This window comes from Saccostrea cucullata, unplaced genomic scaffold (assembly GCF_032062105.1).
Source record: "Saccostrea cucullata isolate Sc308-1 unplaced genomic scaffold, CSIRO_AGI_Scuc_v1 ctg9498, whole genome shotgun sequence".
NCBI lineage: Eukaryota > Metazoa > Mollusca > Bivalvia > Ostreida > Ostreidae > Saccostrea > Saccostrea cuccullata.
The window spans coordinates 1-51,250 of record NW_026932074.1 but is presented as its reverse complement, the minus strand read 5'-3'; the positions used below and the strand labels follow the sequence as shown (position 1 = coordinate 51,250).

General features: G+C 34.0%; 2 protein-coding genes across 3 annotated transcripts; one reads left to right on the top strand and one right to left on the bottom strand.

The window, feature by feature from the left end:
* Positions 1 to 5,611: 5,611 nt before the first annotated feature.
* Positions 5,612 to 14,095, bottom strand: LOC134234424 (ubiquitin carboxyl-terminal hydrolase 36-like). 2 transcript variants are annotated; one of them, XM_062716484.1, is made up of 17 exons: positions 14,004 to 14,095; positions 13,281 to 13,530; positions 12,822 to 13,064; positions 12,469 to 12,579; positions 12,270 to 12,372; positions 12,072 to 12,139; positions 11,854 to 11,924; positions 11,666 to 11,748; positions 11,489 to 11,566; positions 9,417 to 9,510; positions 9,056 to 9,181; positions 8,769 to 8,858; positions 8,541 to 8,622; positions 7,090 to 8,424; positions 6,799 to 6,960; positions 6,433 to 6,644; positions 5,612 to 6,232 (listed from the first exon to the last, which is right to left on the bottom strand). In XM_062716484.1, exons 2-17 carry the CDS (start codon positions 13,516 to 13,518, stop codon positions 6,098 to 6,100), a joined length of 3,231 nt encoding a protein of 1,076 aa, XP_062572468.1. In that variant the 5' UTR covers positions 13,519 to 13,530; positions 14,004 to 14,095; the 3' UTR covers positions 5,612 to 6,097. The 2 variants fall into 2 exon arrangements, with proteins under 2 accessions (XP_062572468.1, XP_062572469.1); XM_062716485.1 differs by having other exon boundaries at positions 13,281 to 13,391; positions 14,004 to 14,076.
* A 4,622-nt stretch (positions 14,096 to 18,717) lies between these two features.
* LOC134234423 (uncharacterized) lies at positions 18,718 to 47,039 on the top strand. The gene is made up of 7 exons (XM_062716483.1): positions 18,718 to 18,781; positions 19,672 to 20,276; positions 20,434 to 20,501; positions 20,738 to 20,892; positions 39,183 to 39,241; positions 39,342 to 46,698; positions 46,864 to 47,039. The coding sequence occupies exons 1-7, from the start codon at positions 18,718 to 18,720 to the stop codon at positions 47,037 to 47,039; spliced, it is 8,484 nt and encodes a 2,827-aa protein (XP_062572467.1).
* Positions 47,040 to 51,250: the final 4,211 nt, after the last annotated feature.

The following is a 51,250-nucleotide window of genomic DNA, read 5'->3' as shown; positions in this document are numbered from 1 at the left end:
ACATGTGCATTACCTGTGACAAGATATTTCCGAGCATGCTATGAATTCTTACCCCTTGACCTTGACAACTGACCTTATTTTTAAAAAAAAAAATCAACTTCAGTGATAATTTCTAAATAAATGACATATGATAGGGTGTTCATATTAGACACAATGTGTCATAAAAAATGACATCTCATCCACAAAGACACTGAAAGCGGGGGACCACAATTCTTTGAATAAATTGCTTTGTTTTAATTTGATCCAATACTTCAGCATTCTAAATTTTCTGTTCCATTGTAATGGTTTTGTAATGGTTTCTGTCCTAGTTCAAAATAAACCATCATAGAGGCAGTGCCTTTTTAACACTTAGTACTTTTACAAAGATCTGAGTGGATAATTTCCAATTCTCCTGCTGGGTGAAACCCCCAAACTTCGCAACCATAATTTGTTATACTACCAATATATGCATCAACTATCAAACAATGATCATGACAGTTAAGTGCTTACATTCAAATACATGGGTTCATTTTAGTTAATAAACTACTTAAACTCTTTCTAAATTGTGCTGCTAATACACTTAATGTTTTGTTAAATTTACCCTTATAATTCAAAGTTATCCCCAAGTAATTGAAATTTTCAACAATATCAATGAATTTGTTGTCATACTACCAACCGTAATTTTTCTTCAGCCTGCCACCTTTTATAAATACAACAATTTTAGTTTTATCCACGTTAACTTTAGGTTTCAACTTTGCTGTATATTGCTCTAAACAATTAAGCATATCTTAAAATATATATCTTGATAGTTCTGAAATATAAATGCCGAAGTTTAACTGTTCAAAAATATGACCAAAGTTAAAGTTAAGTTTTGTAAAAGTGGGTCAAACTCCAAGGTCAAGTGGTCAGACTTGGTGGTACCCAAAGAAAGGTCTTGTCACAAGAAAATATACCTGTAAAATATGAAAGGTATAGTCCTGCACATTCAAAAATTATGACCAAGGTTAAAGTTTTTGCGGACAAACAGACAGCTAGATAGACAGACAGGCCAAAAAAATATATACCCCAGAATCTTCAATTACGGGGACATAATGAAAATTCACTCAAGAGATTGATATATCAGAAGGATGTTAAGAGTTCTTCATAAAAAGAATTCATCTTTGAAAACTGGGTCTTCAAAACCTGTTTTTATCTAACCTGTGCTGAAAGTTGAAGTGAAGTTTTGTGATCACCTCTTGTCCGTGCATCTGTCTGTAAACTTTTTACATTTTCAAGTTCTTCTTGGTAGTATAGATTCTAAATTGTTCAATTCATGGCCCTTGGGGTAGGACAATAGAGAATCCAAGTAAAACATTGAAATGTATGGGAAAATCTTTTAAAAATTGTCCTTTCAAAAATCATTGGGTCAGAAAGGCTGAAACTTATATGTTGAAGCATCCTGGGTTAGTGTACATTCTATATTGTCCAAATCATGACTACCGGGCATAGGATGGGGTTACAATAGTATTACAATGGGGGAATCTTGTGAATAAAAGCATGTTTAAAGTTACTTAGGTGAGTGTTGTGGCACATGAGCCTTTTGTTTTTATATTCTATGAGCAGAATTTATTTTAAAAAAAAAAGGTTACACAAGAAAATGTTGTGGCCTTCAGCTTGTTCAGAAACATGTATTGTATATTGCCAATGTTTCATTAATTTGAAAATGTTTACTTCAGTTCATTTGTTGCCTCTTCGCCTGTATAAGGTTTTGTGTCTCCCACACTCAAGAGAATGCTCTAACTTGCCTCTAAGTATGAACATTTTTATAAAGTGACTCAGACTCCTGACAATTAAGTTGATGTTACAGGGATTTTGTCAAATTCTATTCCTCATGATGCCCTCGCTGGCAAATACACACTTAATGGGTCATATAATTAATTGACGTGTTAAGTCGTTGCTCTTTTGAATACGGATTAGTCAATCTTTCTGATCAACAACATGATGAGTTTGACAGTGGACGACAGGGGTTGCTTGTTCATTCTTGGGACTTGATCCTGCCTCTGGGGTTTCCAGGGGTCTGTGTTGTCATGTCGTGTTCACAGATTTCTATTGGACCATCTTTAAAAAATTGTTTGGTTGCTCTCTTTTGATTCACTCTGAAAATGTTGGGTCAATATGTGATGAGAATTTTTTTTTCTCATATAAAATTTCAATTTTTTTTTTAAATCTATTTTCCACACTACATAAAAAATTAATTGCTTCTTGCAGGTTTAAAACGCTTTTGGGTCAAGCCATTTTAGCCATTCTGTCGAGAGAGGGTAACCAAATAATTTTTTAAAGATTTTATTTCTTTTTTTTTTGTAGATAGATCGCTGTTTGATTACTTCATCCATTTCATAATGATGTTTTCTCATTCAAACTGGGTCCCTAAAATAAGTTTGGTCTAAGCACCCATGATCACACAGAGAGAGAAACTTATTAAATGGTTCAGTTTTCAGTTTTTTAGTGGTTATACTTTGATATTCATCACCAATTTTCAAGCTTCTCAGTTACACTGAGTATAGTTAGAACTTGGGAGTAAATTCTACCTCCAAACTTCAAGATATTTGGGCATTACATACTGGACAAAGAGACTCCAATAAGCTTGAATCTTTGCTTGCCAAAATAGTCTGCATTTGGTATACTGTCATTCTATTCCATTTTAAAGTAGTTAATTCAGCTAAATTTAGTCCAATTTACACTCAGGCAATATTATAGCTTTCCAAATGACATAGAATTTATTCGTCCTAATGAATTTCCCAGACAAAATATGTGTTAAATGCACACCTCCTTTCAATAATGACTATTCTTCTCAACAACTAAGTTTCCTGGGTCATTTTTTTCAAGAAGTTCTTTATGATAAAGACAAAAGAATTTTCATGCTTTGTATTGCCCTTTCCAAAAATAAGAAAAGAAAGCATTTTGAAACAGTAAAATTGATCAAGGCCTTTTTGGATTTGCCTTTTTCCATCATAAAAGAAAATGTGTAAAATGTTTTAGGTATGTGTTATCTGACCATTTCTCATCATTCATACTTTACGGTGAGTATTGCCTACTCTCTCGGACTTATAAGGAGATGAAAGTAATATTCATAATTGTAACAATTTAATTGTATTCCATCTTGCATACAATGTATAAATAAACATGATGTCTCACAAAAACATTACAACTTAATATATATATATTTATCTTTACACCATTTTATCTGGTGCATAATCAAAATATTTACTCATTAAATGTTATCCATTTACAATTTTCACCTGATTCATCAAAATCGTATTATTTCAATCCTTTAAATACTTCATATAAAAGAAAACTCTTTTCTGTCTCTCTGTCTGTCTCTGTCTCTCTGTTTGTCCGCAAAAACAAAAACAAGCATACTGGATAAATGATTGATAACGGCAATTCATAAGTATCAATTTTAATGAATATTAAAATGCATGAAGTCTTTCATAAAAAAAAAAAAAAGCAATCGATATTTACTTTTATATCGTTTATATGTAATCCTTGAAATTCGTTCTTCCCTTTGACAAAAAAAGAAATAAATAATTCTCTATCATGCAGTGAGAACAAAATAAAAATGGCACAAATTATAGGAACAACATTTCTACCATCCAAGTCAGAAATTCTCTCCTTTCAGCATTTAGAAAAATGTATGGTAGCACCTTGCTATGGACAAAGATATTTTTTAGATCCGTAATTTTTGCCTGAGATATTGGTTTATGCAACGAGTAAAAAATGAAAAAAACTTTTTTCAAAAACAACCAATCAAAGGAGGAAAAACTATTTTACTCTGGCATTTTAGTTACTTGGAAGAAACCTGCACCAAAAACTTTACTTTTCAAAATAGAACACACTTTCACTTATCTGCGTATCTAGGTTTCAGGAGAGCAAAAACCTTACAAAATGAAAGTAACATATTCTAGACAAACAAGAGCGAGAAAAATCATTTTCCTTGTCCTAAATTGCATACAGCAGACACACTAGAAAAATGTATCTTACACAGAAGTTGAAATATTATAAAACACCAAAATTTAATAAGCTCCCCCATGGGTAAGTACCTCCATATTAGATTGGTATAAACACTGCACTATTGTTTTAAAACCTTAGTGATACAATACAAAGCAATTAAGTTCTACTCTGCTACATGCTTTCATTTTACAATTGCACATTTCCCTGAAAAATTCATGTTTGATAATTACTACACATTTAATTAATGTATAGAAAATGGGCATTTTGTCCTCCGATATGCAACAAATATTTTGTGATTTTCTTTTCACTTGATTTGAATGAATGAGTTCACAAAATGTAGGTTTGAATGTAAGTAATATTCATAATTGTAACAATAATATGTATCACATGATGTACAAAAACATTTTTATATATATTTATCTTTACACCATTTTATCTGGAACAAAATATTTACTGTTAAATTTTATCACACATTCAAACATCCAAATACTTCATATAAAAGAAAACTCTTTTCAAAAACAAGCATACTGGATAAATGATTGATAATGGCAATTCATAAGTATCAATTAAGAATATTAAAATGCACTAAGTCTTTCATAAAAAAAAAAAGCAACCGATATTTACTTTTATATCGTTCATGAAACTCTTTCTTCCTGACAAAAAAATGAAATAAATAATTCTCTATCATGCAGTGAGAACAAAATAAAAATGGCACAAATTATAGGAACATAATCATGAAATTCTCTCCTTTCAGCATTTAAAAAATGATTAGCACCTTATGGACAAAATGATCAATTTTTGCCTGATTTAAAAAAAAAAAAAAAACTTTTTTTAAAAAAAACAACCAATCACAGACAAAAATAATTTCTGTTTTAACAAAGCTTCTCCTTTTCAACACACTTTCACTTATCTGTATTTTCAGAAAAAAACCTTACAAAATGAAAGTAACATATTCTAGAACACAAAAAAATCATTTTTCTTGACAAAATACAGGAGAAAAATGTATACTTGAAACATTATAAAACTCCAAAATTTAATATGGGTAAGTACCTCCATATTAGATTGGTATAAACACTGCACTATTGTTTTAAAACCTTATGATACAATACAAAGCAATTAATATCACATGCTTTCATTTTACAATTGCACATTTCCCTGAAAAATTCATGTTTGACTACTTTAATTAATGTATAGAAAATGGGCTCATCACAAATATCTTTTCACTTGATTTGAATGAATGAGTTCACAAAATGTAGGTTTGAATGTAAGTACAAGTAAAATAATAATAATATGTATCACTGGTATTTTTGGAACCTGTCACACACTCAACTGTTTTCCCAATCAATATAAATACTTTTTTTTTTTAATCATGATGAAAAATTTTATTCCTGTTTAAAAAAAAAAAATTAAACTTAGACTTTTGCATAAGTGTATTGAAACTTGAAGAACACAAAATATGACATCAGGAGAGTTACTATTAACCTCATCAATAGCATCATTTTCATGATTACACAGCACTTAATATCAACCAACTTCTACAATACTCTTATATATGATCTCAAATATGTCTTTTTAAATCTTTAAAAAAGGATTTTTTTTTTTTTTTTTTTTTACATTTTAGTCATGTTTATCTCATTTGGAAAAATGTTCACAATTTTTCACCTTCAGCACACCTTGTGAAAATATCTTTTTAAAAAGTACTTAAAAAAAGTTCACATTATTAATTATGCACACATTTTACAAGATATTTGAACTTTCTCTGTCAATCACATTTAAAATATCATTAACATATATAATCTATCCTGCTTCTTCTCACATTAAAATCTCCACTTCAAGCTCTCACTCTTCACTTCTCTATAAAATGAAAGCCCACAAACTAAATCAAGTAAATTCTCTTTAATTAATTTAACAAATGAAATAAGTTAACCAGCTTAAAATCTTTACATTAAAAAAAAGAGAGGTAGAGAGAAAAGTTTATCGTCGTTATCCTTCAATAACGAGTCATCCGATTTCTCTCAAGGTTTGCTGCTCAGCAGCAATATAAAATGTTTCCTGGAATGAGCAAGAAAACACAGCTCTAGTGTAAAGCACAATTCTTTCCCCGGCGTCTTCTACACATCCAATGAACTCAGGCCTTGTACGCATGCTTGGAAGAATAGCTGTAGTGTTGGTGGTAGCGATGATCATCATTACGATAGCCCTGGTGATGAGTATTGCCATTGTGTCCACCGAAGGAGTGAGAGCCATTCAATCCACCCTTGAACTGAAATAATAATTCAAATTTCATAAGTTAAATTCAATCACAAAGATTTAAAAGAGTACCCCCCTTGCTAATTTAAATTTTTAAATGTCAGGGATACCTATTGTTTACATTTAAGAGAAATAAAAATATATGGGACTGATATCGTTAACAAAGCTTAATTCTGGGCCATTATCTTTGCAGTTAATATCATGATGACTTACTTTATTGCTGTCATAGTTGCGGTGGTCTTGGTATTTCTGGAAGGGATTGTATCCTGAGTGGACGTTGTAGTCAGAATGGTTTTTCTTGATTTTCTTGGTTTTGCATTGATCCAACTCTTCATCATAATCATCCGACCAGTGCCGCTTGCGATCTTTTTTCTCGCTCTCAACCTCAGCATCCAGAGTACTCTTTCCACCTTCCCATGAGTTCACTAGAAAAAATTTAAAATGTTGCTGAACATTCAGAAATTTCAGACCTACTTTTGGAAAAAGGAAAATCTGAATAGACAGTAGCTTTCACCAAAATACAAAGCAGCGTCTGTTACCTACTGCGGTATCAATATAACCACTGTTAAGTTTGTGTACCTGAGGATCCATAGCCTACAGCTGAGGACTGTCTCTCTAGTTCCTCTGCCACCTTGGATGACCGGCTACCATCCCATGTGCTGTAAGATTTGCTATCGCCAAAAGTGCTCTTGGACTTTTTGAAACCATCCTTGACATGGTGATCCCAGGACTGCACCAGAACTGTTTTAATAAAAACAACACATTATAAAATCCTAAACTCAATCCTAGTCAATAAAATGAAAGAATATATGTAAAATTTCAATAAATTTGAATTATAGATATACATATGAATAAATATATGACTCTAACCACTGCTGTCTGATTTGGTCTGCCTGATGGTATCCTTTGTTTTCTCCACCCACACATAGGAATCCTCATCCAAGCGCTTTTTCTTTTCCTTCCCAGAATCCTCATCAGCATCATCATGAGATCTCTTGTGTTTTTTGCTGCGCCTTTCCTCCTCGGAGTCGTCTGAGTGCTTGGAGTGCTTGTGCTCTTTCTTGTGCTTGTGCTTCTTTTTCTTGTGCTTTTTGCTGTGACCTTCCAGACTAGAGGTGCTCTCATTGACCAGCTGCTCATACTTGACATCCTTGTGCTCCTTTTTGTGCTTCTTATGCTTCTTGCGTTTTTTGGTGGACACTCTCTCCTCCATGTCAACGTCTGCCAACAGTGGTTGATTCTCAGACATGGCTACGCTCTTGCTTTGGAAGAAAGAATTTGAATTGTCTTTCCACTGGTTAACGACAGAGTCATGGTTGCTGTGACTGTCCTCCTTCTTTGCTGCAAAGAGTTTTTTCACTTGTGCTGACAAGGAACTATCAGAAGCCTCCTGTTTGGGTTCACTTTCCTTGGAGATCTTCCACCCTGGGTGCTGTCTGTCGGGCACCTTGTCGAAATTGGGAGCCTCGGATTTCTCTTTGATGTCCCAGCCAGATGTAGAGTTAACACTTTCCCGGCTGGAGTTTGAGACCACTGAGGGACTAGGATCACAGTCTTGGCTCAGCACATGCCAGTTGGAGGTAGCCTTCACTTTTCCTCCACTGCTGTCACTAACGCACTGAATTCCATTGTCATCACTGTAGGTCTTTGAAGCCTTGTGCTCCTTGGCCTTATTCACCATCAGATTAAGTTCATCAATCCTCCTGTTGGCAGCTTCATGGATATCCCCCTTCTGCTTCAATGTGGTTTCCAGCAGATGAGTATTTCCTGGCACTGATGTGGTGGCATTCAGTTTTTCATCGAACACTACGTGGTCTTGCACATGATTTTTTCCGTTGACACGAGGGGACTTCTTCCCTCTGTTCACTGCAGCCGAGTCGTCATCAGACTCGGAGTCATCACCATATGGCACGAGTCTTGAACTCACTTTGTCTCCATTAGCAATTTTGGATTTGCCGTTCCGAGACTCTTCCCAGGCTGACACTTGTCCATGTGTAATTTTCACAATGATTCTTTTGTCCTTAGGTTCCTCTGGATTCAGACTGGGTGTTTTGGTCAGACCAAACGCAATCTTGTCCCTTTTCTCTGGCAATAGTGAGGCTGCTGATACGTATTTAGGCTCCGTCTTGGAAGGGGTAGGTCCAGAAACAGAGGGCACGGAAGTACTTCTGGCAATGGTAACACCAGTGTCTGTGCTAGGGTACTCTACAACAAAAGAATTAAATTTTACTTCTAGTTCTTTTCAAGATCAGTTACAAATAATCTTTTCTTCTTGATATATTAATTGAAAAATTAGCATCAAATTATTTGTTATTACTTACTTGTTAATCCATTCAGAGGTTTGAACTTGTTTTTGTTGTCTACATGGTTTGCCTGGTTTGCCATTGTGATGGTGTGGGTGGGCTACAAATTAAATAATTTATTATCAGAAAAGACAAAATAACTTCATTGACATTTAAAAAATGTATGTTTAGAATGCACACATTCCACATTTGAACATCTGAGTAAAACAGATTTCCAAACTGACTTTCGACAGCTTTAAGTCTTACCTTAGATGTACTGTATTCACTACGAACTTTGGTGTAAAAGAGGACATAAGCTTCAGCACCTAAAACTCGACTAGCACTGACTTGCTGTACCTGAAAGTTAAGAAATAATTCAAATTCCTTTTTGTTCTCAAGTAAACATTTTTCTTTTGAACTTTGTACCATCCAACTTTACTTTAGCTTCTGAAAAACATCTCTTGACTTATCTATTGATTTTAACCTTCTTTTTATCTTTTTATCTTACATAAGATACATAAAGTTATAAAGTTTTATCTGTTTTCTGTACTCACATTGGCATCATTCATGCAGTACCAGACCCCATTGGAGGACTTGACGTAGCAGTAGTAATGTCCTGAGTTTGCCGTGTACCCAGAATGTACAAGGACAGCGTTCAAATTGAGCAGTATCGCATCACCCTGCAAAACAAACACAAATGTTTCTCCAGATAAGTCTAATAACACACCTACATTATTTCTATATTGTCGATTTAAGGCGAGAAAGATTCCCTGATTACTAATTAAAAATTACTAAATTAATGAGCTTTTTAAAGAATAATTCAGGGTTTGATACATACATGTACATTTCAAGAACAATTCTCTTACAAAACTTTAGTAATTAAACTGAAAATATTTTAATAACTGAATACCGTACCTGTTTTGCACTCATATAAGGCCTCAAATTCAGCTTTTCTGGAAAGTGCACATGTCTGCCAATTTTTCCCTGTACCATTTTACTGTAGTCAAATCTAAAATGACCAAAGAAACATATTCGTTAAGGTTATCCCTTTCAGCATGTTTTAGAATACTTGTGTTTTTCTATTCTAAATACAGTTATTTTAACATTTAAAACTAATATATAATTACTTAACTAACTTATAAACTAAGAAATGTTAAACTTAACTCTAAATAATACATGATGATATGAGTCTTAAGTTAGGTTATATAAAATTATATAAATAACTACCTCTAAATTACATCAGCAACTTAATTAACTTAATACAAAAATCTAAAGCATTTACAAAGAATAAGCCATTTAATATGCTCATTATACAATTACTTAACTAAACATGTATATTTATCAATAAATTTCTTTAACTATTTGATGATAGATAACTGATAGCATCTGAACAAGGTGAAGACAAACGTATACTGCTTTCCCCAGTATAAGTTCACCACTATATACGTTTATTGAATCATTTGTTTTTTCATTGTTCAAATGCACCAGTGATCTATATAAAATTACGTTGCAGTTGTACTGCGTCTTGTTTGTCGCAATCCATAGCCACAGTCGAATTCACTCATCTCTGTGTTTCTAGAGGAAAACAAAACAAGGTACATGTACATATGCTCCTCACAATCATATGCCTCACACTCACACACACATTTCTTATACAACAAGACAGAAAAATACAATGTATAAAGCTATTTTTTCAAAACAGAAATTAACACTGGGCCTCTGTTTTCAAAAAAATCTATACTTGGAAAATCACTAACATACTGGTTCTTCTCCCCATCTTCTTTTGATTATTAGAATTACCCGGTACAACAGAAAAATGTATACAATGATTACAATCACAAAATATTACTTCCTTATCTCCTCCAAGTTACATCATACAACTTAATACAATGGAGAAAAAAAAACACCTTTCCTCCCACATATTATACAGTTTTTCTACACTTATTACATTGAATATTTTACAAAAAAGCCATTTCATAAACTGCTACTTAAAGCTAAAGGACATCAAAAATACAAAAATTTCAAGTCTAACATATCTAATGATATACACGTACAATAAAAAATAAGAAATTAAAACTTGTTTGCATCTGGCTGTGCATTGTCAGTGTATTATTTTCAGTCAGTATTTCAAAATTTATAGCTCATAACTCCTTTGACTTTCCTCAAACTATACATCATTGAAATAAATGTCTAAGACAATGTTTAAAAATTAAGAAAAATCATACATGTATATAATACAAGACAAATAAATAACAGAGTTTTAAAATTTTTGCTTTGGCTTCTAATTAACTTTAAATTATTCCTAAAAAATATTAACATTCACCAATTGACTCTCATTAGGTGCACAGAGTTCTAACCAAGCAAGTTTTACTTTACAATGTGTTTCAACTATTCAGGTCTCAATTAACATTTAACTTCTCATGTTTAACTTGACAAGATTAAATCTAAGCTACTGTCAGTACAATATAAACAAAGCTACATGTACCGATATCCTTATTTTTACAATGCAAAAATCTATTCCTAAAAGTTACATTGAAACAAATGTTGTAGACACTATACAGGTCATGGAAAAAATGTCAGAGACAATGTATAAAAGTTATGAAAAACTTGAATCTACACTACCTCAGGATGATACCACATAAGTTTCATTTTTCCTGGCCCAGTGGTTCTTGAGAAGAAGATTTATAAAGATTTTTCCTATATATACAAAATGTATATAATACAAGACAAATAAATAAAAGAGTTATAAAATTTTTGCTTTGGCTTCTAATTAACTTTCATAAAATATCCTCGCAAAAAATATTTACATTCATCAATTGAAGGTACTGAACTATAGCAGATCAAGTTTACGACAACGACAACGCCGACAACGACGACGACGACGACAACGCCGACAACGACAACGACAACGGACATTATAAATCGGAAAGCAATTTTTTGGTTGTAATTTTTCCTTTCTATCTTCATACAAAAGAATGAAATCCTACCTTTTCAGAGAGATGGTTAAAACGTTTGGAGCTTTGTGAATGGAAAATCTTTTCAATGCAGGAACTTTTTGTTTACATCTGAAAACAACAGTCAAAACCATGTCAATACCAGTCCATCTTTCTCAAAGTACTTTCAAATTTACTGTCATTCTACTTTCACTTTGTAATATACTTTACCTATTGCACATGTATGCATTGTCACAATCCAGCTTTTCTGGCTGTACATACTTTTCAAATGCCTTTTCAAGACTTGGCACTGTCTGTAAATACACACAGTTATTTGTGAAAATAAATTCATTTTGGTACCTATAGACAACTGCAAAATCAGAATTACTTTGCTGGAAAAGTTATGAGAATAAAAGTACCTTTATGTCTAAACTAAGGTCCATAAATGGGTCATATGTGTTTGATTTTTCTTTGCATCGCAGACATTGAACTGAAAAGGAAGAAAAACAACAAACATGTAATTACAATTCAAACAAATCTATAAACATGTGAAACAGAGGTTTGGCAAACGACTTGTTTTGATGATTGTTTTACTTGTTGCAGAATACACTTTTTTCTTTTCAATGACATAACTCACCTTGACTTCTGAGATATCCTCCAAAGATTTGGTTAACCACTGTTGTCTCTTTGCTGAATTTGTCCAGCCTAGAAAGACAATGAATAAACCATTAACATTTACATTGTGTTGTACTGATTTCCTATCAAATGCCCTCATCATTTGTCAGATATTAGCAATTACCAAAGGCCTAACTGCTATATAAACATTCTTACTTACTTTGTGTAACCATTTAGAGTGGACCTCTGCATAGAATCTACCACATATCTCAGGAATTCATGAGCATCTTCCTGCCTACCCCAGTGCATGTGCTTTGCTATCACTGCAATTTTTATGGTCAAAATGTTAATTTTTCGATTAAGTGGAGAACCCCTACAATTGAAACTTTGCTTGCATTTTTGATGTGTAAGAAACTTACATTTCAACTTCTGTAGGATTGCCTGAGGTTTTATATTTGATCCAGAATTCTCATAGCATCTTCTAATGTGACGCTGAAGTTCACACATCATGCAAAACCCTGGCTGTTTGCCTGTTAGTAGAATGAATATATATTATTCCCTTACAAGAGGAATGCTTAATATTCTATAAATCGTTTTGTCATTTTGGGAAATTGAGATGCATCATACACCATGTTTGTATTTTGCTCTTCAATACAAAATTAGCTATCTTTCTATTAAAAAACATAATATTTCCTCTATTAAATCAAACTTTGCCATTGACCATGCTTGAATATTTCGCTTTCAGTACTTGTATAATATCAGATTCACTTACATGATTGGCTGTGCTCCCCACTCAAGCAGTAATTGACTAGAGGTGCAGTGTAAGTTAGACACTGAAGGGTGGAATTCAGAAAACAGGTATTTCCCATGTTGATCAGTCCTGAGCCGATCTTGTGCACCTTTCTCCATTGTAGTTTAATCTTATCCTCAGGATACAACACAATCTTCGGACTAGGCAAACTTTCACCACTACTACTCTCAGTTACACTATTTCCATTTGTGTTCATGTTTGCCTCTGCAGTATAGAAAAAAATCTAATCAGTATCAAGTCTCTTCACATTTTAGAGTTAGTAACAGAATTCCTTTTGAAAATGGAATATATAACAATTATGTTCAAAAACCACAAACTTGTTCAACATGTTCAATAGTTAAATAATCATGACAACAATGTCTCTAAAGCCAGCATAATATAATATCTTATATACTCTATTCACCACAGAAGACTACATACCAAAGTGAAGTTCATGATCAGATCCAACTTTTTTCAAGGAGTTCAATGGAACGTACTTCGCTCTCAAATTCTCTTGCTGTATACTGTATGGTTGTCCAGCAGGCTGGAAGCCTATATGGGACAATAAAATCTTCTTTGAGGAAGAGGCAATTTGGCTATCAATTGTTCCCTTAAAATTGAGGGAAGACTTTAAAGTCTCCTCAATATGAAAAACGTTGTCAGCTGAATTTGCAGGCATAGCATTAATTTTCTGTGGATGAAAGAGATTTAAGTTACACCGTACACTAAACCTTATCACTAAATTCTAAAAAATGAAGCTGATTTTAAGCATTTAAATCTCTGCTCTAATGTGCACTATACAAGAACAAGCTTCAGTGCATGCTACGGAAATTCTAACGGAGATGAAATGTTTACAATCTTAAAAGAGAGTATGTTTCATTAAATGTCGTTGATGTTATGGCATACTTTGGCAGAAAAAATAAAACAAAAAGCTTAAAAATTTGGGAACCACACAAACTACCCTGTTATTCTCTACAGAAGTACGTAAAATCACATGGCGATTGGGAATGCACCGGGGGTCTCTAATCACACGGGTCAAACAGCTGAGAACAGACTATGAGTGACATGTTTTGGGGTCATTTACAGAAACTACTATAAACCAAGATATTTTCAGTCAATTTACAAAGGCATAACTGTACTAAATAAGACAAAACAATACGTTACCTCTCTCAACACGATGGCCAACAACACAGCTTCGAATGCAATATCCGGGCATTTCTGATTGTTCAATCAATTGTCTTGCGCGAACTTTATTTCCGGTGCTAAGTATGGCGTGACTATTTGCCGAAAAGGCAACGGCATCGGGAATGTCTATTTTTCATAGCAACCGCATATAAATTAAATAGAAAAAAGACCCGGTTTTTTTTTATATTACTGGTCACATTGAATAAGATTAAAAGAAATGTTTGATTGTCATCAAAGGTGATATTTGTAGAAATGATATGGGAAAAAAGCATTAAACTGAATTTATAGTCGGGTATTTCATGATCATCTGATATCCACACAGAATCCTTGCAGTTAATTTTTTCAAATAAATCAAAGCAACAAAGTAGAATTGATAATTGTTACACAAGATTGAAATATCTTTAAGTTCATCATTTCTACTTTTGATTTAATTTACCCCCCCCCCCCACTTCGAAAGTTGCATAAAACCTAGAAAGACATATATTCCTGCCATCTTCTGCCGAATCGGAATGAAATCTAAAATATTTCCAAATATTTTTATGGTGAAAATTAAATGTTATTTAATTTATGATCGGATGATAAAATATTTATATATTTTTCAACTGCATAACATTTCATACGTATGCATTTTAAATTGAATTCATCAAATCTAAGCTATTAATTTCACCAAAATCTCTTGTGATGAATGAATGCTCAAGGGATGAGTTTCTGATAGCAATAATGCACGGGTGCATTCGTTATTTTTATTATATTTCTTCTCAAGCTACCCCAACCAACACTTAGGCGTAGTTTGATTTTGCTTCTTTTAATATCTTTTTGGATTCACCCCCACCCCTTTAAAAAAAAAAAAAAAAAAAAAGGATTTTGGTTCTTCAAGTTGGTCCTCTACTTGATGTTCAAAAAGGTGTATACATTTTTTTCTATGTAGCTCATGTTTTTAATTTTTATCTCAAAATAAATCATCAGGTTATTTTACTGTAGCAATATATTTTAGCCATACATATATAGCGACAAACAAAAAATAAGGGGGGGGGGGGGGGGGGGGGGGGGAAAAAAAAAGACGATTTTGGAAAATTCACACGTCCCTTTTCAAGCATCGTAAATATATTACGGTATGTGAAAAAAGGGATGTAGTTGGGTTGACCATTTGGAAATCTACGAATTATAATACAATACCAGTAGATTCTTTTCTAAGTAATATATTTTGGATTTTTCCGTTTTTTCCCTTCTCTCTCGATTTTTTGCAAAACTTTTGAAATAGCAGCAAATTGACCGAGAAGAATTTAAAAAGACGCTGTTACATGCTAATTGTGCGTGTTGAGAGGACATCTATGTGTGTCAGGTATTATAAAAATTTGTGTATGATCAATATTAGAAAAATCCCTGCAGAGAGACAGGGTTTAAATATGGAAAAATTATCCGATAGAATGGCCGCTAGGGGATGAAGATTGCATCTTTTACCCCCTCAGTGTGTATTTACAATATTTTTTTCATCTTGTACAACAAAAGAATATTTTCTGTAAAAGAACTCGAGGGTCATAAAAAAGAAAATCAAGAGAGGGGGAAAGAAAGAGAGCGACTTTGCTAATTCTCGAGAAAACTAAGCACAAGATGAATTGATAAAACAATTAATGACGCAACCTGAAATCGTTTCTAGAACTTCTGAACGACCAGTCGCGGCAGCCCATTTAAAGAAGACCAAGAACAACATAATTTATTTATAATATAAATTCTTGTTCTCGTTTTCATCGTATCTTTTCGTTATATAGCACACGATTAATTAACAATTACCAATTTCTACAGCAGCAATGAAATTAAGGTGACAAGGAGAAGAAACGTAGTATAAGTGTTGCACTGTCACGAACGGGCCAGGAAACTTCAAAGACAAATCGGAAAACGGCTCAATTACGACAATTTGAGTGATCAATGCATAATGTAAGCACATTTCCTATGTTTTGAGGTAGGGCTGTCGTGTGGGTTTCTGAGCGCCAGTACAGAAGAAAAATTTCAAGACATTATGACGACGATAAAATGATAGACTTAAGGAGCAACTCAATTATTTTCAGGATTTTTGTATTTTTCTGGTTTGGTAAGTAAAGAAAAAATTAGAAAAGAATTTATTAATTTGAAATTATAATTTTTTTTTTTTGCATTTGAATAAATAAATAAAATGAACAAAAAATAAGGTATTATTATTAACAAATACATAAATGATACGTAATTAACATGTAAAATTTTGCAATTACAAATTTACTTTCACCCAGTAAATTTGAAATTTATACCTTGACGATATTTCCGCTAAAAATGAATGTACATGGGAAGGTCTAATAATGTGATATACATATAAACATATAAAATAAAATGACATTTAATTTCAATGTTTTCAGAAATCTTTTCTAGTCTTGATTTGAAGGGAATTGTTAATAGGTAATATATATGAAAAAATTAAATTCATTTTGGGAGAAAACCTCAAGTCATATACAACAGAAAACCATTTATATTTAATATTAAATCACAAGTAACGAAAATTCCTCGATTTATTTATTTCTTTTTCTCGGTAACATTTGCAAGAGGAAATACCTCCCCCTCTCTGTATATCTGAATCCACTTTGGAAAAAAAAAATACGCGAATTATTTAACAAATTTTTAAAAAATTAAAACATTATCAGTATATTAGGAAACGATAAAATTTTTTACCCAATGCTGTTTAATGAATAATACATGTTTCAACAATTACTATAAATGTCACATGTCCCAAAGCAGAAAAAATGGAAATTATCGGATTCTGCGGCTGATTTTATTATATTTTAATAGAAGCCACTGAAACAGCCTGGATTTGTTCAAAGAAATCTAGATTTTACACCATCCGTCATTTCGTTGATAGATGCATGTAGTTTGGGAAGCAGGATAGGATTTATCGAAACCGAAACAATAAATCGTGTCTGGAAAGTTTTTGAAGCAAAAGTTATTTTTACTAGCATTCAAATATATTGTTAAAATTGTAAGTTGCTAAAAATGCCAGTAGGACATATGCATGTATATTTTATTCGCATGGAAACTATTTGTTCACGATCATATTAAAGGTATTAATCTTTTTTTTTTCATCTTTTTTCATCAAACTGCTCAGGGAATTTATAATAAACGTCATTCATTTGATATGAAATTAATTATGCTTTTACATTTGGAATATGTTTGCCGACTTAAGAAGAAAGATTGTACACATCAAATGCATGCAATCAGAATATTCACCAAAATTTACCCTGACCAAACATAACCACGATTATCTATCTTTCTGTAAAATAAGGTTAAAGGGTGACACATATAAATGGATTCTGGAAATAAAGTAATTGGATCAGTTGACTGGCAGCGAAAATTGCAAGGACTCTGGAGAAATGTCTTCTTACACTTAAAATCTAACTGAAATCCTTACCTTAGCACACAGAGAATCATATATGTAGGCCTATATGTCTAATCTACGGAAACTCACTTAGGACACCCCCCCCCCCCCCCCCAAAAAAAAAGTTTGAAAGAATTAAATCGGTCCATTTAAACGAATTCTTAAATTTGTTTCAATAAAATTGATTTCTTTTAAACAAATTCGATAATTCAGTATATTGATTTCATTCTTTCCCTATACACTTAAAATGTTTAATTTAAAATTAATTTGTTTTACTAAATTATTTAATTCGTTTAAATCATTTAATCCTTTTACAAATTTTTGAATCAAATATAACGAATATAGTAAAGCTGTATTAAGAACTTTAACAAATTTAATCTGTTATAATTCAAAATTCTGAAATAAAAATTAAATTTGTTTAAAAAAAAATTGACAATTCCTCATATCGAATTCAAAAATCCCTCCGTTATCATCATCTGAAATCTGAAATTGTTCGAATACTTATGGGTTTGGATTGATTTGGCAACCTCATGGTGAAAACGCAGTCCTAGTATATTTAAATATGTTCATAAAAATATGTTGGAAAGCGACAATTTTTTATGTAAAATTTCACATGAAATTTGTGTGAAAACTTAAAAAAAAATTGACGCGCGAACTTGTGACTAACAAAGCCGTACGCAAAATTATGCCACCATTTGTTTTATGGATATTCTAATGTGCAAATATTTCGCGTTTTGTGATTCATCAGTGCAATAAAAGTACCTCTAATAATATTTTCTAACATGTATTGATACACAAAAATATTAAACAGCGAGCAAAACGTTAATTCCCTTGATAATTGATAATTTTGACGAGTTTGCTTATAGCGATCAGGTTAAATCTATCGCTTTGATTTTGACATTTCTGCTAATTCATATTCATGCATTGGTTCAATTAATACATGTATATTCCACTGAGAATTTAAGACCATCAATCTACAAATCATTTATTAATTAATTCAATCAAGCTGACGCATCATGTCAAATTAATCTCTTACAAAGATGGGTTGGATGAAATATTCATTAGCATGTTGATTAAATTTAGACACAAAAATAAACAATCGGTAAATGTATATAATAAATTAAAATAATGTCAAAGGAATTCCAAAGACTAGCAAATTAAATTAATTAATATATCCCTGTAACAACGATTTTATTTTCGCGGCATTTCCGCTCTTCCACACTTCTTATTTGTTTGTTTAGACTATGTTATGTGTGTTACCTCCCTTTTTTGGTACATTCTTTCCGCGATTTATAAATGATCACAGTTAGAGCCTGTTGTCAAATAGATGCCAACAGTTTTTTCTCCAGAGTTCTACTAGGTAGATAATACTAACATAAAATATAAAAATTTGAATTACTTTATTTACTTTATTTAATATAAAAAATTTGAATTACTTTCGCATTTTACACTGGTCAATGATATACGTGCAAACAATTTCCATATATAATGTTTGCACGTTTCCTAACAGCGGTGAGTAAATGATTCATATATATATTTTTTGAAGAAAAAAAAATCAAAATCTGTTTTTTTTCTTTGGCAAAATTGGAATTTTTTTTTTGTGATATCACTTGATCGCCATATTTTAAAACTGTTCTTCCCACTGTTCTTTAAAACTTTTTTTTCTTCCCGAAATACATGTATCGCGCGGAAACTGTAAATGTAAATTATAGCCTCTTAACACTCGAATTATTTGTCACTGCACGAACTTTTCTCTTGGCTTTTGGGAAGTATCATTTGGGTTTTATACTAATTGATTTCCATTTACTTGTACAGTATATTTGCAAACGAATAATTATTGCAAGTCCAAATTTTTCTGAAAATAATAACAATAAAATCAGAATATATAAGCATGAAATCAGATTTAAATCAAACAAGACAAGTAAATATACATTGATAAATGGTGCAAATAGATAAAGGGAAAGTGCTTCACCTTGTAACAAGCTTCTGTGCTTGGTACACTACTAATCAAGTCTTCAGACATGAACAGAATAATTTTTATCTTGATTTGATTTCAAAAATATTATTACTATAGAATATTGATATTTTCCCTTATTTTGAGACAAAAAAGCTATATTACAATAATTTCGTCAAAACAAAGAGAAGAGGAGAGTGATGAGTGTGCCCTAAGTGCCAAGAATCCCTTGAATAAGACAGTTGCCTCATATGTTAATCTAAATATATTTAACTATGAAGAACATTTTTTGGCAGGAGTATTTGTATCCGGAGGATTTGTCTCTCGTGGGCGGAGCCAGACGCCCGCCCAAAATGGCGGGAAAGATAGGTTTGACGACGGATCGAGCTCCAGAGGACATCTAATCGACAACGCTCTCCGAGCATTATCACGTCACTGGCTGGAATGCTACTTTAACAAGACAGCAAAATACGATAGTGTCCATATACAGGCCAGGAGATTATTCAGTTTTGAAACTTATGATGTATCTGAAAATGACAATCTGTTTCTGAAAGAAGCAGACAAAGGAGCTTGGAGATTACCAATTTTGCAAAATGAGCACAAAAATAGAGAGATCGAAAGGTCATCTTTTGATCCAAGTTTTACGAATATCAAGGAGCTTAAAGTGGAAGAAGATCTAGAACCAAAGCAAAATATCCAAAGAAGTCCTGAAAAAATATCCCAAAATGAGAGCAATGAAGAAATATACAGCATTAAAAAGCGCATGCGCCGTGACGTGTTTGTACCAACCTTAGTTAGAGAGGGAATTATGAAAATTACTGATGGCATAGAATGGACGGACGATTTCCTAAATAAGTCGTCAATAGCGTACCAACAAGTGGAGGAAATGGTGCTTTCTGTGGTAATTAGTTATAAACAAATTAAACTCGAGAACTTGAGGATATTCATCATATTTTTTGTCACTGAAATTAGTTTAAAAATGCTTCCTTTAGCAACAATGCTTCTAACAGGAAATCACATAAATTTCGTTCACTTTACGTTGAATGACTTTCTTTCAGATTGACTCACTTTTTAAGAACGGACCTATTTCCAGTTACTTTCACGGTTCCTACATCAGGCAATTCAAGTAAGATATTTAATTGAAACAGATTTTAATGATTCCAAGAAAGTTTGTAGAAACTTATAAGTGTATATGCTGAACAAAAGCAGATCGTATTTCTTATGCACAGAACGGTTTATAATTTTAAATAGTATAAATTTAAGGAGATTTTTTTTGCAAGTATATATTTAACTGCACATTTGCACTAATGGCCATGTTGTATGTATCCATGGATTTAAGTATTTATCTTCTGTTTTATCCAGGAAAGGCAGCGTGATCGTGCTATTCTCTATAGAGTTTAAGAACGACACGAACATCACACATTCTGACGAGTCCATCAACACCGCCTTCCACGAGGCTCTGCTGAACGCAAGTGCTTTTACCAACCTTACTTTAGACGTCAACAACTCAATGATAGGTAAAGCATCTTTTAACTAGTGCTAATTGTAACGGGAACCGTTACAGATGTTCCCCAAACACTCCCCAACTCCTTTTTGGTGCCATATTCCCTGTAAGCTTCATTAAATAAGACAAACTCTGTGCATTTTTTACTTTAACAACGTTTTCTCACAAGGATACCAATTATATTCAAATTTTAGCATTGCACCCGTGCGCATGTGAATGCATGTGCGTTATGATCATATCATCTTGTCTACACTATCTACATATTTTAATATACAATATATTAAAGCATTCAGTCCAAAAGTATGAAAATTCACTCTTTCAAGTGTTTTTTTCTTTTCACTCGTTCCAAATGCACGCACGTGCGTGCACGTGCATGATGACCATACCTTCTTGTAGGAGTCTATTATATCTATCTATGTTCCAAACCCCATCCTGTTTGGTTGAAAACCAAGGGAGTTATAGCTATTTAAAGTTTAAGCCAATCAAATTGCAGAGCACGTGCATGCACGTGTTTTCATGATAATTGCTATATATCACGTTGTAGGATATCATAATGCATGTCTATGTTTAAAATTTCAAAGGATTTCGTCAAAAAACAAGAAAGATATTGAGACTTTAGTGTCAGCCAATCAGAGCGAAGCGCACGTGCATGCGCGTGAGATCTTGCAATTTTGACCATGTCGTCATGTCTATACTACTAATATATCCTCACATTATGAGTTTCAAAGCATTTCATCAAAAAAAAAGAAAAGTTGCGGCTCTATCTATTATATTGGTCATTTCACGTGTTGCACGTGCGCGCTCTTGCAAGCACGTGCGCACAAAATGACCTTGATTCCGCAAATCTACATAACATGTCTACTGACCCTAAAAAGGTTTTACCTACATCGGACGAACAGTTTACAAGATCATTCCCGGACAAAAAAGTACCCAGGAAGAAGAAGAAGAAAAATAATAATAATAATAACTAGAGCAAAGCTCGTTGCAAAGCAACGAGTAGGTCTTCCGTCCTGTTCGACCGGAAGTAGCTTTCATTTTCAACAAAAATGAGAAATAACGCCAAAAAATGGGTTGAATCATCTAAAACTATGTTAATTAATGCAAAAATAAGCCATTTTTTGCTACTTCCGGTTTGACCGGAAGTGACGACGACGGACGGAAAATTAATTTTTATGCTCCCAGAGACATATGTTACCCAAAAACTTCCCAAGCTCGGCAAAAATACGCATTTTCCGACCACTTCCGGTTTTGCCGGAAGTGACGACGCCGGACGTATTTTGAAGACGCCAAAAGATTAAGCTTAACATTTTGGACAACTTTGCTTCTTTGATGTATTACAGATTCTCGATACGTTTTGAGATATAAAGAAAAAACTTTCGGCCCCTCTAGGCCCTTAATTTTAGGGGCCAGCCCTTTTTACAAGATATCATTTGAAAGATCTTGGAATTCTACACTTCTTTTGTTCTATATGTTTTAACAAAATATTTCCAGGTAAAAAGCTATCGTAGAAAAGATGTTAAAAATTTTGAAATTCGCGATAGGTCTATTTTCGGGACATAGCGAGCGTCGGCGCTTCGTACTTCCGGTAGTTGTGATATACAAAAGGCACTTCTCCAAAGTTTGCTCTAGCATCCTTCAAAAATTCACACTTCTATCTTCAATGGTTTTTGAGAACATTGCCGGACAAAGTGACCCTCTAAAAATGACAAAATCGCAGAATCTCCGAACCGGAAGTGACGTCATCAAAACAAAAAAATATATATCTAGATTTTTTTATGTTCTATCATTCCTGAAAGTTTCATAAAAATCGATCAAGGCGTTTTTGAGAATTCGCGTGCACAAAATATGTAAGAAAAAAAATAATAAAAACTGTGGAAAAGAAACCTAAGAATAACAGAAAGGTCTTCCGCTGAAGACGGAAGACCTTAATAAGAAACAGAGTAAAAACAATATGTTCCCCAACTTCGTTTGGGGAACATAACTAAGAATCAATAGTTAATCAGAAGTCCCACCCTTCCTTCCTCCCCTCGCTCTCTGCTCTCTTGCGACATTTGGAAAACATTGGAATAACTAGTGCTAATTGTAACGGGGACCGTTACAGATGTTCCCCAAACGCTCCCCAACTCCCTTTTGGTGCCATATTCACTGTAAGCTTCATTAAATAAGACAACCTCTATGCATCTGAGATTTTAACAACATTAACAAAGAAGTGTACAAAATTCATTTAAACTTTAGCATTGCACGCGTGCACATGTGAATGCATTTGCGTCATGATCATATCATCTTGTCTACACAATCTATATTTTTAATATACTGAATATTAAAGTATTTAATCCAAAATTATTTTAAAAAATACGCTCATTCAAGTGTATGTTTGATTTTACTCATTTCACGTGCACGCACGTGCATACATGAGCATGGTGACCATACCTTCTTGTAGAAGTCTATTATATCTATCTATGTTCTAAATTCCACCCCGTTTGGGTGAAAACTAAGGGAGTTATAGCTGTTTAAAGTTTCAGCCAATCAGATTGCAGCACATGTACACGAACGTGTATGCATGTGCATGGTGACCATACCTACTTGTAGAAGTCCATTATATCTATCTATGTTCCAAATCCCATCCTGTTTGGTTGAAAACCAAGGGAGTTATAGCTGTTTAAAGTTTCAGCCAATCAGATTGCAGCGCACGTGCATGCACGTGTTTTCATGATAATTGCTTTATTTCATGTTGTAGGATATCCTAATGCATGGCTATGCTCAAAATTTCAAAGGATTTCGTCAAAAAACAAGAAAGATATTGAGACTTTAGTTGCAGCCAATCAGAGCGAAGTGCACGTGCATGCACGTGAGATCTTGCTATTTTCACCATGTCGTCATGTCTATACTACTAATATATCCTCACATTATGAGTTTCAAAGCATTTTATTTAAAAATAGAACAGTTGTGGCTATATCTATTATATTGGTCATTTCACGTGTTGCACGTGCACGCTCTTGCAAGCACGTGCGCGCAAAATGACCTTGATTCCGCAAATCTACATAACATGTCTACTTACCCTAAAAAGGTTTTACCTACATCGGACGAACAGTTTACAAGATCATTCCCGGACAAAAAAGTTCCAGGAAGAAGAAGAAGAAAAATAATAATAACTAGTTCTAATTGTAACGGGGACCGTTACAGATGTTCCCCAAACGCTCCCCAACTCCCTTCTTGATCCATTTTCCTGTAAGACTTTTTTAAAAATATGCTCAGTATCAAAGGATTTCATCAAAGAATTATCAATACTACAATGAAATCAACTATATCCCATTTAACGTATTGCATGCGCACGCACTTGCATGCCATTAACCTATCTTTTTATCGTGAGAATCAATCAAAATATCATAAAAATATAAATGTTACCACTTTTCGAATATTTTGGTGATTTTACGTATTGTGCATGCGCACGTGCATGCATGCATGTCCTTGCATTCAAATTTGATAGAAGCATAATTTAGGAATCAATTATACCTATTCATATTCTGAATTTCATCCCGTTTCGTTGAGAACTTAGAAAGTTACAGACATTTAAAGTTTCAGCCAATCAGGTTGCAGCACACGTGCATGCGCATGTTTTCAAGATAATTCTTTTAAATCATGCTGTAGATCTTTATAGTGTATGAATATGTTCAAAATTTCAAAGGATTTTGTCGAAAAACAAAAAAGATATTGATACTTTTGTTTCAGCCAATCAGAGCAGAGTGCATGCGCATGCGCGTGAGATCTTGCTATTTTGACTGTGTAATCATGTCTATACTACTAATATATCCTCATATTATAAGTTTCAAAGCATTTCATCAAGAAATAGAAAAGTTGCAACTATATCTATTATATTAGACATTTCACGTGTTGCACGTGCGCGCTCTTGCAAGCACGTGCGCGAGGAACATGTCATCATGCCTATAGAACTAATATATACTTATATTATGAGTTTCAAAGCATATAGTCAAAAAATAGAAAAGTTACGGCCATATCTATTATATTGGTCTTTTCACGTGTTGCACGTGCACGCTCTTGCAAGCACGTGCGCGGAAAATGACCTTGATTCCGCAAATCTACATAACATGTCTACTAACCCTAAAAAGGTTTTACCTACTTCGGGTGAACAGTTTACAAGATCACTCGCGGACAAAAAAGTATCCAGGAAGAAGAAGAAAAATAATAATAATAAAAAACAGAGTAAAAACAATATGTTCCCCAACTTCGTTTGGGGAACATAACTAGTGCTAATTGTAACGGGGACCGTTACAGATGTTCCCCAAACGCTCCCCAACTCCCTTTTGGTGCCATATTCCCTGTAAGCTTCATTAAATAAGACAAACTCGATGCATTTGAGACTTTAATAACGTTTATCCAGAAGTGTACAAAGTTCATTCAAATTTTGCGTGCACATGTGAATGCATGTGCGTAATGACCATATCATCTTGTCTACACAATCTATATATTTTTATATACTAAATATTAAAGCATTTAATCCAAAAGTATCAAAAAGATACGCTCATTCAAGTGTTTTTTTTTATTTTGCTTATTTCACGTGCATACTTGAGCATGGTGACCATATCGTCTTGTAGATGTCCGTTACATCTATCTATGTTCTAAATCCCACCCCGTTTGGTTGAAAACCAGGGGAGTTATAGCTGTTTAAAGTTTCAGCCAATCAGATTGCAGCGCACGTACATGCACGTGTATGCATGTGCATGGTGACCATGTTTTCTTGTAGTAGTCTAGTATATCTATCTATGTTCCAAATCCCATCCTGTTTGGTTGAAAATCAAGGGAGTTATAGCTATTTAAAGTTTAAGCCAATCAGATTGCAGCACACGTGCATGCACGTGCTTTCATGATAATTGCTATATATCTTGTTGTAGGATATCCTAATGCATGGCTATTTTCAAAATTTCAAAGGATTTCGTCAAAAAATAAGAAAGATATTGAGTCTTTAGTTTCAGCCAATCAGAGGAAAGCGCACGTGCATGTGCGTGAGATCTTGCTATTTTGACCATGTCATCTTGTCTATGCTTCTAAATATCCTTATATTATAAGTTTCAAAGCATTTCATCAAAAATTTAAAAAGTTACACCTATATCAATTAAATCGGTCATTTCACATGTTGCACGTGCACGCTCTTGCAAGCACGTGCGCGCAAAATGACCTTCGTTCCGCAAATCTACATAACATGTCTACTGACCCTAAAAACATTTCACCTTAGTCGGATGTATAGTTTACGAGATCATTCCCGGACAAAAAAGTACCCAGGAAGAAGAAGAAGAAGAAGAAAAACTAGAAGCGAAACTCGTTGCGAGCAACGAGAGGTCTTCCGTCCGATTTTTAAAAAAAATCACGTGAAATCGAAACTGCAAAGTTATAAAACTTTTTATAAACATTACAAACTATTCATTTCATTTCATTTCAGCAGCGTGTAGCGCAGCAAAACATTCATAAAGAAGTGAAAAAAAATAAAACTTTTCTGTAGTTGGCCATGGCGTATTTTCATTTCTTTTATTTGACCTCTGGCAATGACCAAATATGCATCTAATTACATGTGCATACACGATCAGGGGGGCTGCTCCTCCTACTTTTACCCTAACACTTCTTTTACTATTGAAAACGTTCATTGACAGGCAGCCCCCCCCCCCCCCCCCACTTCCTACTACTGTAAAATGATATAAGGGAAATTTAGTGTCGTGTGTCAAAAATCTGGAAATGAAAGAAGTTTGCATTATTGAAAAATTAAGTTAGCACCTACAACCACAACCCCAACCCCTACGAAATAGGATTTTCGACTTTGAGCAATGCTCCTTTTTTCTGCTTGTCAATATTTTCGGTATACGTTTTTTTCTCTGGCTGCCCCCCCCCCCCTTCCAATACGATGCTACATTACTGATTTATCAAGTGTATTTTTTACAATCAGTAAATATTATTTAAATAATGGTTGTACGTTTTGGGCAATTGAAGTTTATTTTTATTTAATAATTTTATTTATCTAACACACAAAAACCGTGATTTTTTTTTTTATTTTAAGTGCAAAACAGAACAATATGTCAAACGGGTTAACTACAGTGGCGTGCCAAAAGTGAAGATAAATTTTATTTTTTCTCTATATATTTCATTGAAAACAACATTTATGTAAAATCATATAGGTAAATGGTCAATTTTGTCCAATTTAATTATTTTTTTCAGTACTTAAACCAGAAAATGTGTAGTCATCTTTCTTTAAAACATCATTACATGTTTAATATATGTAGTAAAATATAGTTCATCACTAAACATCAGTTCTAAAATTCAAGATCAATGTTGACTATATACTTCATTGTGAGTATATGACTTAAAAATTCGTGTCACACTTAAATTACAATATTTTTAAATTATCAATGCTTATCAGATACATGTAAAAACAATTTTTTTTTTTTTTTTTTTTTTTTAACTACAACAATTTCTTGGATTATCAAGAAATTTTAATAAAATCTGTCTAGAAATGTCATACCAACGATTTTACAAAATATTGTTTTCAAAGAAATATATAAAGTCTAAAGAAAACATAAAATTATCTTCACTTTTGACACACAATTAACTGTACAGTGCCCATTATAATCACCGGGAAAATGACAACCGGCGACAAGTAATAAAAAAGGTGCTACTTGGATTTGAAAGTCTCAACAGGGACCTATATACTATAGGTCCCTGGTCTCAACAAAGGCATATTTTGTTTTTAATTATTTTGAAATGTAAATTTCATGACAAATAATTGAGTATTTTCAAAATTCCCGACCCGGCTCGCATTTCAATACCCATTTTAGTCACATTCTCCTGAAGTTGCCGAACTTTATTTACCCCGTGCCGCTCGGAAGTGACGTCATTCTTTGTTTACGTCTGGAGAAGAGAGGAAGAAGGAGATTTATTCAGACATTTCATTGCACTGCATTTTTGTCGTCTTAATTAATTTGTGGTTGTATAGTTAAAGACATAGAAAAGTTAATACAAGAAAGGGTCTCTCATCAATATTTCCTTTACACCGTAAGTATTTAATGTGTTTTTTCTCAATGTTGATTCGATTTGAACAGCCTAACGGTGTGTGAAGTAGTTTGTGCTACAATGGAAGTCGATGATGGCTGTTTTCGGAGTCTCTTACAATTAAAGCTTTATCTAAACTGAGAGTTGTCTTTTTCAATGAAAATTGAAATACACATCATTGTGCTGCATTAAGCAGAACCAATTTAAAACAATTGGTATATTCTACAGTGCCATAAGTGAAACATATTTGTATTTTCAAACTAGATCTATATATAGATTTGTGCCAAAATTAAAGATAATTTCATTTTTTCTGTACATATTTCATTGAAAACAACATTTTTAATATTACTGGTTTATGGCAACAATTTTTGACAGATTTTAGCACAAATTTGTTGAAGTGTTGTAGTGTTAATTAAGGAATGAAGCTTATTTCAACTTATGTTATCCGATATAACATAACTTGGGGCAGTTTACGCGAAGCGGTTTATAAGAAAGCGTAAACTGTCCCAAGTTTTGTTATATCGGATAACATAAGTTGAAATTAGCTTCATTCCTTATAATTTAATTTCAGGGTAGACAATGAGACAATATTTCCTCCGAAAAAAGGCTTCAAATTGAGCAATATTTTAAAAGTAACGTTAAGCGGAGTAATACGTTTTTGACGTAACTCATTGTGACGTAGGCAAGTTATGTTATACAAAATGTTATATGTTCCTCTGAATAATTCAGCCAAAGAAATTGCTTGATACAAGTGAAATTAAATTATTTGTAGTTATGCCTGATCAGCATCCATATTTTAAAAATATTGTATTCAAGTGCAATATGAAAATTTAAGTTGCATAATCACAACATTGATCTTGAATTTTAGAAATTTTATGTTAAGCTTTTTATGTTAAATCTTTTATCAAAAACAATGAAAAACTTTTTTTAAAAAATGTAAAAAATGATCTCTTTACAAGAAAAAGATAACTACACATGTTCTAGTTTAACTTAAATAAATAATGAAATTGGACAAAAATCGAGAATTTGCCAGTGATTTTACTAGATGTTGTTTTCAATATAAAAATATATATAGAGGAAAAATAAAATTCTCTTCTCTTTTGGCACACATCTGTGCTTCATTGAAAAAAACTTTTTTTTTTCTTAAATATGATGTGAGGTCAGTTTTAACTAAAAAAAGTGGTCACACTGGATATGTAGTCAGCAGCAATCTTTGACACGAAACAATTCAGATTTAATTTATGTCCAAGCGCTGTTCTTTTAAATGTCTTTAATAGGGAATCAAAGTTTTACATAGAATATATAGGAATAATCTTTAAAAATCTTCTTCTCAAAAACCACTGGGTCAGAAAAGGTGAAACTTATGTGGAAGCATCTTGGGGTAGTGTAGATTCTAAATTGTTCAAATCATGACCCCTGGGGATTCGGCAGGGTTGCAATAGGGAATCAAAGTTTTACATAGAAATATATATAGGAAAAATCTTCAGAAATCTTCTTCTCAAGAACCACTGGGTCAGAAAAGCTAAAACTTATGTGGAAGCAGTTTTAGGTAGTATAGATTCTTAATTGTTCAAATCATGACCCCCGGGGTTAGGGCGGGGGCCACTTTAGGGATTCAAAGTTTTACAAAGAAATATCTAGGAAAAATCTTTAAAAATTTTCTTCTCAAAACCACCACACCAGAAAAGCTGAAACATATGTGGAAGCATCCTGGGGTAAAATTTGTACAAATCTTGACCCCGGGGGGCAGGACCGGGCTACTATAGGGAATCAAACTTTTACATAGAAATATGTAGGAAAAGTTTTTCAAAATCTTTAATTTTCTCAGGAACTAGTGGACCAGAAAAGCTTAAAAACTTATGCGAAAGCATCTTGGGGTAGTTTACATTTTAAATTGTCCAAATTATTACCCATGGGGTAGGATGGGGTCACAAAAGGTATTACAAGAGAGAAATCTGGTAAAGAACAGCATGGTCAAAGCTACTCAGATGAGAGGCCTCTTGTTATTTCTTACTTGACCTGTGATATCACCACCATGCCTACAGGTAAATTATTTTGAAATGATGTAGGAAAAAACTACAAGAATTTTTTGGTGTTTTAGTCATAAAAATGAGCAATAAAAGAACACTGCATTAATATTTAATTTTCTGTAAAATTCATCTTTCATTGAAATATATATTGGAAAAATACAATAATGATTCAATTATGAACAGGTACTGTAGCTTGGTTTACATACGTTGCTTTTTTTAGCTAAGGATTGTAGCTGTACAGTAAGCTTTAAATAGCAATCCAAGTTATACTGGTATAACCTGATAAAGAACACTGACAAAAAATTTGTGCGTTTAACCCCTCAAAATTATTGTAACCGTTGCTATTATTGTTATTTTTGTTGACATTAAATCTCATTCATCCGTCAGTCTATAGTTCTGTCCGTCCATCACAATAACTTGAACCTTGGTCATATCTTATGAATGAGTGAATGAAAAGAGATGAGGCTTTCATATGCATATTACACGTGTATTTTACCTGTGACAAGACCTTTCTAAATACACCATGATTTTTGACCCCATGACCTTAATTCTAGTTTAGAACCTACTTTTTAAAGTGATATAAGGCGTATTTTTCATAAGTTCAGACTTACTAAAATAAAAAAGATCTTTCTATAAAATTTGTTACTTTATATAAAGATAGGACTTTCCTGTAAATTACACAATTTAAATCAATCGTGTTTCTTAGATATCCAAGATTTAAATCAATAACTGATTTATTTCCGACTCGGATAAAAATATCAGACTCAGTTTAAAATCAATTTAACTACGAAAACATGGGAATATTTAAGGTTAAAATCGGTGGAAATTTTAATTTGAATGTAGATATCATATATCAACTTAATCTACACACAACCTCGTATTTTTATTTTTTAGCTCAGATGCGCCATATATAGCTTTAAAAAAAAAATAAACATTTGAATTGATTATAACTTTTGAATGAGAAAAGGTAGAGCTTTCATATTACGCATGTATATTACCTGTATCAGACAATTCTAAATACACTGTAATTTTGGACCCCATGACCTTGAAGTTTGACGTAATTTTAAATAATTTAAATATTACTTTGAACTGGCCATAACTTTTGAAAGAAAAGATGTAAGGCTTTCATATTGAATATGTGTATAACTAATACCTGTGACAAGACCTAAATACACTATGACTTAATGTCTCCAAATTTAGAGCTTGAAATTTGACTGAATTAAGAACCCTCTCTAAATTGCACATTAAAGAGTTCCGATTCTATAGTATTTTTAGCTCACCTTAGCCAAAGGCTCAAGTGAGTTTTTCTGTTCAAAATTTGTCCATTGTCTGTCATTGTCGTCATTGTTGTTGTTGTAAATTTTTCACATTTTCATCTTCTTCTCAAGAACCACTTGGCCAATTTCAACCAAACTTGCTACAAAGTATCCTTGGGTAAAGGGGATTCAAATTTGTTCAAATGAACTAAGGGGAGATAATTATGAATTAGAGAAAAATTAATGGCATTTTTAAAAAATCTTCTTCTCAAGAACCACTGGGACAGGAAAGATCCTCAGGTAGTGGAGATTCAAGTTTTTTTCAAATCATGACCCTCGGGGATAGGGTGGGGCCAAATGGCCGATAAAAGTTTTACATAGGAATATCTAAGGGAAACCTTTTAAAATCTTCTTTTCAAGTACTTTAAAGCCATGCTTAGTGATATTTATAGGGAATCATCCTCAGGTAGTGTAGATTCAAGTTTGTTCAAATCATGACCCCCTGGGGGGTAAAAATTCAAGCTCCCCTACCCTCAGTAAACTTTCAGTTCTGATCTGATATGTGATTTTTCCTAGCCAATTGCTCAGGTGAGTGATGTGGCACCTGGACCTCTTGTTATCCCGTTAGAGTGATCTGCCATTAGATCTAAATTTAAAAAAAAAATAGAAATTTGCAGTATATTACTCTGTCAATTTATAATCAAATAAATTATTGATAACATTTTGATAGGTCACGTCAAATTTAATTAAGGTGTTATTTACATACATTTTTCTGTGGAAGTAATTAATAGTGGTTTATATTCACTGATAGTGTGTTATGTTTGATTATTTTTCCTAGGGATAAATGCCAGGTACTGTTTAGTGAAAATTAAATAAATAAGCTTAATAGTAACACCTTTTATATGTAAAATGATATATTTACCTTTTTTAAAAAAAAAAATCAACCTTGCTGATAACCTCTGAATGAAAATGATAGGACGTTCATATTTGAAGCAATATGCCTTAACAAATGACATGTCACTTACAAAGACACCGAAAGCATGCAGGGGACCAGAATTCTTTGAATTTCGCTTGTTTATTTTGTTGATCAGAAAAGCTGCTTCACTTGAGCCTTCTGCTCAGGTGAGCTAAAAAGACTAAATTCAAATAGTTGGGCCAGTCAAGAACGTAACCTTTAACACAAAATAAACAAGCGAAATTCAAAGAATTCTGGTCCCCTGCATGCTTTCGGTGTCTTTGTAAGTGACATGTCATTTGTTAAGGCATATTGCTTCAAATATGAACGTCCTATCATTTTCATTCAGAGGTTATCAGCAAGGTTGATTTCTTTTTTTAAAAAAGGTAAAATAGTATAAAACGACTTGTTCATATGACAATATCAAGCTGTAAAACTATTTATGAACTAATTATTTTAAAATTTAGAATTGATGTTAAAAAATACATTTTGCATTGGAGTAGAGATGGTCATTAAAAATTGAAACATTAATTTTTAGCTCACCTAAGCAGAGGGCTTAAGTGAGCTTTTCTTAACGAAATTTGTCCATTGTCTGTCATTGTCGTTGTTGTACATAGTCGTCGTTGTCATCGTAAACTTTTCACATTTTCATCTTCTTCTCAAGAACCAATACGCCAATTTCAACCAAACTTGCCACAAAGTATCCTAAGGTGAAGGGGATTTAAGTTTGTTCAAATGAAGGGCCACACCCTCTTCCAAAGGGATTTAATTTTGAATTAGTGAAAAATTAATGGCATTTTAAAAAAAATCCTCCTCTCAAGAAACAATGGGCCAGGAAAGATGAAACTCATGACTGTGGAATCATACCTTAGGTAGTGTAGATTAACGTTTGTTCAAATCATGACCCCATGGGTAGGGTGGGGCGAAAATGGGTGACCTGCACTATTATCTACCTTTTTTTAAAAAAAAATCAACCTTGCTGATAAGCTCTGAATGAAAGTGATAGGACGTTCATATTTGAAGCAATATGCCTTAACAAATGACATGTCACTTACAAAGACACCGAAAGCATGCAGGGGAGCAGAATTCTTTGAATTTCGCTTGTTTATTTTGTGTTAAAGGTTACGTTCTTGACTGGCCCAACTATTTGAATTTAGTCTTTTTAGCTCACCTGAGCGGAAGGCTCAAGTGAAGCAGCTTTTCTGATCAAAGTTTATCTGTTGTCTGTCGTCATCGTGGTAGTCGTCGTTGTTAACTTTTCCCATTTTCAACTTCTTCTCAAGAACGACTGGGCCAATTTCAACCAAACTTGCCACAAAGTATCCTTAGGTGGAGGGGAATCGGATTTGTTCAAATGAAGGGCCACACCCTTATTCAAGTGGAGATAATTAAGAAATAGTGAAAATTTGATTGTATGTTTTAAAAATCCTCCTCTCTAGAACCACTATGCGAGGAAAGATGAAACTTACAGAGAAGCATCCTCAGATTAGGTAGTGTAGACTCAAGTTTGTTCAAATCATGATTCCCGGGGGAAGGGCAGGGTCACAATGGCTGATTAAAGTTTTACATAGAAATATATAGGAAAATTCTTTAAAAATCTTCTCAAGAATTAGCAAAGGCATGAATGATCTGCATACATGTATTTATATGGGAGCATCTTCAGGTAGTGTAGATTTAGGCTTGTTCAAATCATGACCCCTGGGGGTAGGACAGGGCAATAATGGCTGATCAAAGTTGCACATAGAAATAGAATATCCGCTTGGGTGGAAAGAAGAAAATAATTGGGCTTGTGTTTGAGATGATTTTTCCCGGACACTTAGCTTGGATATGTTCACTTACAGGTTGCAAAAAAGGAAAAAGAATTAAAGAAACAATTTTAATGCATGCACTGTTATGTTGTAACATTATTTTGATACCGTAAATATTATGTAATTGGTAAGCAAGTTGTGTCATGCTGTAATGTTGAACTTACATCTTTGTACCTAAATGTTCTTTCGTTTCGTTTTAATATATTTATATACATTTACTCTTTTTGTGTTTTATTTAATATGCAACGTAAAAAAAACGAACGAATTATTGTTAGATTGAATTGATCATAGAGGTAAAAAACGAAAGTAGATCAAAATGAAAGTAAACAAGATGGATGCCAAGGCATCTAGAAGATTGAGTTTGGAGATTATTAAGCTTTAGGAAAGTGAATTTATTTATATAAAATTTTAAAACAGTAAGTAAAAATTGTTAAATGGTATGAAAGTTAACTTGTATTTCAAATAAATCTAAAAATGTGAAATTACATAACATAACACTTAATTAATATAATGTAAAAACGGCAGGCATGTTATTTATTAAATCATGTTCATGTCAGACCTCGGAGATGAATTTCACCTGTCTATGGTTATTATCATAGTCGGTTATTATAAAGTTTTGGCCTGACAAATAAGCTATGATGATAAACGGCCTGTACTGTATATAGGAAAACTCCTTAAAAATCAAAGACATGAATGATCATATTTTTTATGGAAGGATCCTCAGGTAGTTTGTTCAAATCATGACCCTTGGGGGTAGGGCAGGGCCACAACATGGAATTCAAGTTTTACATAGAAACATGTAGAAAAAAATCTTTAAAAATCTTCTTTTCAAAAATAGCAAAGCCATAATTAGTCCTATTTATATTGAAGGATTCTCAGGTAGTGAAGATTCAAGTTTGTACAAGTCATGACCCCTAGGGGTAGGTTGGGGCCACAATGTTACTTGAAATGTAACGGGAAATAAAGCCACAGGTAGTCAATGAAAGCATCCTTAGTTAGTGTAGATTCAAGTTTGTTCAAATCATACCCTCTCCCTTTCAAGGATTGTTTGGGACCACTATTGGGTTTTGCCCCGTGGGGATCCGGGTTAGAATAGGTCCTCAGTACCCCATTGCTTCTCGTTAAATGCGACTAAATGGGGCGGTCCTTCGAATGAGACCGTATAAACTGAGGCCCTGTGTCACAGCAGGTGTGGCACGATAAAGATCCCTCCCTGCTCAAAGGCCGTAAGTACCGAGCATAGGCCTAAATTTGCAGCCCTTCACCGGCAATGGTGACATCTCCATATCAGTGAAATATTCTGGAGAGGACGTTAAACAGTATACAATCAATCACTATTGGGTTTCAACTTTTCAAAAATAAATCGATTTATGCTTTCTCCCTAGCCACATTGCTCAGGTGAGTGTTGTGGCCCATTGGCCTCTTGTACTTCTATCTTTTGATTTTGTCTTGCAGTTATCTCATTGGTTAACGTTCATTTCAGCTTAAAATTACACGATTGATAAAATCATTTGCTTTGTGGTTCTTTTGAATAACCCAAAGTGTCTGATATACATTCATAAAACATGCTTTACATTTTGATGTTGAAAGTTTTTTTTGTGTCAAAACAAGTATAGTTTTGGTTACTATTTCTGTTCCCTGCTTTTGCCGAAGCAAGGTGACATTTAATGTCATTTTTCGGTCTCTAGCTGTTGCAAGGTGACATTTAATGTCATTTTTCGGTCTCTAGCTGTTTGTCTGTCACTAAATAATTTAACAATGGTCATAAATTTTTTATCAGAAGAGATGGGGCTTTAATATTACATATATATTACATTTGACAAGACCTTTCAAAACGTACTATGATTTTAACTACTTGACCTTGAATTTTGACCTAATTTTCAAAATTTAAATACTGTATTATTTGTTCTTAAGTTTTGAATAAGAAGAAGTATAAATAATGGACTAACAATTAGTATGAAAAACGTCTGAGTCAGTATTTGACTCAATGATAAATTGTATTTGCTGACAAGGTCACTTATCGACCATAGAACTTATGAAATGATGACTTTAAACGAGACGGCTGATATTCTTGTTTCATCAACTTCCTTGTCAATAATTTACCTCTTTTTAGAAATTGTTCATACATAGAGCAAGCTCTTGCGTATCAAATCAACTGAGATATATATAATCCGTGCGCAGGTGATGAAGGTAAATGTATACTGCTGCATAAGGGAAGTAGACGATAGAAAAGTTATTAAAAGTCATAACGTTTATCTTATAGCTTGGTTGTTAGATTACCATTAACATCTTTTTTAAGTAAAATATCCAAGTATGAAAGAGATGTGTCAGACTCTTTGTATCTTGTATCTTAAGCTCACTAGGATATATCGTATTGATGTAGGAATGGAAATTACCATTGTTAATTGACAGTGCGTCCTCGATATATCTAAATGTCGAGTTGAAGGCCACAGCAAGTGTTTTCTTTTTTTCACGCATAAGATTTTGCACGAATTCTGCTTCATATGAATATAATAATAGGTCTGCTATGTAATTAGCATTATTTTTAGGGGTATGTTGGGACTACCAAGCATTTAAGCTTTTTCAATAGAAGATTGATTTTTGCTTTTTTGTAGCAAGAGTGCTCAGGTAAGCCATGTGGCCCATGGGTCTTTTATTTAAGTTACATTTTACTTAGCTTTGTGAGGGTAAATTAATATTAGAATAGTTTTTAGCTCACCTGAGCCAAATATCACCACAAGGTATCCTTGGGTAAATGGGATTCAAGTTTGTTAAAATGAAACCCACATCGTATTCCAAAGGGAGATAATCAAAAATTAGTGAACACTTGAGGGCGTCTTTTAAAAACCTTCTTCTCAAGAACCACTGGGTCAGGGAAGATGAAACTTAAATGGAAACATCCTCAGGTAGTGTAAATTCAAGTTTGTTGAAATCATGACCCCTGTTGGTAGGGCAGGGCCACAATTGACAATTAAAGTTGTACATAGGAATATATATATAGAAGAAATCTTCTTCTCAAGAACCACTAGGCAAGGAAAAGTTAAACTTGTACATGTTGTATGAAAGCATCCTCAGGTCATGTAGACTCAAGATTGTAGAAATCATGATTCCCAGGGGATAAGGTGGGACCACAATAGGGATCAAAGTTTTACATAGGAATATATAGGAACATATTAAAAATCATCTTCCTGAGAACAGCAAACTCAGGGTTAGTCATATTTAGGTCACCTGAGTAGACTCAGGTGACCTATTGCTATCTGTTTTCGTCCGTCGTCGTTCGTCGTGCGTTAACATTTGAACGTTTTTAACTTCTTCTCTGAAACCACTGAACCAATTTCAACCAAATTTGGCATATAGCATCTATGGGTGAAGGGGAACAAAAATTGTGAATTTCATGGTCCCTGTCCCCCTGGGGCCTGGGGGGTGGGGCAAAAACCACTAAAATCAGTGCTATCTTTAAAAATCTTCTTCTTTACTCCTGGACATCAAGCAGTCAAACTGTTTGTATGATTGTAATCAGCATTGAGTCCTCTACCAAAATTTTGAAATTCATGGCCCCAGGGTCAGGGGTTCTAGTGCTAGGGCGGGGCTAAACAGGTTACATAGTGAAAATGCATTATTTCTTTAAAATTCTTCTTTTCTGCTCCTGGACATTAAATAAACTAACCAAGTGCATAGGTAAGTTGAAAATGACTACTTTTTTCAAAATTGTGAAATTTATGGCCCCAGGGTCACGGGTTCTAGTGCTAGGGCGGGGCTATATAGATTATATAGTGAAAATGCATAAATTCTTTGAAATTCTTTTTTTCTGTTTGTGGGCATTAAATAAACTAACCAAGTGCATAGTTATGTTGAATAAGACTGTCTCTTCTCAAAATGTGAATTTAATCCCCCCAGGATCAGGGGTTCTAGTGGTAGGGTGGGGCTATATAGATTATATAGTGAAAATTTTTTGAAATTCTTCTTCTCTGCTCCTGAGTATTAAATAAACTGACCAAGTACATAGTTATGTTGAATAAGGCTACCTCTTCCAAAATTATGAATTTCATGGCCCCTGGGTTGGGGGTTCTGGTGTTAGGGCGGGGCTTTATTGATTACACAGTGAAAATGCATAAATTCTTTAAAACTCTTCTTTTCTGCACCCGAGTATTTAACCAATGAACTATGCACATACATGTAGTTATGAGGAGGAAGGATGCCTGTTTGAGATTTTTGAATTTCAGGTCCCTGGGTTATGGGTTCTTGTGTTAGGGCGGGGCTCTATTGTTTATATAGTGAAAATGCATGAATTCTTTGAAAATCTTTTCCTTTGTTGTTGGGTATAATGCCAATGATCTTAGTATATATTTATGACAAAAAACCAGCTTCTTCCAAAAATGGTCAATTTCCTGGCCCCTGGGACAGAGGTACTTTGAGGGGGGGGGGGTTTACATAGTCTGAAATAATTTAATGCTTTGAAATCTGCACTTTGGTATTAATCAACAGCATTGTGAAATTAAATTTTAAAAAAATTCTAAAATTTTGAAAGATATGGCCCCGGGATCAATGGTTCCTGTGGGATGGGGAGCTAAACTGTTGACCAACCCTAACACAAGTAGCCCTGACCCAGGGGCCCTGATCTTCACTAAAAGTAGAAATGCATTTTCTCTGTGTTGCGCTGATCTACCTCTGGGTATTAAGTAACCAAAATAAGCATGCTGAGTACATAATTATGATAAGCAGTGGTGCCTTTTTCAAAATTGTGAATTTCATGGCCTCTAGTTTAAAACATGAATCAAATTCAATTGTTGGAAAGTTGTCGCATGATACTCAGGTGACCTATAAGGCCCGTGGGCCTCTTGTTATATGGAAGTATCCTCAGGTAGGGTAGATTCAAATTTATTCAAATCATGACTCCTTATGTTAGGGTGGGGTCACAGTGAACTATCCAAGTTTTACATAGGAATATATAGGAAAAATCTTCTCAACATGCTCAAGAACAGCAAAGTCATGGTTGGTTATGTTTTTATGGAAGCATTGTCAGGATAGTGTCTAGATATTTAAAAAAAAAATCATGACTCCAGGAGATAGGGTGGGACCACAATAAAAGTTCAAACTTACAGAGAAAAAAGGAATTAAAGAAAATAATGTAATTATCCTAAATTAGTGTTGATTCAAGTTTGCCTACATGTAAATTTGTTTAAACCATACATCTCTTTTAGGGTCAGGACGACATGCATTTACTGAATTGATTTTGCTTGTTTCTATCGACAGTGCTCAAGTAAGCAATGTGGTCCATGGGCCTCTTGTTGTTTTCCCTTATGCTGATTGAAATAAGTGATTTGTACATGGAGAAAGGTTTTCTTTTTATAATTTTTTAGATGGCAAAGAGAAAGAACAACTCTGGCCGAGGAAAACGCCTCAAAGACAAACTAAGAAAGAGAGAGCAGAGGCAGGAGAAGACCCTCCCCACATCAGATGCCCTACCTGATGATAAACCACCAGAGTCTACTGTCCCAATTGGGGCAGTAGATGGAGCTGTCTCAGTTCCACCCAGTAACTTTCTGGGGCAAGGCTCTATAGGGTTGCCGCCTTTTGAGGGAAAACCCTTGGCCAGGTTGCAGGCCTCTCTTCGCGAGAAAATGCAACCAACTGTCCTGAGTAATGCATCTTCTCAGGGAAGTCGTCTGTGTGCCCGAAACGGAGGCATGGCACCGTCCCCTGACTCCCCACCGTGGGTTTGTACTCCAGCGAGGGTACCTGAGCCGGACACCGTGCACGTGTCTGGCTCAGCAGGTCAGGCGCAGCTGGATATGTCATCCTCCAAGGGGGATGAGTCCAGCAGGATATTGATTGATGCAAACCAGAGTAAAAGAACGAGATCTAAAAAGGATACTAAAAGGAATTTACATGATGAAAATGAGAATATAGAAAATGTATATGAGAGAAGTAAATTAGATTGCAGATTTGAAAGATCACATACTGGTGGACTGGATGGTGCTGAGTATGCATGTTTTATTGATGATGATCCAGTAACAATGTCTCAGGTAACTGTTCAAGGTTCTTTTCATCAGGGTGACTTTATGTTTGGTGAAAATGCAGGAACACAATGTGTTGCAAACTGCTTAACAGCATTAGCTTACCACAAAATTAAGAATGCGAAACAATGGAAAACTCCGGATATGAATAAAGTGTTAACAACAGGTGATGAGCTTTATACATACTTACAGCGTAGTTCAACCATTGTTAGTAGATACCTTTTAGTTGATGAATTGCCCCAGTTCTTTGAGTGTTTTAACAGAATGTTTGAGTTCAAAGCACATGAATCTTTATGTATCCTGATAAATTTGTCTGAAATAGAGCCAAACTATGACGAGTTTAATGCGTATTCAATTTTAGATGCATTGGAGATTGCTCTTGGAGAAACAAGTGGGTGTTTTATGTGCTTCAGTGGAAATACGTTTTTGATTGGAAAAACATCAGATGGTTACTTTACATTTGATTCACATTCAAGGTCGTCATTAGGGAATATGACTTTTAATGGAAAGAGTACAAGGATACTGTATCAATCAGTTTATGATGTATACAATCATGTATTGTCATTAGCATTGTCACTGGGACTTAGTGGAATTATTGAATGTGAAGTAACTGGTGTGGATTGTTCAGTTAAGAAGTTAACATCTTCTGATGAACGTGGTCTTCAAATTGAGCAAACAGAAGTTTCACATGATTTTATGGAGTCTAATCAGCCTTTTGAAGAGAATGCAAACACTTTAAATGCAAGTAGTCAGTCAGTTGCAGATGATGATGTTGAGTTTGTTTGCAGTGAAAGTCACAGTATTGATTTCTTGCCATTATGTAGCAGTATGAAAGACCAGCTTTGTGAAATTATGGGAATTCCACAGTCCAACAAAGTTCATGATGATGAACATGTCTGTTATGTTGAAGAAATAGGTGCACCTACTGACTGTATTGAAATTCAAAGGGATGGAAATTGTTTCTTTAGGGCCATTTCATTTTGTTTGACTGGAGTTGAGGATTATCATTACCAGATACGATCTGCAGTGTGTCAACATCTGCTACGCTATACAAAATTGTTTGAAACCTTTGTAAGACCTGCAGAACGTTCTGTTGAAAATCACTTGTCTTTAACAGATATGTCAAAAGATGGTTCATGGGCAACTGAAACAGAAATCCTTGCACTCTGTCATCTCTTGAGTACTGATGTACATACATATTCAGAGAATCACTGGATTACATATTCAAGACGATTGATAGAACCAACAACAAATGTTCAACCGTTAGGATCAATTTATTTAGATCACGAGAATCAGAATCATTATAATGTAGTGATAACAGTTGCTGGAAAAGAAACAGAGAATTTCATGAAATCTGAATTTGTTGGGAATGAAGAATACAGAAAAAAACAAATAAATCGAAACCGCATGAGGGCAGTACGTATTACTTCATCTTCAAAAAAATTATGTAGTCATGAAATGAAACTAAGGAATGGGGATTACATGGAAAGGAGATCAAGAGCAGCAAAACTGAAGTACAAGACAGACCTTAAATATCGATTAAAAGTATTAGCAGATGGAAGAAATAGATACAGCAACAACAAAGATTATCAAGCAAAGGTAAAAACAAGGATTTTGAGAAAATACACTTGTGACAAAGAAAACAGGTTGAAAGTCATGGAATACAGCAAAAGCTTTAGCAGAAGGAAGTACATAGCAAATGATCTATATAGACAATACAAGAAGAAAACAAGCATCGAAAAATATAGTTCAGATGTAGTGCATAGAATGGATGTCCAACAAAGGAGTACAGAGAAGTACAAAAATGATGATGTACACAGAATGGATGTCAAACAAAGGAGTACAGAGAAGTACAAAAATGATGATGTACACAGAATGGATGTCAAACAAAGAAGTACCATGAAGTACAAAAATGATGATGTACACAGAATGGATGTCAAACAAAGGAGTAGAGAGAAGTACAAAAATGATGATGTACACAGAATGGATGTCAGGCAAAGAAGTATACAGAAGTACAAGAATAACGAAGTACACAGAATGGTTGTCAAAAAAAGGAGTACAGAGAAATATAACAATAATGAAGAACACAAAAATAAGGTAAAGACTGTTTTGAAAAGAAAATATAATACCAGTGCAGATGAGAAGAGAAAAAAGAAAGAGAATGTTCTTAATCAGAGACGTGCTCAGAAAGTGAAGCTGGAAGAGGAAGATGAAGTTGTGAAATTGTTTAAAGAAAGTGTCAGAAGTGGCCCAGAGTACACATGTTGCTGTTGTCATCGTTTATTATTTGAACACCAAGTTCAAGGATGTAGACTTGAAATGTACAAAGAAAGGAAGAAGGTGAATGATATTGCAGAGACTTGCATACAAAAGAAATATGTTCATGATTGCACATTGTCTTGTCCAGTGTATTGCCCACAGTCATCATTATGGATATGTTTTACTTGCCACAGAAAAATACTGAGTGGTAATACACCAGCAGAGGCAGTTGTAAATCGAATGTCACTAGAGGAAATTCCAAGTGAATTGAAGGATTTAAACAGTTTGGAGCAGCATCTCATTGCCTTGCATATTCCATTTATGAAAGTGATGGCTCTACCCCAAGGTGGTCAAAGAAATGTACACGGACCTGTTGTATGTGTGCCGTCTAATGTGCAAAAGGCAAAAAGTTTACCCCGAAATGAGAATGACAATTTATTGTTAAGAGTTAAGCTGAAACGAAAATTAGCTTACAAGGGTCATTTTGAATACCAGTTTGTTAATCCGAATCATATTAATATGGCTCTTGATTATTTAAAGAAAGAAAACAAATGGTATAAGGATGTTGGGATTAATACCACATGGGAAGAAAATGATGACCAAAATGATTTGCTATCGAATAAGTCGACTGAATTTGTAGACGAGGAAATGAAAGAAGAAGACAGAGATACGAATCAAGAAGTTGTTACTGACACATGCTTACAGCCTGTGGATGTTGCACAAGAAGTTCTTGATCATTACTTTGACGATGTTTACAATATAGCACCTGCCGAAGGAAAAAATCCAATCAGAATGTTGCAAGAAGAGGGAAACGAAGCAAAGACATTTCCTCATTTATTTCCAAGTGGCAACTTTTCTTGGAACGAACATCGAGACGTGAAAATTACCCTTTCAAGGTATTTTAACAATAGACTGATGAATTCTGATAACAGATTTGCTAAAGACACAAATTACATTTTCTTCTCACAGTACATGTCAGAATTGAATCAAGTAATTGAAAAAACACAGATTTCAGTACGAAAGTCATTATCAAAGCTTGATGGTGGGAAAGCAGTAACATCTGAAATGTTGCAAAATCCAGACATTCTCTCCAAACTGCTGAGGAATGATGAGGCTTTACGCTTTATGCAACCCATTCGAGGAACACCTGCATATTGGTCGACTACTCAAAAAGATCTGTTTGCTATGCTACGACAGTTGGGTATTCCAACATGGTTTTGCTCTTTTTCTGCGGCAGAGTACAGATGGAATGAAATTATTGGATCAATATTGCATCATGATAATGATTCTAGATCGCCTACTGATTTAGACTGGTCAGAAAAGAGTGAAATTTTGAGAAGTAATCCAGTTACTGTGGCCAGAATGTTTGAACATAGATTCCATATGTTTCAAAGACATGTTATACTCTCACCATCAAAACCAATAGGCAATGTTACTGATTATTTTGTAAGAGTAGAATTCCAGCAAAGGGGCTCTCCACACATGCACTGCTTGTACTGGGTTGAAAATGCACCAAAATTTGAGGAGGATGACGAGGAAACAGTTTGTGATTTCATCGATAGATATATCACATGTGCTTTACCTTCTGAAAATGAGGACTCGGAACTCCGGAGAATTGTTTTAGGTGTTCAGCAGCATAGCAAGAATCATTCAAAATCATGTAAGAAAAAGGGAACAGATTGTAGATTCAATTTTCCAAGACCGCCGTCGGAAAGAACATTTATTACAAGACAGTGTGAGGAAGAGGAAAAGGACATGGAGACTGACGGAAACTTCTGTAAATCTCAAGCAAAAGATATCTTGCTGCATGTTTGGAATGAGGTACTTAATGATGAGAATGAATGCAAAACTACTGAGGAAATGTTCATGAATATGGGATTATCTCAAGAGTTATATGAAAAAGCACACAGACTATTATCGGCAAAAACAAGTACTATCTTGAGACGAAATCCAGATGAAATGTGGACAAATCAATACAGCACCTGCCTTCTGAAATGCTGGGATGCTAACATGGACATTCAATACATACTTGATCCATTTAGCTGTATTGTATACATTATTTCATACATTTCAAAATCGGAACGGGAAATGGGAATGTTGTTGAAACAAACTCAAATAGAATCTGCTGAGGGGAATTTAAATGCTCGTCAAACAATGAAAAAAATTGGATCAGCTTATCTCAATCATAGAGAGGTCAGTGCACAAGAAGCAGTATACAGAGTCTGCAATCTAAAAATGAAAGAAAGTTCAAGAAAGGTGGCTTTTGTTCCTGTTGGGGAAAATCCAACCCGGTTAAGTAAACCTCTTGCACAAATGAAAAGAAAATCAAATAATGAAAATGATGTTGACATTGAAGATGATGATGACAGCATTTGGATGACAAATATAGTAGAGAGATATGAAAGTCGACCTGATTCACATTCTTTTCCCGAGATGTGCCTTGCAGAATTTTGCTCCGAATATCGTGTTCTGGCGAAATCTCAGATTCCTAAGGGAGAAAAAGAAACTGTTTTTGAATTGAAGAATGGAAACGGATACATTCAGAAAAGAACAAGAGGAAAGCCAGCCGTAATAAGATATCCAAGATTCAACCCCGAAAATGCACCAGAAAAGTATTATCAATCAATACTACAACTGTTTCTTCCATATGTGAACCAAGATCAACTGAAACCACCTGGATTTGACTTACACCAGACTTTTTATGAAAACGGGTTTGTCAATATGAAAACTGTAAACAAACTACAATCGGTGAGAAATATTGTGGAAAATAATCGTAGTATCTTTTCAAAGAATGAGGATGCCATTGAAAATGCACAAGAAACTTTAGAATTTTATGGTGAACCTGAAGATGCTTGGGCAAACCTTTGTCCAGAAACTGAAAAGAATCGAGAAGAATGTCTAAAAGAAAAGAGGACAATAGAACAATCAGAAAATAGAAAACCAGAGACTACGCATGAAATTGAACTTGATGGTTGCTCAGACATGATCTATCATATAAGGGAAAATTCTAACTCAAGACAAGAAATTCTTCCTTTATTGAGAAGTTTAAATCAAAAACAGAAGCAGATTTTCTATTTAGTTCGTGATTGGTGTTTAAAGAAAGTGTCTGGAAAGGAAATAGAACCATTGCATATCTTTGTCACCGGAGGTGCAGGGACAGGTAAAAGTCACTTGATCAAGACTATACAGTATGAAGCTTCAAGGGTTTTTGAAAGAACACTTTTAACTCCTTCAGATTTGTCAGTTCTTCTCACAGCTTTTACTGGAACAGCGGCTTTCAATATTGGGGGAAATACAATTCACCATGTCTTTTCTTTGACCAAAGCACTACCCATTCCTTATGAACCTCTGAAGGAACAGACTTTGAGTGCAATGAGAGTAAAGTTAGCATCTCTACAGATTTTAGTCATTGATGAAGTTTCAATGGTTTTCAAACGACTTTTGTACTACATTCACGAACGCCTGGTGCAAATCAAGAAATGTAAGGAACCATTTGGTGGTATTTCGATTATAGCTGTTGGAGATTTCTTTCAATTGCCTCCTGTAAAACAACGAAAAGTGGAAATATTGTACAAAGAAAATGCAGAATATCCTATTGACTACTGGTTAGACTTTTTCAAAATTATTGAGTTGGACGAAATAATGAGACAACGAGATGATGCTGCATTTGCTTCAGTTTTGAATTCATTACGGGTTCGAACAATTGAAGAACCACTATCAGAGGAGGCGAAAACAATGTTAAAAGAGTGCATTAGAGATGGACCAGAGGAAGTGCTGCATGTGTATCCTACAAATGAAGAGGCAAATGAATATAATCTCAAGATGTTGCAAACTAGTTGTGGAGAATTAATAGAGGTAGCTGCTGAAGATTATCAGAAAGACAAAACTACAGGAAAGCTGACATTACGAGAACAACCTTTTCTAAGGACAAGAACAGACGGCCTTTCAACTTCATTGCTGTTGTCTGTGAATGCTAAAGTGATGCTGACAAGAAATATCAATGTGGAAGATGGACTTGTTAATGGTGCAATGGGGCATATTTCAGATTTTGATTTTGGTACAACTCCGCAAAGAAATAAGATAGAAGGAATTAAAGTGGTTTTTGATTGTGAAGATATTGGTAGACTCCTAGGAAAAAGGACAGCACGTGGCAACGAAGTTCTGATTCAAAGAATACAAGAAGATATCAGAGAGAAAAATACAAAGAATTTTGTTCGACACCAGTTTCCTTTGAAACTCGCATGGGCATGCACAGCACACAAAGTTCAAGGAATGACAACTAACTGCGTTGTTGTTAATTTAGATCGCACTTTTGCTCCTGGACAGGCATATGTTGCAATTAGCCGTGTCACTTCACAAAATGGTTTATTCATAGAAACAAGGGATGAAAATGCTTTGGAAAAAAAAATTTATGCTAACCCAGACGTAAAATCAGCACTGAGTAAGATGGAGAAATTAATCCCCGGGCACAATAAGATCACCTTCGGAGCAGAAATTGTAAAAGTCAAAACAATTGTCTAAATCAATGTGCAAAGTTTAAGAGGACATTTTCCAGATCTTAAAAGCGATAACAGATTTCTTAATGCAAACTTTATATGTGTAACAGAAACATGGTTGACAGACAATGAAAGTACAAAATACTTTGAAGTTCCTGACTTTGAATTCAACCATATTACAAGGAAGCAGTCTTACGATGAAAGTATGGACACATTCGCTCAACTTCGCACAGCAAAAGGAGGAGGTGTTGGTGTTTACAAGAAGAGAGAGAGGAGAAGGCTTTAGTTAATGGTTTACCTGAAAATAATATTGAGGGAATGGCTGTAGAACTTTATGAGGAGAAAACTGTAATCATTCTTATATACCGACCAAGTACTCTGAGTGTCCGATTTTTCTTAGAAAGTTTTCAGAAAGTTGTAGATTTCTTTAAAGTGCAGCATTCCAAATGCCTTGTACTTGGAGATTTTAATGAAGACGCGCAAGTGAAAGGACCGATTCAAAGAATGTTAGAGACCAACGGATTTAAGCAGAAAGTTAACTTTGCAACAACAGAGGGTGACACTATTCTGGATCATGTATATGTCACAGAACAGATGGAAGCAAGTGTAGAAATCATGCCAGTCTATTACAGCTATCATGATGCAGTGATCGTACATTTAAGAACAGAATAGATAATTTTTGAGTAATTTTCCACTCGAAATCATTTTTGTAGACTCACATAAACATGTTTCGTAATCTTAAGTAACATTTCTATCATTACCCGGAGTATATAAATGCACATTGTAGATCAGAGGTTGCGCTTTGTAAGAACTGTTGTAAGATAGCTTGAATGGTAGGCTGTTACTGTAGAAATTTTTAGGATAAAGGGAAAATGACACAATTCATGATGTGCAAGGGCTATAGCCAGAAAATTCATGATTTTGAAGGAGGATGTATATTATATTTAATGCACTAACAATAGCAGTTTCAATTTTTCAAAAATTTACAAGAACAAAAAGGTCACAATTAAACCTTGTTTTTATTATCATTCCACAGGATTTTTTTTCGGTCATTATTTTCAAACTGCAGTGAAGGAATTTAAGAGAATTATTGGAAAACAACAAAAATAATATTTTCCATTAATGTAGTACTGACATTAATGTAGTACTGATAAACAATTTTCAGCTCGAAATCCATAATAATTCTTAGTGGTTTTCCATTACAGTGTATGTTCTATTGGAAAGATTTAGCTTCAGTGAAATTTATAATGACTATATATGTTCTTATAACCCAATTTAGAGCTTAATTAGAAAATATATTTATCACATTGTACAACTAATATAGGTATATGGGCAAGTAACACTAAAGCAGTGACTCCCGGATATACTCCGATCTGCTCATCGGAGACAGCCATCATTTCGGTCCCGCTTCGAATTTAGAAATACGAATGAATATCTATAGTGTGGATTGATCAAATTTAGAATAATTGTATGTTATACTTTTCCAGAAGGGTCTCTTTAAAACTTATTAATCATGTTAATAGCAGAGAAAAATATTGAGAAACAAAAAAGTTTTTTAAAAAAAATGAACATTTTAAATTTGCTTACAGTAGCGAGCGGAAGTACTGACAATGCAAACGAAAACAAATTCACAAATCTATAAGTCAGCTAGGTGGCGGGGGATAGTTTCTTCATTACTAAAGACCCGGTCAAATTTCTTAAAGATATACTGGAGATATTCCATGTTTGATGTGATATTTTATATAGAAAAATGACTAGAATAATTATGGTACACATTTGTAGTAAAGCAGAGTGCTTCCTGAAAAAATGATGTGCACATGTAGATACCCGGTATTACTACAACACTTTAAGTATATACAGAGTTGTAAATGCAAAACTAAGACACGCCAGTCAATTGCAGAGGAAATTCAGCTGAAAAGCCGTATCCCTTAGAAAAAGGTATGTATCTCAGAGGAAATTTAAGGTGAGTGACCCCATTATCATTTGATAAATTTTCTTTAGGGCATAGATTGATTACTGGGTAACAGAATACTGTTGAGTATTTCATCCTGCTCACTCAGGCCTGTGGGTGCGAGTTAGGCCAAAATCGAAAACAAAATAAGTCCAAATGTGGGTAGTCCAGGGTGCATTTTTAGTAGTATTTTTAATAGGCAGATAACATGTAAAAGCAAGAGCCATCTTATGCATAAAATGGCCCAGTACTTATATCAATTAATTAACTATCACCCTCTTTCCCATTTCATATATCAAAATAAAGTAGACACTTGGTGCTTTTATTTTCTATAATGAAATTTCGTTTTGAAAATCCAGATATTGGAAAACACTGGTTTGAGAAATTGCAATTATCTTGAAATTTGCAGAAAACATGCGTATTTGAATACCTTCAGCAAAGAATTAAAGTATGACCACAGCCCATGATCCAAAAAATGAAACATGTTTTTTGATCTTCGATCGGAAACAGCTTTCATTATGTATTTGCATACTTTAGATCAGAGGTTGTGCTCTATATGAAATATTGAAGAAATGCTTCAACTTTAGGTCATTTTCAAAGGAATTTACAGGATATGAGGAAAATGACGCACTTTATGACGGCATAATGCATTGACTAGATGGGAAATTACATCACAATTAATAGAAACGTGGTCACCAACACTCCAAGTGATAAATATTGCATTTGCAACCTAAAATGATCAGTTTTGATTTTTCACAAATTCTCAGGGCCAAATAAGGCCCGAAGTAGCTCTTAATTGCTCTTTGTTTACATATTTTGTGAGTCATGGGCATATGTAGTGTAATTAATTAGTCCCTGGAAAACGGTTTCTATGTATATTTTTTTATGGATTGCATGTATATGTGTACCGGCCCCCTCAGCACATGTTTAGCATAATAAAAAAAAAACTCCTGCCACTTCATGGTCTATCATCTCTAACAAGTCTTCAGTTAATATCTTCAGCCGTTCTCAAGAACATTCAAAAACAAAATTGCATTTTAAAATCAGGAAATTTCCCAGAACTTGGCACTGGCTCTTAATTGTTCTTAAAAAGAAGAATTTTGAAGATTTGTTTCCTTTTATTCCTAAATAAAACTTTGATCCCTAATTGTGGCCTGACCCTAGCCTGTGAGGTGATGTGCATTTGAAAAACTATAGAAATATGCATGTCTATAGAACATGAATGTCCTGTCGGATGTATATTACTTAAATGCTACATGAAAAATTGTATTAGTGTATGAGTTTGAAGAAAATTCTTTAGAATGGAAACTGAAATCTAAATATAAAATTGGATATAAGTAATAAATTCTCACCAAATTATGTATTAGTGCATGCTAAACATAAAAATGTCTTAAATTATTTCTTTAAAACTGAGCAAAATACAAATTAAAGAGAAGGGAGGTCAAGGTCACAGAAATGCGCAAGGTGAAGTTTTTGATGCATTTGAATAGCTCTCACTAATACATTTCAGCATATTATGTTTGATAAAAATATCTTGAATGATTTAATGAAACTGAGCTTTAACACTATTTTAAGAAAAGAGAGGTCAAAGGAAAGGTTGGGGTCAAAATGTTGTTGCAGTTGAAAAGCTTACATCAGTATGAATTTACTATTAGCATATGAAGTTTGATAAAAATATAATTATTGGTTTATTTAAAACTTAGATAAACACATATTTTAAAAAGTGAGGTCAAAGGAAAATTCAAGGTCAAAAAAAGTTGATGCATTAATAGCTCTCAGCAATATGTATCATATAAAGCATATGAAGTTTGATAAATATATCTTGAATTGTTCATTCAAAACTGATTTAGACATTAATTTAAGAAAAGTAAGGTCAAGGTCACTGGAAAGGTCAAGGTAAAAAAGAGTGAAGCATTGTAAAGCTTACATCAATATGTATCATCATGTGAAGTTCATTACAAAACTTGAATGGTTTATTTAGAATAAAGCTAAACACTAATTTAAAGAAAAGTTAAGTGAAGGTCAAAGGAAAAGTCAAGGTCAAAAAACAATGCTGCAGTTGGATAGTTTACATCAGTATGCATCATCATATAAACTTTGTTAAAAATATCCAGAAAGTTTCTTTGAGCCCGATGGAAAGACAGATGGAAGGGTGGAAGATGGACATGACAAAAACTATACATGTATTCCTAATCATGGCATATGGCATAAAAAAACTTTATCTACATTATATGAGGATGTTTCCATATCAAGATTATACAAGCGAATTCAAAGAATTGTGGTCCTCTGCTCCCTGTGTATTAGTGAATGGGATGCCATAATTTATGGCAGATTGTGTGTCAAATATGCACCTCTATCACATGTCAATTTTTGAAAATTGGGCAAAGGGGAAAAAATCATAGCATGCTTGGAAACATGTTGTTGCAGGTAATGTACACGTCAAATATGAAAGCCCTACTCCTTCTCAATCAAAAGTTATATATAAAATATAATATTTTTAAAAATTTGGTTAAACTTCTAGGTCAAAGGTCACAGAGTCAAAAGTC

Excerpts from the sequence above, each read along its gene's own strand:
- LOC134234424 (XM_062716484.1), bottom strand. The coding sequence starts at position 13,518 with ATGCCTGCAAATTCAGCTGACAACGTTTTTCATATTGAGGAGACTTTA. Across the intron at positions 13,065-13,280 it reads TGATCATGAACTTCACTTTG|AGGCAAACATGAACACAAAT; the intron begins GTATGTAGTCTT and ends TCTATACTGCAG. Across the intron at positions 12,580-12,821 it reads TGGGGAGCACAGCCAATCAT|GCAAACAGCCAGGGTTTTGC; the intron begins GTAAGTGAATCT and ends TTCTACTAACAG.
- LOC134234423 (XM_062716483.1), top strand. The coding sequence starts at position 18,718 with ATGATCACAGTTAGAGCCTGTTGTCAAATAGATGCCAACAGTTTTTTC. Across the intron at positions 20,893-39,182 it reads CGTCAACAACTCAATGATAG|GGTCAGGACGACATGCATTT; the intron begins GTAAAGCATCTT and ends CATCTCTTTTAG. Across the intron at positions 46,699-46,863 it reads AGACGTAAAATCAGCACTGA|AAACATGGTTGACAGACAAT; the intron begins GTAAGATGGAGA and ends TATGTGTAACAG.